Source organism: Zootoca vivipara, chromosome 15, assembly GCF_963506605.1.
Source record: "Zootoca vivipara chromosome 15, rZooViv1.1, whole genome shotgun sequence".
Classification (NCBI taxonomy): domain Eukaryota; kingdom Metazoa; phylum Chordata; class Lepidosauria; order Squamata; family Lacertidae; genus Zootoca; species Zootoca vivipara.
In genome coordinates, this window is record NC_083290.1 from 38822262 (window position 1) to 38893972 (window position 71711).

General features: G+C 46.4%; 2 protein-coding genes across 3 annotated transcripts; both read right to left on the reverse strand.

Moving 5' to 3' along the window:
- Positions 1–3550: 3550 nt before the first annotated feature.
- Positions 3551–17819, reverse strand: GOT1L1 (glutamic-oxaloacetic transaminase 1 like 1). Its single transcript, XM_035140058.2, has 9 exons — positions 17708–17819; positions 15743–15924; positions 15073–15199; positions 13131–13243; positions 11110–11202; positions 9315–9465; positions 7454–7619; positions 5614–5756; positions 3551–3750 (listed from the first exon to the last, which is right to left on the reverse strand). Exons 1-9 carry the CDS (start codon positions 17817–17819, stop codon positions 3551–3553), a joined length of 1287 nt encoding a protein of 428 aa, XP_034995949.1.
- Positions 17820–29047: 11228 nt separating this feature from the next.
- Positions 29048–50869, reverse strand: ADRB3 (adrenoceptor beta 3). 2 transcript variants are annotated; one of them, XM_035139830.2, is made up of 3 exons: positions 49323–50869; positions 39756–39822; positions 29048–34204 (listed from the first exon to the last, which is right to left on the reverse strand). In XM_035139830.2, exons 1-2 carry the CDS (start codon positions 50642–50644, stop codon positions 39783–39785), a joined length of 1362 nt encoding a protein of 453 aa, XP_034995721.1. In that variant the 5' UTR covers positions 50645–50869; the 3' UTR covers positions 29048–34204; positions 39756–39782. The 2 variants fall into 2 exon arrangements, with proteins under 2 accessions (XP_034995721.1, XP_034995720.1); XM_035139829.2 differs by having other exon boundaries at positions 29049–34204; positions 39756–39825.
- Positions 50870–71711: the final 20842 nt, after the last annotated feature.

The window sequence follows — 71711 nt, forward strand, 5'->3', positions numbered from 1 at the left end:
AGAAAGCAACAGTTTGATGATTAACTGTATAATGACATGGCACCTCAACACTTCACAGCCGATAAACAGGAGCACTTTAGAATCACAGCATTGTAGAATCATAGAACAGTAGGGTTGGAAGGGACCCAAGAGTCATCTAGTCCAGCCCCCTGCAATGCAAGAATCTCAGCTAAGGCATCCATAATTAAACTGTAGAGCTGGAAGGTTGTAGATGTTCAGATGATCCTCCCCACGCACCCACACATACACACACCTTGAAAGAAGGCATGAGGCAGGTTGTGAGTCTAAGACATAGCTTGGCATGACCCTAATCACCAGTGTGCTTGGTGGCCATGTGTCCCAGACATCCCTACCAGTGGGCAGGGTGACGCCCCTCCCAACATCCTTTTATTGCACTGTCATGATGATTTGTGTTCATGATGCTTTGGGGGGCAGTCACAAGGGATCCCACTTTTAATACCGTACTGCATGAGTAATTCCATGGTGACCAATGTAACATTTGTAAGCTTCAAAAGCTTCTTTTGTGTTTTATCTAAAGTTATTTAACTCCAGTTAACATTGTACCACAATATTACAGCTCCCTACAAATATAATCAAGTAATATGCCACAGGTAGCGTACCGTAAATGCTTTATTTTTTATTGTGTTTTAAAAGATGTGACTAATTTAACTGTTTCACAACTTCAAAAACCTGTCTGTAACTTGGACAAGTGTTTTCCTTCGAAGTATGAATCAACCCCTCCCCCCCAAAAAAAATCTGTGGCAGTATGCATAAAGAACTAACATGGGCAAGTGTCCAGCTTATGGTCCAACTGTGGCAAAAAAAAAGTTTTCTGGCAAATAAACTGTGACCAATATAACGTGACTAACATAACATGGGTTGATGGGAGTTGTAGTCCAAGAACATCTGGAGGGCTCCATGTTGGCAACCCAACCCTATGGCAGCCAGCCACAGGCAAACTTGAAAGTTTCATTATTTCCTCATTCATTTGCTAGAAGAGCAAGCTGAGATACCAATTACCTTGCAGGTCCAGATGGTTATTTTGTATTATTTTATTAAATTTCTATACCACCCTTCATCTGAAGATCACTGGGCAGTTTATACCACCACACCTGCTCTGAGAAAGCACCTGAGCTGTGCTCCTCTTTATCTCCCCTTGACTATGCCACTGTTAGCTTGGCCCTTTTCTGAATGTCTCTGTGTGGTGCACAGAGGAGCGCGCAGGCAGAGCAGGCGCATCTGGCAGCTGGCGGAGGAGCCGAGACACTTGCCGAATCATCCTCTTCTATACATGACTCTATTGCTGGGATGGAAGAAAGAGCCATATAGTTTGATGGAGAAAGAGAAGATAAACAAATGAATTGGCAGGGGGTGGGGGCTGTAGTATTTCGGTCATCTTCTTGTTGGTTTCTGCTCAAATCTCAGTGTGCATTTCTGGCACTAGTGAATGTTAAATAGGCTGGCAAATACATAAACTCACAAGACGAATGCATAAACTCACAAAACTAATCCTGGAGAACAACAACAAAAGCCCAGGATGGACTCCTGCTGCTATTGCTCAAAAACCAACCAGGCAGCCAGAGCAAATGATCAAGCACTTGAGCAAAGAGGCTTGGAAGGGGGAAATTTCACACAGCTACATCCAGAAGCCACACAGAGACATTCAGAAAAGCATGACACGGGCCTGCGCAGACTAGCTCAGCAAGCAAAGGACTTAGAAAAGAATCATCCAGGATTATCGGATATTGTCAAACAAAATGAGCCAAATCACTTAGGTTCATAAAGCAGGGGTATAAATCCAAAACGCCTACGCACTACATCTTTTTCTTTTCTTTTGGTGCATTCATCATGATTTGCGCTGATATAGAAAAATAGGGGTGGTTGGCTTTTGCTGCCCAACTCCCCAAGAGACTGAGTCCCCTAAGTCCATGATCGGTTGGAGATGAAAGGATGGAGGTAGGATGCAGTGAAAGCAAAGCACATCTTTATTTTTCTGTTGTAACAGAGTTCCCTCCCCTCCTAGCAAGGGGGCAAAAGAGACCCAGAACCAAGAAGAAACATCTCTTTTAAAGGCCTGCATTTTGGCATGGAGAAGCACAACGCCTCTACAAACAGTCAGAAATTACATCCCACCTAAGGTGGGGTTCAAAATTGGTTGAAAATTGGGAAAGGAGTATGACAAGGCTGAATGTTGTCTCCCTGCTTATTTAACTTACGGTATATAAACAGTTTGCCTGCTGCCTCTCCCTCAGCTGTAGGGCGGTTGAGTGGGAGGAGGCAGGCAGACTCCGGAGGCCCCGTGGAGCATCCTGCCCCAGCTGGCCCCACCCCTGGGCGCAGGGCACATACACTGCCCCAGGCGCCCGATCAACTTGCTCCACCGCTGCCCTTGAGGTCCCTTCCAACTCTACAATTCTGTGATTCTGTGGTAACAAGGTATCCCTAAATTTCATTAGATTAAATTGGAGAATAAAAACCACAGGTTTGTCCATCCTTACGTCCAGGTACCGTAATTGGCATTAGGACTACAAAAAGTGGGGTGTTTTTTTCTGGGAGTGCTCAAGTGTATGCAGTTCCAGCTCCTTCCCCCTCCCCGCTCCCCATTAAAAGTGTGGCACTTGGACCCAGAGCTTTAAAGTGTGAGCCATGCCTGGAAAATGCATAGGAGAGGTAAGTGCAGATAATCTTTAATCACTGTACTGTGTTCAGTTCTCTGCGCAGATATTTAAGAACATAGAGAAGCTAGATTGTGTCCGCAGGAGTGTGACACACATGATGAAGAGCGTGGATACTATGCCTTATTAGGAAAGGTCGAAGTCACAGGTTATAGTCAACCTGGATGGAAGATGTCTTAATTGGTGATATGATAGCCATCTTCAAATATTTAAAGTGTTGTGACATGCTAGAAGGAACAAAGTTGATTGCTGTTGCTCCAAAGGTCAGGATCTGAACAAATATTGTTCAAATTGCAAGAACAGGGGTTCTTGATTAAACATTCTGAATATTCTTGATGGTATAGGCTGTGGGACAGTTTGCCTTGGAAGGTGGTTTACTCCTCTTCAGCAGAGGTTTCCAAGAAGAGGCTGGATGGTACCTGTCAGGGATGCTGTAACTGCATCAACAGGGGGTTGTACTAGAGACCTTTAGGTCATTCTCTGACCCTCCACCTAAAAATCTAGATGTCCGGGGGGGGGGGGAGAGATCTAAACAGAGCCTTCATTCTGACATTTTGTTTTTTATGTGCAGCAATTATCACTTGTAGTTTGAAAGTGATGCAAAGCAATCAAATCAAGAAAAAGGGGCTTTGTTGTTTAAATGAGCTAACAAATATATAACTGAAAATGTGGCTTTTGATGCCTTTGTAGTAAAGTATGACAGATTGTCTTGATGATCAACGATGGCTGTGTAGCGAACTTGACGTTTTACACCCTGAATAGGAGATTATGTTTTTAGAAATTATTCATGGCTTGAAGTCCAAACAAATACCTTTGATCTAATCTTATACAGAGGCTTTGCAAAACAAAGTTTTATTTCACCTATTAAAAATCATTCAGGTGGACTCTCTTTCAGGGCTCTCACTCGACTTCTCCATGTGCTCACTTTGGACTTGAGGGATCGTGGTCACAATTGCTTCATGGATGCTCTCTGCGACATAGTCCAGGTTCTTTGAGTTAATGCTACAAATGTTGATCTGCTTGTTTGCAAGGAGGTAGATATGTTTGTGCTCCGCTAGGAACTCCACTTGGGAAGCTGGCAGGAAATAAGTAGCAGTATTGGCCTGGGCATAAAACCAGCTATGATAAAAAGGCTCATCAATGCAAACAACTACAAAAGAATTACGAAACACACAGGATGCAAATGAGGCATGCATGCATACAAATAATCTATATGTTTACTTAGCTTGAATGGCTACAGAGTTTAGGGCTGACCTGATACAAATCTGCAGCTTTGAGAATTTCCCATCCCCAATGTAACGGATGATGATTAAAAAGTCATATCTCACCCTTCCTCCCAAAGGATTCCAGGCAGCAAACACACAAACAATAAAACCATTAATACAACTTCTTCTTTTTTAAATGTTCCTGCCATTCTCCTGATTCTGCCAGTTCACTCAGATCATCTCTGAACTGGAGAACTCACTTCATTTCCATGCCCAGTCTGAATGAGGTGGACATTTCAATTTCTTATTCAACTCTAATACAGATAGCTAATTGGGAAATTTAATTAGTACAGAATCCAAAGCTTTTGTAATCGTTCATGAATCGTGACTGTGGAGCCACCTTTTGTTTAGAAATAAAACATTTTGAAGCATGACTCGCATATTAAAAGCATCCACCTCAATCCAACAAAGATTTGGGGACCTGTACACCTCAGTACATGTTTTCGGGGTGAAATCTGCAGATCTGGGGGAGGATCCCCCCCCAATTACTTGTAATCCTCTGATTCCATCCCTTGAACATAAATTAGAGATGGAAGTGAGATCTTGGACCCCCATCCCAAGATCTCTTATAGGCAGGTATGGCGTGTTCACCTCCACCTCCTGGCGACCCTGCCCTGTGAGTGGTAGGTATGTGAGCCAGGAAGTTGCACCTGTACAAACTCTCAACCTCAGTAGGAATCTGGTGCACTCAGGGATCCCACTGACATGCACAAGCCCCTTAACTGATGTTCTGCTAGGGATGGGGACCAAATTTGTTTTGGTTTGGACTGGCATCTGGGCAGCTGAACAGAAAGGGGAGTGACCAAGAGAGTAGGAGGAAATGGGGAATGATCTGGGAGACAGGTGGGGCAGTGGATGGGAACAGAGCAGCCAGGGGGACTGGGGAACAGCTCAATGAGTGTGCTCAGTGGCTACAGAATTGTGACTCACTGCTGGGGAACAAAACAGAAAACCACAGGAAGGGGAACAAATAGGAGAGACTCCCTGACCAAAAGCACTTCATGCTGCAATGTTTTGTTGCACCTCCAACTTCCACCTTTTAGAAAGCATTTTGAAAACAGTGCAGAGGCTCCCATAAGCCACCCAGAGGCTGTAATTTCCCCCTCTCAACACATGTTATTTGAGTTCTTTCTCTTAGGGGCAGCTTAGAGATGTGAGGTGGAAGTTACATCCAGGTGAACAGACCAAACCAAACACACAGTGAAGCAATCCTGTGGTTCCTCTACCATGCATCCAGATCAATGGCAACTCACCATGGCAAAGCAGGGAGCAAAGAGAGATACATACCCCTGCTAAGGTTTGAGCCTAGTGCTTAGGAAGGGCACAGTCCAGATGCAGACCTGCCTTGGGCTCACCAACAGACAATGGCGGCTGGTGCCCTTTGGGACTTGTTGGGAGGAAGGCAGGGAGGTGAACAGTAGGCACAGCAAGAGCAAATGACAGGCAAAGCCAACTAATTCTAGATTTGTCCGCACAAATCCTCATCTCTGCTGAGTTCTACAAGGCTAACACTGAGGCAAAGGAGGAGGAAGCAGATAGCAGCCTCTGGACTGGTTGTAAGAAAGAAGGCAGCCAGGTAGGGGCTGACTTAAGGTAGACCAAAGTCATGGAGCCCCATTTGCCCTAATGGACCAGCTCCCACTGTCAAGAGAATAGGCTTATTGGATACATACGGAGGAGCCCGACAAAGCTATTGACTCCTGATTGGGCTGTAATATGTTCCCAGGAACCCGGTGTCCCCAGGATACGCAGCTTTTCCTTCAGTTTTTCTCTAATCAGCATGATTCTTTTTACTAGTTTCAGCAGACTCTGTTTCCTGAGGACAGGGATAGAAAAGATATGGCATGAGATCCCCCCCCCCCCGGCTCTCCTCAAAATGGCTGTGATGTCTGGTTCAGACATAATGACTACAGCCAGTGGCGGAGGAAGCCACTTTGTCACCCGGGGTGAAAAATTGCCGTGCCTGGGGGGGTGGGGTGGGGCGTTGCTACGTAATGACGCATCCCGCTGCATATGCGTGCTATGTAGAGGGGGATTGTGTGCCCCCGCGACTTCAAAACGGAGCCTAAATGGAGCATCCAGGCTCCAGGTAGATAGCCCACTGGCGCAGCGCGCCCGCCGCACCAGTGGGCTATCTGCCTGGAGCCTGGACGCTCCGTTTAGGCTCTGTTTTGAAGTCGGGGGGGGATGCAATCCCCTCTACGTTGTACGCATGTGCAGCATCCCGCTGCATATGCGTGCTACATAGAGGGGTGACTTCAAAATGGAGCGTCCAGCCTAGAAAGCTTCGCTTGGCGCGGCGGGCAAGTGCCACCCTGGAGCTGGACGGGGGTGACAGTCAGCGCCCCCCAATTCCCGAGCCTCCAGCCTCCAGGTAAAAAGTTCGCTCAGCACAGCGTGCTGTGCCGTGCCAAGCGTGCTTTTTACCGGGAGGCTGGAGGGGCTTGCCTTGGGAGTCGCTGGGTGGGGCGCCAACTGTCCCCCCCTCCCCTAGAGTGGAACCCGGGGCGGCCTGCCCCTATTGCCCCCCCTTGCTACACCCCTGACTACAGCCCAACAAACTAAAGTTTGTTGAACTAGGAATGAGTCATGCGTTCACCTACTCCCACATTCTTTCTCTCCTCCCTTCGCTTTCATGCTTTAATTCAATGTTCAGTTAAACCACAGTTTCCTTGTGATATCCAGACCAAGAAACTGTGGTTTGAGCAATCCATACAAATTATGATATCAAACCAGAATCGAACCAATCTGTGGGTCTAGACATCTATAGATTTTAAGAATGAGGCATTTCTCCTTTCACAGTAGTACCTGCTGTGACATGTCCATGAATCCTCTAAAAAAGAAAGAGGCTTTTTTTTGCTTTAGCAGCTGGTCTTATGTATAGGCATCTATGCAGATTTAAAGAGTGGATGAATGAACCAGTCAACCACCCATCAATTAATCATTCCTGATTTCTTTTGACAAGTGGACAACCCTAATTTTTGATTCTAATGATATAATCTGTATATGAGATCTCTGAATGCTTTTAAATGTTCCCCGATCATCCCTTCATCCTTAAGGGCACCAGGGCAGAATATTACAGGCATGACTAAACCAATCATACCAAGACAAAATACAATAATGCAACAAGAACAAAACAATCAATAAAACAGTTCATGAACCAGTTAACCCAACAGAGCAAACCAACAGCATAGCCAACATTTTAAATGTCCAGGCAAATAAAAGGGTGATAATTGTTGGCACCACTTACAGCCACGCTAGTTGGGACTGATGGGAAATGGAGTCCAGAGGGCTGCAGGTTCCCCACTGCTGCTCTGAATGCTATCATAGCACTGGTGCCTGCAGAATATTTATTCAACCCTTGCCTTGGTTGCTGATCTCCCTTTTCCCACTCACAGCAATTGTGCAAAAATATTTTGGGGGATATCTTCATTACAGGTGCATTGAAATATTCACAAAACAGCAGCAGACAATACAAGCCCCGACCATGGAGTTACCTGCCTTCCTTCTTACCACTCGTACAGCAGTGCAGGGCTGGTCAGCACCATTGCAATGACCCTTGCCCCCAAGCTGGTGGGGCTAAACCACGTCATGCATATTTGCTTGGACAGCTGGGATTGGATTCTGATCAGTGTCTGGTTGTTTTTCGTCACCACAATGAGATTTCCCACCCGCTCATCTGCATGGAGTAGCAAAAGGGAACAGGGCATGTTGAAGATGGCGTTGCCAAATCAATTGTATACGAATCAATTACACACCTTCGCAGCCAGCTCTCCCCACACAGAACAACTTCAGGCTACACTTCCTATCCTTCACCAAATTCAGAAATTGCTGGGGCTGGTGGGCTGCCAAGTATCCCGTATTCCCCGGGAAACCCCTGTTTTTCCAGCTGTCCCCAGCCGAAAAAACAGATTCCCCCCCCCGGTTTATTCTGGTGCGGTGGCCATTTTGGAACAGGGCAGAGCAGCATCAAAAGTAGCTTCTGAACATGCTCCACCCAGTTCCAAAATAGCGGCAGCGCTACTTCCGGTTTGCTACTTCCGGTCCAGTCCCTTATTTCTCAGGCCGGAACTTGGCAGCTATGGTTGTAGGGAGTATCCCTGAGGCTGCCAGTCCAGAGGACAACCCACCCAAGCTTTCAAAGGAATATAGGAACATGCCTTATATTGAGTCAGTCCACTGAGGACCATCAGGCATAGGGTTGTCTACACTTTCACCAAATGAAATGCCTGGACCCTGAGATTGTCATCTGAGCCCCTTCTCTGTATGCCACCTCTGAAGGACATTCGGAGGGTGGCAATGAGAGAACATACCTTTTCTATAATAGCTCGGTATATATGAAAGGCTCTCCCCAGAGAGGCCCACTTATGGCAGGCAAGGTTTTGATTTACTGGGCACTGGGCAGTACCAGTGATTGGATGTCTGCATTATGATTATTATTTTTAATATGCTTGTGCATTTTTTATCATTGGAATTTTATACTGGTCGTAAAATCACTTTGGGGCTTTTTGTGGTGGGATTTAATAAACCGAAATCTACACTGTCAGTGATTCTCCGCTGCTTCAGGTGGGGGACATTCCTAGCTCAAATCGGAAATGCTGGGGATTGAACCTGGGACCTTCTGCATGCAAAGCAAATGCCACACCACTGAGCCACGGCTCTTCTCCTGTGTGATTAGTTCCTGATGAGCATCAGTCAGTTTTTACCCCTGCCACTCAATCCAATTTAGGAAGCGCTTTTGCATGGCAAACAATAGGAGTGGATTTTTAAACCTCTCCATAAAATCATCACAAGCAGAAATGTGATATAAACTGGGCATTGATGTAGTAAGCTAAAGTCTGGGATTACTGTACTTCCAGAAGAAGAAGAGAATAACAACAACTCGGAGTGAGTGCACTCATTGTTACTCGCTAATTTATGAACTCCTTTCTCTTGTCTTTGAGGACCTCTAGTGTTTAAATATAGGTATGATATCTTTTCAGAGCAGTCACGGACTTCCAGGCAGCCTTCCCAACTATGTGACACCTGCTTTTTCTTACAGCTCCTGGGTCCCCATGATGACGGGTAGGTTTTAAATGCAAGTGACAAACAAACAGACTCATGCGCTGAGAGCATATGCGAGGAGGTTGCAGAGCTGTGCTGCCTAGGCCTGCAACACGCCATCAAGGCACATGGCAGCAATGGATTTGGCAGCAATGCAACACAGGTTCCTGATATGGTAAAAGGGGACAATGTTATACCTGGGATGACCCCACAATCCTCTTATGCATGCTTTTGCTGTTCAGCGTGAAAGGGGTTTCTTGTGATTCCACTGCCCTCCCCCAAGATGCTTAGTCTGCCTATGACCCACTTAGTGTGACCATTAGAGTCCTACCGTATAGGCCAAACATTTTGGAAAAAGACTGGGCACACAGGAGCTCAAAACCCTTTGCTACAAAGTGCCGCACTGCCCAGGCATCCCTGTCCAAGTTTCCTGAAGCCAGTCCTTGAGCTACGATGTCGAAAAAGGGGAAGAGGTGCTTTTTCTAAGGACCCAAAAGAGGTGGGGAGAGAGAAGAAACAGATGCATTGTGAATTTGGCTGACTATAGCTATGGGTTTACCTAAAAGCAGCTTTGCTTTTAAGCAGTAGCCTGGCAATTGTGACAATGAATTGTGGGTAGGTGAGTAAATGGAATTCCATAGTGGTGAGTGAGTGAGCTAAAGGAGGATGGATGGAGCACCCTGTTCCTCCTCTGTAGCGCTGCATACAAAGCAAATTTGCTATCAGAGCAAGGAAGCCCCCTTCTCCAAGTCTAGCACAAAATACAGCAGGCTGCTGTAAGAGGACTGGAGCTCCAGCAGAATACAGGTTTGGCTTAGTTCTTTTGGGCAGGCTAGTGACTTTTATGGTCTTATTTACAAGGCTGCTTAAAAGTACAGTATCTCCTGATGAGTGTCTAGGATGGCTTGATGTTATTTCCTGAATGAACAATTCACATGCAGAGGTGGGATCTCAGAATGTGCATGGGGAAAACAGGCAGGCAGCAGGGTTGTTTTTAATGGAAGGGAAAGGGAAAGATTTTGGGATGCAGTCTCTGGTGAATGTGCAGCCTGCTGGAGGAGGGCTTCTTTTGCCTCTGTTGTAATTTGCTTGTAAATTTGTAAATCAAGCCAGTGTTATAAACAGAACTGAAGTTTCTTAACTGTCCACTCATTGAAAGACAAAGAAAAACCCTAAAGTTCTGTCCTAAAACATCTCACTTCTTGGAAGTGGGGATGGCATTCTTATTTGCAGTGAAGCATGGGATATACTTGCACATTATCTTTTTCACAAGTAGGACGTGCAGCAAACTGGGTATAAAGGATTTCTCCCCAGGATTCTAACCACTCCACTACATACCATGCCCCTTTTCCCAACAAATTTCCATTTTCCCACTATCAGATGGGCCCCATATGCCATATGCTTTTAAAGCAGCATCATACCCAGGCATAGGCAAACTCCGGCCCTCCAGATGTTTTAGGACTACAACTCCCATCATCCCAGGCTAACAGGACCAGTGGTCAGGGATGATGGGAGTTGTAGTCCCAAAACATCTGGAGGGCCGGAGTTTGCCTGTGCCTGATCATACCACTTTGAACAGTCACAGCGCCCTCTCCACCACCAAAGAATTCTGCTAACTTTACTTTGTTATGCTGCTGAGAGTTGTTAGAAGATCTCTATTCCATTACCGGATCTACTGCTCACAGAGTGGTTTAACAATCGATCCCTCTTCCCAGAGAACTGTGAGAATGGTAGCTCTGTGAGGAGAACAGCGGTCTCTTAACCAGTGTTTCTCAACCTTTTTTGGGCAAAGGCACACTTGTTTCATGAAAAAAATCATGAGGCACACCACCATTAGAAAATGTTAAAAAAATTAACTCTGTGCCTATATTGACTATATATAAAGTAATTCTCCCACGGCACACCAGGCAACATCTCGCGGCACACTAGTGTGCCATGGAACAGTGGTTGAGAAACACTGCTCTTAACAACTCTCAGCACTCTTAACAAGCTACAGTTCTTGGGATTCTCTGGGGGAAGCCATGCCTGTTTAAAGTGGTTTGACTCCAAGAACATTAGGAGGGCCGCAGCTTCCATATTCCTGGTCTGTTGAGTCACTGGCCTCTCTAGTGGATTCCTATATTTACCTCCATCACTGCTGCAACTTCTTCCCACTGCTTGTGTGTCAAGCCAGTTTCCTCAGGAGCATGCAGGAACACGATGGAGCCTTCTGGTGCGTCCTGAAAGCAAACCAATCCTTCAGTCAACACCTTATGTTGATTGAAAACACTGGGGGTCACACAGGTTGGGTGGGGGAGAAACATAGCTGCCAAGTATCCCGTTTTTCGCAGGAAACCCCCGATTTAAAATTTGTTTCCCGCTCTTCTCCCGTATTGCAAAATACCCCGTATTATCTCCGTATTTCTAAGACAGCAGCTGAGCTCCTGCCGGCCAGGGAGGCTCCTCAGCTGCATTGCTCTGTGAGCAGTATCAGAGCAGCTAAAGGGTTAATAGGAGTCTGAGAACAATTGGGGGCGGAGCTTGCATGCCTTAAGCCTGGGAAGAAAACTGGGATTGCCTGAGGCAAATGTTATGGTTTATCAGTGGCTATTGCTATCATTCCTAAGTACCGTATAAAACCTTCACATTCAGAAGCAGTGCACTTCTGATTACAAAATGCTAGGGACACAGAACAGGAGCGATGGTTTGTGTCGGGCATATGAGTGTGAGGGACGTGACACTATAGCTCAGTGTCAGAATACATGTGTTGCTTACAAGAGGTCCCAGGTTACAAAGGAACAAAGGAGGCTTCTTTATACTAATCTCGGGGCTCATTCAGACTTGCATTTGCCCTGAGGTTAGAAAGTGTGGGTGCCAGACGTTTTCCTCCTGCCCCATCGTTTCCTCCCGGGAGGGGGGGGGACACTCTTTGGCACTAGGTCAGAGCAAACCTCCATCTGGGAAAAATGATGTTTGCTCTGCTTCGGTGATAACAATTGGGTCTTTCCAGAGGAAGGCGGCAGGGGAAGAGGGCATGTGGATGAGCCAATAGTTGGTATTGTTTATGCTTACTTGAAACAGATTTCCATGATTTCAGCCAAGGGCCTTTTCCAGCCTTACCTGGTGATGCTGGGGATTGAACTTGGGGCCAGCTGCTCCATCACTGAGCTATAGGCCTTTTTCAAGGCCGAGCATCTCCTCTTAGCAGCATCAGGAGGCAGACAATGAGGACGACTTCAGACTGAGGCTCGGCCAGGGTAGATAAAACTAGACTAGGTGACACAGCTTCCTGTGTTTTGTTGACAACTGGGTGGGCACTGCTGTAGGAAGGAGGCTGTATTTATTTAATCAATTACATTCGCATCCTGCCCTTCCTCGTCAGGGGTCAGAGTGCACACACCATCATACCTGCCAAGTTGCTGTCAGAGAAATAAGGGACCGGGCTGGAAATAGCAGACCGGAAGTAGCGCTGCCGCCATTTTGGAACTGGGTGGAGCATGCTCAGAAGTGACTTTTGGTGCTGCTTTGCCCAGTTCCAAAATGGCCGCCGCGCCAGAAGTCGCACTGCAGCCATTTTGGAACTGGGCAGAGCAGCATCAAAAGTCGCTTCTGAGCTTGCTCCGCCCAGTTCCAAAATGGCCGCCGCGCTAGAATAAACCGGGAAAAAACAAAAAAATCAGTTTTTTCAGCTAGGAACAGCTGGAAAAACGGGGATTTCCTGGGGAAAATGGGAGACTTGGCAGCTATGCACACCATCCCTGTGAAGTAGGCCAGGCTAGGACACAGTGGGTGGGTCGGTGGGTACCCAGTCAAGCTTCATAAATGAGCAGGGAATTCTACCTAAGTTTCCCACATTCCCTCCCAACCCAACATTCTAGCTCAGGGCTTGCTAAACTTTTCCGGGTTGAGGGCCACTCTCACCTTTGACCCATCCTCTGGGGGCCGCATACCAACAGTTCCTCTCCACACCTGCGCTAATTAAATGGCCAATATAATGAGAGGAAGGGGTGATTTGGATCCCATCAGGGCTCTCTGAGCTCTGACCACACCAGTGTTGTGCCTACTTTACCTTTTTTTTTTTTGCCAGTGCTGGGCCCCAGAAAAAAATTGTTTGGGTGAGGGAGTGAAACAGACCCTCAAACTGGGAGATTGCCAGTTAGGATGTTACCTGCAGTTCCTCCAGGAACCCTTCTGTGTCGACAGTCAATGTGATGGGATTCCAATAGTGGTAAGAACGGATGTCTGAAAAGCCAGCAACTTGGAATATGCACCCAAGATTGTCTGAAAAGATGGGCGGGGGGGGGGGGGGGAGAGCGAGAGAGCGAGAGAGCTTATGGGAGTGTTTTGTGCCAGCTTTGTTTTTTGGTTGAAAATGAGGGATGCATTCACATGTAAGAGATGAGGAATGGGGCAGAGTTCAGTGGTAGATCACATGCTTGAATGCAGATGGCCCAATAGTCATTCTCTAATTAAATGATGTCAGGAAGAAGGGCTGGGAAAGACCTCTGCCTGAGTCCATTTAGATATACTCCGTGTCAGGGAAGGCTCCATCATTAGGCAGAATTGGCAGCATACCGCCCTCAGATGTGATGAAGCCAGGCAGTGTTGAAGTAAGATCCAGGTGCCAGTCTGGTTAGCTTCTGCATGCGGAATTATATTGTCGTTCATCTCAGGCATTCAAAGGTCTTGGCCAATACTTTGCAATATTGTCAGAGTAGGTAATACCCGGATAGATGGATTAACAGTCTAAAGCAGCTTCATATGTACATGAGATACTGGGTAGAGCAGAAGATGTCCTGCAGGCCTGGCATTGGCTTGGAGTTTCCTAGGGCAACTGCCAGGGGCCCAGGGGCTATGAACATTGTGTCTACCAGCATTGACATCTGCCCAGGGGCTCTCCTGTCAAGGGCAGCTGGGCTGCAATTCTCTGTATTCATTTCCTGCAATGCCCTGTAATGATATGGTTTTGGGTGTCCCGGGGCATTGTGGGAAATTAAAATGGCAACTTCTTGGAATGTTCCTGCTGCCACTGTCAAGTGAGTCTGATGGGGTCCAGCAGCCTAAGCAAGGCCCACGGTAGGCCCACGGTAGGACGTGATATCCAGTATCATCTCAAATTTGGAGGCAGCTGTAATGGCCTGATTTAGGAGCTAAATCTCCCTTAACTGAATTGCAGTGGGTGCTTGGATGTGATGACAGAGGCTCCTTCCTCATCTCACAATGCTGCAAGACTCTGGCCATAGGCACAGCATGCATTTAAAGCATTATAATACCACTTTAAACAGTCATGGCTTCCCCCAAAGAATTCTGGGGACTGCCATTCATAAAGGGTGCTGAGGCTCCCTTGTTAGGAGGCTCCTAGTCCTCTTCTTTGAGAGTTACAATTTCCTGAGTTTCCTGAGAAGAGAGATTGACTGTCACAATACAGTCTATAACTCTGAACCTCTGAACATGGTTCTTCTAACAACTCTTAGCACCCTTATTGAACTACATACCATCCAACATTTTGGGACGGCAAAGCAGAACATCCCTCCCACATCCTCCCTGCCTGATCTTAGCACTCTTTCACCCACCCCCTGCCCAATCTCCACGTTCTTTCTCAACCCCACCCATCCACCTGATCTTCGCTCCAATCTTTGAGCCTATTTGGCCTCTCCACGGCCACCCGAATTGATGTGCCCACTTTCAGAGGTGTACTTCCGGATGTGCTGTGCCCGCTTCTAGGAGTACAGCAGTGGCAGAGGAGGTTGTGGAGGCTGCCGTGGCTGTCCCAGAAGACAAGGATGAGGAGGTGAGGAATCCAGGATTTCAAACAGAAGCCGGGGCAGCTACTGTGAATCTGGGGTGTCTCACTCAAAGCAGGACTCTTGGGTAGTATGGAACAGCTCTCAGAATTCTTTGGGGGAAGCAATAAGTTTTTAAAGTGGTATCAGAGTACTTTAAACATATGGTGTGAATGTGCCCTCTAGATTATGTTTTCTGCACAGCTGGCACTGCTACAGATTGGGATTCTTTTTTTAAATCACAGCAACATTTCCCATGGGCTTGCAGCTTCAATTGTAGGGCTAGGCATCAAAGTGGTGGTGGGAAAACAACAACAGTTTATATACCTAATTGGGGTGTGGCGATCAAAACAGTTGCTGGAGCTGTGCAGTAGCTGGGCTTGTACCAATGGTGCAGAAATTCAGCTCCAATCCACAAGGCGCCGGTTCCACCATTTGTCTGAACACCACATGCCTATTTACAAAGGAAAGTTTGGAGTAAGTCAAGACAGGACAAGAGTACGGATTTTAGAAGGCATCAACTTCCATTCTGCCCTGCATTTGCCGTGTTCCACTGCTGCTTGGATTCCAACCAAAGCCACATTATTTGTCATGCTTTCTGCTGTGGCAAGATCTTTTAATGCAATTAATCATTGCATTGATCCACAATATTTGTTTCAATGCAAAGGAGCATGAACGTGGGAGGGAGTTATCAATTACATATCATTACGTATTATTTGTGGTCTGAAAACAGCAGCAGCAAATATCAAAAACAACAATAGGGAATAGTGATTGTATTCCCTCGACTGATATCTGTCCTGGACCAAATAAGTGAACACCTGCAATTTCCCCTCCCAGTTCTGTTTTGGTCATAATTCTCCAACATCTCTAGACAGGAGGACCACATAAGTGAGGCTAAGGTACAGTGGCATGCACAGGGTTAATCTGTGCGCAGAATGGCTAAATCAGCACTGAGCTGACATCTAATTTAGCTGCTATTGCTGATAAAAGCTGTTACCCGGTTGTCTAGGAGAGCGTGGCTGTCCTTGCCAATAGCTAGCTCCATGGCTGCTCGGGTGAACCCCAAAATTCCGAGCTGTGGGAGGTATTCGTGGTTCAATGTTGGGTCCTCAGGAATTTGAAGCAGGATTCGTTTTACCACTGGTGGGATCCAAACTTCATCCAGATCTGTATGGCAGCCTGGAAAGAAGGGCAGGGCTGATGTAAGCTGTACCCACCAGAATTTCAGAGACAAAAACAGGAGGGCACACCCTTGCGTTTTGGTCATGCTGAGTCTCAGTTCTGCGTCAAAAAAGGAATTTTGGAGGTTCCAAATTATTTGATCCTGTTGACTGTTGAAAAAATATGGCCCTCTCTTTCTCTCTCCATGGTCATCTTGTGTCTTTGCAGCTTGTGTCCGCTGCCAAAGTTATGTGCCTATCTTATCACTAGGGATGGGGATGAAATCTGCTCCAGTTAGCATTTAAAGGCAAACCTATCTAATTCTTACTTTCTGAAACAATACAAAAATCTCAACATTGTGCGAAAATGTGGAAATCTGAACTTAAGTTCGGGAAAATGAGAGGAACTGATATTGATAGATTCACCTGCCCCAACTTGCCCTTCTGATGACATGTATCACTTTTCAGTTCTCTGCTACTGGAATCTGGCTGGCTCCTGGATCTAGCACAAAGCTCCTTGTCATTATCTTCAAATCTCTCCATGAATTCACACCCTCACTTTCAATCTCACATCTTAATGCAGCCCGACCCATGACCCTCACTTCTCTAGCTCCACCACCCTTATGTTTACTGACTCCTTTAGGTCCCAGTTCTCCTCCAAGGACCTCAAGGTGCATATATGGTTCTGTCCCTCTCCCCTCTTTACCCCATGACAACCCTGCGAAGTAGGTTAGGCTAAGAGGCAAGGGACTGGCCCAAGGAAACCTGGCGAACTTCATGGCCGTGTGGGGATTTGAACCCTGGTCCAGAGTTCTCCTGCTCCCTCAAAAGCCTGCTGTTGTGGATCTTGCATCTATGAGTAGGAAACAGGAGGGGCGTGGGGTGTTGCATACTTTAAAAAAATATCTTCTTCTCCCCCCCCCTCTCTTGGCTTTAGTTGTTACTATGTGGTTAGTCTGCCTGCTGGTTGGCTGCACTCAGAGAATTGTTTTTTGCCTCAGGGTGAGAATTTGTTAGTGAAACCTGCCGCCCCTCTCAGGTGAGAGGTGGGAGATGTGTGTATCCCCCCTGGGTGAGACATGCTTAGTGGATTTGTTTTGTTTTGTTTTATGCTGCAGGCTGATTGATGTTCCTGGCATATATGATTTATTTTTTCATGTAACTGGCACTGTTTTGATTGGTTTAGCATATGAATTATACTTCTGGTTCATTCATTGTGCTTATTGCATCTTTGTTGTATATATATATATATATATATATATATATATATATATATATATATATATATATTCTGAATTAGGAAATGTTCTTTATATTGGTTAATCCTTCGTTAATCACTTTGAGCTGCTTTCAGCTAACTTCCTTGCTGGAAAGGGGGGTGTTCAGATATAAAACCAAAGTATAGACAGGCTCTGCACTTTCTGTCTGTATGCTTAGAAGTCCTTCTCAGAACTCCTGTGGGTGCTAGCTTCCCTCAAAGCCCTCCTTTTCTGTTGGCTCAACCCTTGACTTTCCATGCAGTACTGGAACGAACCAAACACACCTGCAACTTTAACAACCACACATTGCTTCCCTCTGCTCCCCTTCCTAGGTTGAATCTATCCATCCCATTATAATTTTAGACTAGAAGCCGCTTGGGAGCAGGGGCCTGTCCTCTTGGCCTCTGGAAAGTTTGTACACTTAGGGCAACGTATCTATATGTCTTATGTTTTTGCTTCCCAAAATCACAGTTGTCTGGGTGCAACCTTCCCTATTGAAACAGATTATTGTTGGAAGGAGCTAGGCTTGGCTAGGAAATCTACCTGCATGGCCAAGGCACACCTTTTGGGGTGAAGGATCTGCTCTGTACGCATCCAAGGGAACGTCTGCTGCTTTGGCTAATGGAACATCAAGGAAAACTGAAAGAGTCGCCATGGCCCAGCCTGGCTAAGACAAATAAAGCTTTCACTTGCACCTTCTTCTGCTCAAACAGTGGTGTCAAAATAGTTGCTTAAAGTCCTCCAGAAGAACCCACATTGACCCTCCGTCTCATGGAACTGTAAGACAATTGTTTCCTGGGGTACCATGTGCATTTGCACTCAAACATTCCAAGGTAAGGATGTGGATAGAAAATAGCCCACTTAGTGAAATCCAGCATGCATGATTCTCTGGCATCGCTCCCTCTCTTCTCCTCTACGAAAGGGGAGAGGGGGGAAGAGAAACCCCATATAAAGTTATTTGTCATTGCGTGAAAGGTAGGGCTGTGCAAGCCGCAGCTTCCCCGATTCAGTTCAGATCCAATTGGATGGCCTGGATTTGGGCCTGATCAGACCAGTTTAGACTTTTTGATGCTTAGGGCAGTGGTAACTTCTGAAGTGCAGCAGTTCAGTGTGGTAACTCATGGCCATGCCTCAAAGGAGAGTCTAAAAGCAAACAAACTAAAGAGAAGGTTAACCCTGCCAAATTCCAGACAGGTAGAGCCAGGGCCAGGATAGACGTCTTCTAACAACTGTCAGTACCCTTAACTACAGTTCCCAGAATTTTTGGGGCAGGAAGTAATAGCTGAATAAAGTGGTATGATGCTATTTCAAATGTATAGTGCAGATGGGGCCATTGTCAGTGGGGGCAACTCTCTTTGCTCCCAGGCACAGAGAATGACCCTTATTTGCCCCTGGTGAGCATTATGTTCAGCAGCCTAAGACCAACCCTGCTTTATCAGCCCCATCCATTCCAGCATTCTGTTCTCACAGTAGCCAACCAGATGCCTATAGAAGGTTCACAAGCAGGACCCGAGTGCCCCCATTAGTAGAAGTAGAACACAGCCTTATCCTCAGGAATTTGTCTAATTATCTTTTAAAGTCATCCAAGTTGGTGGCCATCATTATTTCCTGTGGAAATGAATTCCATCAATTAGCTAAGCTCTGTGTGAAGCGGTGCTCACTGGAAGGACAGATCCTGAAGCTGAGGCTCCAATACTTTGGCCACCTCATGAGAAGAGACGATTCCCTGGAAAAGACCCTGATGTTGGGAAAGATGGAGGGCACAAGGAGAAGGGGGTGATGGTTGGACAGTGTTCTTGAAACCACGAACATGAGTTTGACCAAGCTGCGGGAGACAGCGGAAGACAGGAGTGCCTGGCGTGCTATGGTCCATGGGGTCACAAAGAGTCAGACACACTAAACGACTAAACAACAACAACAAGTGTGAAGAGGTACTTTCTTCTCTCTGTCCTGAATCTTCCAGCATTCATTGAATGTCCTTGACTTCTAATCTGCTCATCTTCTGCACAGCAGCCCTTCAGACAGCCTCTTCATTGCATGAATACCAGTAACACATTGCATAAAATGTGCCATTTTTTACACACACCCTTCAAAGGGTCTCAATTCAGCTTATCATAATTATTTCAGAAGTCTTTTGCATGGAGGAGTGTGGTGCAGTTGTTAGAGCCTAGTTAGGATCAATCAATCAATCACTGGTTCATCCACTGACCTTGGGTCACGGTGCAGGAATACTTACTTTTGTTGGTCCTGAATCTTCCAACATTCAGTTTCCGCCAATGTCTCTGAGTTCTAGTATTATGAATGTTTGCTGCTAATGTTTACTTGCTCAAGTGTACCAACTGAACACAGCTTACCAATGGAGAGAAATTCGAAGAAGAAGAAGAAGAAGAAGAAGAAGAAGAAGAAGAAGAAGAAGAAGAAGAAGAAGAAGAAGAAGAAGAAGAAGAATGTAAGAGTGTAATTTGTGAGTTCGGGGGCTGTGCACACACATGCATGCACAAACCAACCCAGGGCTCTACCCTGACCCAGGGAGTACATGCTCTGTCCTCAAATCAGCTTTTTGGGAGGGAGAGCTAATGTTTAGGGTTAATGTGGTCAGCCACCTTGACTCAAAATGGTGTCTGGCATCCAAGACCATCACTTCCACTTCAGAAATCCTCGTGCCAAGTTTCACGATGATATCTTAGGAGGCATCCAGATTGGTGCAGGTTGGAACTGTCCCACTAAATGTGGTAAAGACCCACCAAATGGGGGGGATGGAACATTCAGATGTGAGCAAATTGGTGTAGTTTGAACCCCTTATGCAAAAAAAGGGTTAAGTCACTGCAAAGTCACATTTTGATCCATCATCTTGATTTAAAATTGCACCCAACATCCAAACATTGGCAAAGACCACCATTCCCACCTCGGGAACCCCTGTACTAAGTTTGGTTACAATATCTCAAGAGGTGGCTGAACCTATGCCAAAGTGATGTTTCAGTCTGCCATCTTGATACAAAATGGCAGCCAGAGATAGAGAGACACACACACATTTGGGAACCCTCATGCCAGATTTGGAAATGATATCTCGAGAGGCATCTGAATGCATAGAAAACATAGGCTTCTCAGCCTTTTGGCTAAGATCAAGTATATACGGACAAAAAATTTTCCCCAAATATATAGTGGACTGGTAATATTTTAACCACAGAATGCCGCCAAACCAAGAGGACCTCATGGCACAGACTGGAAGAGAAGCAGCAGCTTTTTTTCCTCCTCTAAAAAATATTTAATAACCGTTCTGTAATATAATCTGTTGGTAGCATTTGGAACCATCTGAAGCTGTTCGTTTGACAGACTTCCTCCATACGATGCTTGCCACAACGAGGAAATGGGACATCATCGTTCATTAGCTTCTTCTTCCTAAGGATGGGAGATACAGCAAAAGATCAGTTTTGAGAGCTCAAGTCAGTACATACTCAAGATTCCCTATTTGAAGGTGCTGACTGCTGTTGCCACCTTTTCACTTCTATTTTTTCCTTATTCAGCCCATCTGGGAGCTTTGGGAGCTGAAGAAGGGGCAAAAATGCTTTCATACAAAGCTGTGGGACCTGTGGCCTTCCAGGTGTTGTTGGATCGCAGCCCACACCAGCCCCAGTTAGCATGGGCAATAGCCAGAAGTGGTGGGAGCTGCAGTTCTTCAACATGTGGAGGGTACCATAATCATAGCTGCTAAGTCTCCCGTTTCCCCCGGGAAATCCCCGTTTTTCCAGCTGTTCCTAGCTGAAAAAATGGAATTTTTTTGTTTTTTCACGGTTTATTCTGGCGTGGTGGCCATTTTGGAATTGGGCAGAGCATGCTCAGAAGTGACTTTTGATGCTGCTTTGCCCAGTTCCAAAATGGCTGCAGTGCGACTTCTGGCGTGACGGCCATTTTGGAACTGGGCAAAGCAGCATCAAAAGTCACTTCTGAGCATGCTCCGCCCAGTTCCAAAATGGCGGCAGCACTACTTCCGGTCTGCTATTTCCGGCCCGGTCCCTTATTTCTCTGACAGCAACTTGGCAGGTATGACCATAATGACTACCCTTGCTGCTTCTTCTTCTTTTAAAACCACATTCATCTTCAACAGCTAGCTTGAAATGTGTTGTTGCTGGCATCTGTCTCAAGAGTCAATGGAGTACACCTCTAGGGGTGAAGTCAAACCACTCTTGAGACTTCAAAAACTCTGAAAATTTGTTAGCTGCACAAATATTTGGCCAGGTGGTATTCAGTACCAGCATTTTGACATCCAACCATTTTACAACAGTCAATGTCTGGCCATATCCAACAGCCAAGTTACTATAGGATTTATTAAACTAGTTCTCCCTCGGCCAGTGTTTGGGCTGTTGCTTATGCAGCCAAAGCAGTATCATTCAAATACGGGGAAGGGCTGTCAGAAGGAGGGACAGGGGGAGAAATGCAATTTAGTTTGCATTTAAAGGCAAATCTACCTAATCACAGTTTTTGGAACAATATGCAAATCAAAATACAGCTGTCCTTTGAAATCCACATTGTCTGAATTTTGCAATGCAGTTTTCCAGCCAAGTATTGTATCCAAAATGCAAATTGTAGGGTGAAATGCACAGATGAATGCATATACTAATGAAAATAACATCAAAATGCATTACTTTAATAGAAATATAATTATTATGGAAACAAGCCTTGCATAAATGAGTACCATACATTAGGCAAAACAGCCTACAAAAATGAGTACATTAGGATAAATTTGCACTAAAATGCTGCTGAATTTTCATGAGGCCTTTAAAAAATAAAGCAATCCCAAACTATTGTAGAGAACCGAATTTAAGATTGGGAAAATTGAGAAATTGAGAGGAAGAGATAGAGTCACCCATCCCTAATATGGAGCTGACCATAGTCAGTGCCACCAGGTAAACAGAATACCTGTGGGTAGGAGGGATGGGCAGAGGCGAGTGACTGATGGCAGTTAACAGCAGCAAAGCCATGCTGATGGCAGCGGCAATGGAAAGGAGCCATTGGAGGGAGACCAAGCATGCCAACTACCAACCCTGAGGGGAACTTCAGGGTGGTCAGTGGTAATTACTAGGAAGACAACCACAGGAAAGAGTTGCTATATTTCAATAAAAACAAAATCAAATTAATCAGATCTCCTGCATGAACATAACACATAGCCCTTTATAACATATCCAGTGCTATTTTTCCAGAAAAAGAGGTATCGGAACTCACCATGAACACCTCCCTCGTTCTCTTAGAATAGCAACAGAGAGGTGCCGGAACCCACCTGACAGGTGCTGGAACTGAGTTCCAGTGAGTTCCAGCTGAAAAAATCCCTATATATAGCCACGCACTCACCCAGCACACGAACATCAGAAATGAATTACTTCTTGCTTTGCTTTGGCCCTCCGGATGTTGTGGAACTACAACTCCCACCAGCCATGGTACGCATGGCCAATGGCCAAGGCAGGGGCGTAGGAAGGGAGGGGCGATATGGGAGCTCCGCCCCGGGCTCCACTCTGGGGGGGGGGCAGCGCCCTCTCCCCACCTCCACCAATGCCCCGCTACACAGCGGAGCCACCAGCAAAAATCCCCAGCGCCGCGTGGGGATGAAGCCGCTGAAGCCACAAGTGGAGGATCCCAGGCAGCAGGATCTCTGCACAGTGCTGGGGTCCGCCGGTGGCTCACCTGCGCAGCACGCATGCGCTGAGCCTCCGCACACGGCACATGCATCGTGTGCTTCCTGCATATACATCGTGCGCGCACGACACGTGTCATACGCGGTGATGCCGCGCATGCACGCTGCGTGGGGCGACGCCCCACCCCCAGGTGCACGCCCACGGTGCCGCCCTGGGCCGCGGAAACTCTTCGTCTGCCACTGGGCCAGGGATGATGAGAGTTGTGACTCAGCAACATCTGGAGGGCCACACCTGACTGACAAGAACAGTAGCTGTACACAACAACAAAATCCTCTATACCAGGCATCCCCAAACACGCCCCTCCAGATGTTTTGGCACTACAACTCCCATCATCCCTAGCTAACAAGACCAGTGGTCAGGGATGATGGGAATTGTAGTCCCAAAACATTTGGAGGGCCGAGTTTGGGGATGCCGGCTCTATATCCTTGAGAATGGCCCCATCAAACCCAGGGCAGATTACATCTGAGAAGACTTGTATAGCTTTGGAAGTATCACCTGTAAACACCAGTGAAGCACCAGAGGGAAGGGCACTGGTGTATTCAGGTCACACGTGCAGCCTTCCCATGTGCAAGGGCGCTGACTCGGGCCCCACACTGTGGGTGCCCAGCGCTGTGGGTGCTCACTATGACAGTGGAGGCAGCCATCTTCCCCTGAGTTTTTATAAAGGATGCTGCAATTGGGGTGGGTGGGTGAGGGAGGACTCACAGTGCTTTCCTCCTATGCCACTGACCTAATTCAAGACCATTTTCCAGCTGGGGGTCCACATTTCTTCTTGGGCAACTTTCGGGGCGGGGTCATAGCTGCCATAGTTTTCCCTTTTCTCGCGAGGAAGCCTATTCAGCATAAGGGAAAATCCCTTTTAAAAAGGGATAACTTGGCAGCTATGGGCAGGGTGCACATGGCCAGGGCTGAGCTTTCCCTATGAAAACCAGCTCTTTAAAGCTGAATTGGAGCAAACATCAATTCAAGCTTTCAATGGTTTTGCGTTTGCTAAGATTGGGCTTTAAATAGCAGGTTTCTGTGGGGAAATCTCCAGAGCAAAAAGAAGAGTGTTCAGACACTGAGCTTTAAATTTCTTCAATTTCTCATACATGCCCTGATATTACAGGTCACCTTTCAGCAACTTATGCAGTCACACTGGTTTCTTTAGGTTCCTCCCTCTTCTCTTTTGTTGGAATTGTCTGCATACGTGCCTTCAATATTTCACTTTTACAAAATTTCAATTCTTCTTGGACTACCTTCTCTTTGCGTATTTCTGGTCACGGAATCTCACCCAGTAGTTCCTTAAGCTTTTTGAAATCCGTTCAGAGTGCATGTCCAACTACACTCTGATGACACTAAACTTTCCCTTGCCTCTGTTTCACGAAACCCAGGAGGACATGATCACTTCCTCCCAAGGGCCCCAGACAAACTCCATGAACATCTAAATTAGAACAGGAGTGAAAACTTCAGAACCAGGGGCTAAATGAATCCTCACCCAGCCCTGTCTTTCTTTCCCCAGACCATATACCTTACCAGGACTGCTGTGTGCCCCTCACAAGAGCTTTTGCCTGGCTGGAATGTGTCCTTAAACTGTGAGCATTGTAGCTAACAGGAAAACCATTAAGAGTCGCCATCTGTTGCTCCACCCACTTCTTGCCTCTGGCCCCACCCACCACTAGCATGCAGCTCACAGAAGGCTGCCCACGAGGGAACAGCCACCTTGAAAACTCAATGATGAAGCAGTGAGGTATGCTTAAAATATAGGTGGCACGGTCTTTCATATGCCATTTTCAAACGCTGCAACAGCCTTCCCCAGCCAGCTGAGGTCCAAAATATCTGGAAGGCACCAAGCTGGGCCTAGGTGTGCCATAATAAAGGCTGAGCTCCACCTGGGGTCCTTGGTAGGTAAGACAACTTAGTCCAGGTCATTGGTGTGGGATAAATCAGCTTCATGTAACCAACATGCTTAACTCTAATTAATGCATGAAGGGGTTAAGACCACAGAGTAAGCTATCCTGCCTGGCTTAGCTAGGTAAGGCCCCCTTAGCTTGGGAGGAAGGGCTACCCAATTCTGTTCTTTCTCTCTTCCACCATGTGAAAGCTTCCAGTAAGAAGGTCCAAGCTTAGGCAAGCCATCTTTATGTTTCTATACAAATAATTTAGAAATATTTACCATTTTGGAACTAACCTAAGTTTTACTGCCTGTCTTTCCTTGCTGCTATATGGAAAAGCACATGAATCTGACCTTTGAAAAGTTTGTAAGTAAATCGTTTTTAACTTACCAAACATGTGGTTTCTTTCTATGCTCAGGGAAGTGGGGGGGGGGGGCGCTTTGGAAGCAACTTAGAAAGGAATATTTTAAAGATAGAAATATTTTCCATGCTTTATTTTGCTGCATATTTTGTGATTTTAAATCTCTGCTGGGCCTCTTTCAACAAAGAGCAAAAGGTAAAGGTAAAGGGACCCCTGACCATTAGGTCCAGTCACGGGCGACTCTGGGGTAGTGGCGCTCATCTCGCTTTACTGGTTGAGGGAGCTGGCATACAGCTTCCGGGTCATGTGGCCAACATGACTAAGCCCATTCTGGCAAACCAGAGCAGTGCACGGAAACACCGTTTACCTTCACTCTGGAGTGGTACCTATTTATCTACTTGAACTTCGTGCTTTCGAACTGCTAGGTTGGCAGGAGCAGGGACCGAGCAACGGGAGCTCACCCCATTGCGGAGATTCGAACCGCCGACCTTGTGATTGGCAAGCACTGGGTTCTGTGGTCACCCGCGTCCCTCCACAAAGAGTACTTGCCCCAAACCTAGATTTAGGACTGCAAGGAATTCTCTTTTTATTTTACCTAAAGTATTTCCCCCTAAAACTAACCATTTGCTTTAAAGCACTGGTCTGCAACTGAGGGGTTGGAACCCAGTACTCAGCCATGACCTGATCCAAGGTGAGTTGCAACAGCAGTGCTACCAACTATACAAATGTATGATAAAAATAATACTGTAATTAAGAAGTAATTAACCACATGCACGTTTGGGTTAAACGTTAGTCCTGAGCTGGAAAAGGTTCAATTAACCTATATGCCACCTTTCAAGAGGTATTCCCAGATATTGGAACTTCAGGGAAGGGACATAGCTTGGTGGCAGAGCATCTGCTTTGCTTGCAGAAGATCCAAAATTCAACCCCCAGCATATATCCAGGGAGGGCTAGAAGAAACGGTCTGAAACCCTGGATAACTGCTGCCAGTCATGGCTGATTCAGTGCCAGGCAGGTTGCTATGTTCCCATGTTATTTATCATGCGCTACTTAGGGTCCTGAATTACACTTAGGGAAGGAGCATAAACTACACGTGAAATAAATGAACACAACTTACTGCTTGTTCTTGTTTTTGTGTTTGTGCTTCAGCTGCACTTTCTGCTGCAGCTTCAGGACCATACTGCTCCACGTCCTCACCATAATTGCTCTCCCCGAAGTCTGCTTCATTTGAATAGTCCACATCTGGCGCCCCATAGTCCCCAGGTCCATAGCCTTGGAAAAGGGAGTTGCAAGGCAGGACGAAGTAGAAAAACCAACAGCAACACAATTGTGCTCCTTTGAAAGGCATCGCCTCCTTCCCTTAACAAAAAGTGCTCTGGGCAAACTGGTGAGGAGGAGGAGTGAAGAAAGAAACGTCCTGGGTTGCGCAGAGAAGGGGGCGCGCGAGCCTGCCTTTAGTTGGGGAGCGCAGCCAATGGACTCAACAGCACAAAGAGTTCTGTGCCAGTTAAGTTGGATGTTGGTGGAGAGAATAGAAGCAAGAGCAGGAAGTGATGTCACAATGACAGCAAAGGCTGGCATTTGTAAAAAGAACCTGATGCTGGAAACTGGCACACTGGCTCCTTTTATTTTAAAAGTTGGCTACAATAAAAGAGTTTCTTCTGGGGCTGCCCAGTGGATCCAGCACTGAACCAGGCGTTGGCTGTATTGAGTTGAGGTATTCTCCCAATCACACTGGGTCCACACAGATTGATCTGGGACTGTCAAAATGTGGGCGGCAGTCTGATGGAGAGGACCAGGGAGCAGGGAGAGAGAGGTGTACAGGCAGCTTCATGCAGCTCCTTTTCCCGCCACCCCGACTGCATGACTCTCCCAATTGGTTTGGGGCTCAGAACCAAATCAGATCCACTTGGAAGTGCTGGACCAAGCCCCAAATCAGATAAAGCAGGCAAACATGCTGCCCTGCATTTTACAGGCATAATTGCAGCTGAGCCTTGGGCCTGATGGGGAGACCCCAGGGGTCGCATCTGGTTCACAGGCTGGCTGGTGGTTCCCCATCACTGTGATAAGCATTGCCATTGCTAGATGCCTCCAGTGGCCAAAGTTTGGCAAGGTTCAGGCAAGGACTTCCCCTACAGAACAGGTGGCCGTGGGCGGGATTGAAGGTGCCTTTCTGAGAATTTACTCTTGCCAGCTTGAAATCATTACTAATGCCTCTACAGTGGAACCTTGGTTTATCAACACCTCGGTTTACGAATTTTCGGTTTACGAACGCTGTGGACCCATCTGGAACAGATTAATTCACTTTCCATTACTTTCAATGGGAAAGTTCACTTCAGTTTATGAACACTTCAGTTTATGAACAGACTTCTGGAACCAATTGTGTTCATAAACCGAGGTACCACTGTATATTTAATGATGAGAGTCATCGTGTTTCATGGTATCTGGTTCTTCAATGAGCTGTACGCCACTTTTGAATATGTAAGGTTAGAAAAAAGCAGCTTATAGAATGGCATGCCCAATAAGTGGAACAAAAGCTAAAAGCCCCTGAAGGGCTAAAATTATTGTTTTTTAAAAATAATTTTGTTATTAGTTTTTATACATATTTTCCAGCATGACATCCTTTTAAACATCCTTTTGAAATTTTTGGCTATCACAGCCTAAGACTTCCTTCAACCTCGACTGATGGTTTTCTAAAGTCTTTCTAATTATGCATTTTGTTACTATAATTATTGCTATAAACTCAGATTTCCAATACATCTATTCTTAATTCTTTTCACAAAAGCAGCTTATAGAATGACATGCCCAAACAAAAGCTAAAAGCCTCTGAAGGGCTAAAATTAAGCCTGATGTAGGAGACACACAAACTTTGTCTCTTTCCCCCAAATACTGATACACGCCACCACAATATTCCATGGGTTCCAGGTGTGTTACCTAGGATTTGTGTTTCCTTTTGGAAAAGGAGGAACAGCGGAGAGAAAAAGTTGTCGTATACCACTTCAGGCTATTGGTTCAGTCATCTACTCTCAACTGTCAATGGCTTCTCTAGAGTATCTGGCAAAGAGTCTTCCCTGGTCCCATCATCAGATTTCAGGGAGTCCTTAGCACAGAACAGCCAATGAGTTCTGATCCTGTCAACCCCCTCACATGCCCATGTCTTTAAAATTCTGCCGCCACCATAGCGGCTCAGTGGCAGATGCTTTGCATGCAGGAAATCAACCCCTGGCATCTCCAGGTGGGAATGCTGGTGGGTGGGAATGTCAAGGTGCATTCCAGGGGAAGGAACCCCCAACACATGTCCACGAACATGCAGCATGCCACTTGAACCTGTTTTGAACACTCAAGAATGCCAGCACTTCTGAGCATGTGCAGAGTTCCTTTCTAGTCATACCAAGGCATATCAGAGCTTGCCCTCTACCACAGTAAATATTACGGGTGAGAATGTTTTGCCCTCAAGATGTTGCTAGGCTCCCAACTGCCACCATTCCTGACTGGGGCTGATGGGAGTTGGGAGTACAACATCTGGAGCATCACAGTTCCCTGGTTCCTGTCTTAACTGCTGCAGATTAAATGGCAGTTAAATAAATGGTTGCAGGGACCAATCAAAAAGTTGGCAACCTTTTTAGCTAGAGAAGCAACTGATGATCTGACATGGTGTAAATTTCTAAGGACTTTATCGCCTATTACCCATTTGCAGGGAGGGAAATAAATGTAGGTTCAGCTTTAGCTCATGCCTGCAGCTTTTATACATTAACTGTGCCATCCCATCTAGACTGCAGCTAATTTTATGACTCATGAAAGTACTCGAGGCACAGAATAGATTGAAGGATGCATGTCCATTTTAAGTCAACCAGTTAGCCTGGGTTTCATGGAGAGAAACCTGTATCCAGCAGATGGCAGCAGGGCTTTGTTCTTGACAATGTGACCAAAACACAACCATGCACAGTGAGTGTATGGGGTATTAGGAGAGGGATAAGGCCTCAGGTGGCGCTGTGGGTTAAAGCACAGAGCCTAGGGCTTGCTGATCAAAAGGTTGGCGGTTCGAATCCCTGCAACAGGGTGAGCTCCCATTGCTCGGTCCCTGCTCCTGCCAACCTAGCAGTTCAAAAGCACATCAAAGTGCAAGTAGATAAATAGGGACCGCTCCGGCGGGAAGGTAAATGGCGTTTCCGTGCGCTGCTCTGGTTCGCCAGAAGCAGCTTTGTCATGCTGGCCACATGGCCCGGAAGCTGCGGACAAACACCGGCTCCCTTGGCCTATAGAGTGAGATGAGCGCCGCAACCCCCAAGTCGGACACGACTGGACCTGATGGTCGGGGGCTCCTTTACCTTTTAAGGCCTCTGGTGGGGGCATGTTGTGCTCCTTCTGGGGTAGTTTGTCCACCCTTGGTCCCCACCCTGCACTCAGTTCTCACCTGTGGCTCCTAGAAGCTGTCAGCATGTGACAAGTCTATTAATCTCAGGGTCAGGATTTCGGCAAAATTCCGATGCCGTCCAATCCGATTCACTCCAAACCAGTGCCAAACACCAGGAAAAGGCCCCCTTTAATGTTTGGCAGTGAAAACCTCACAGCGCCCTAACCCAGGGGGGGGTCAAGATTTTGCTGAAAACCTGGTGTCATCCGATTCACTCCAAAGCGGAACCAAACGCTGGCAGAAGTCGCCCTACAACATTTGACGGTCTAAACCCAATGTTTTAGGCACTCCACAAAATGACCCCTTGACCCCTTCGCTGATAAAACAGCATTGTCCGATTCACTCCAAAGTGGTGCCGAACACAAGGACAAGCGTCGCCCCCCCCCGCAATGTTTAGTGGTGAAAACTCCACGTTTCACAGCACCCCACAAAATGACCCCACAGAGCCCTAATCTGTGGGGTCAAGATTTCACCCAAAACCCGAGAGACCCACACATCCTTTCCACCGCTGCTCTAATCCCAAGGGCCCCTTATAAAAGACTTATCAAAAGTGCCAATGAACCTCAAAGCCAGGATCTGAAATGTGAGCATGACTGCTTCTGATTGTAAATAAGACTTCTCAACACTCGCAATGTTTTCACATTTTTATTTTTTATTTTTTACAAAATTTACATACATTGATAGTTAAAGAGTTCTTTGATGGGCATTTTGCTGGTAAGGGGAGGGTAGGTGGGGCAGAAGTACAGTAACTAAAACACATTTATATTCACCATCCAAAATGCTGTTGGTATAAGACGGCCAGGCACAGCAGAGGACATTTCCTCTTCCTCCTCCTTCAGCGGCTTGCCCATTAAGGCAAATGCACCATCAGTCTGAGACTGCCCTCAGCCAGCTCCCACCCACCTGTGTTCTTACATACAGTACAACCAATTTGGTGGGTGTCACTGGCTGGCCATTTCCGCCCCAGTAGAAGGCAGCAGGGAGGAGGCCGGGGACGAAAGCTGTGCCTGTCATTGGCTATGGCGCCACCTAATGTTGATCTCCCTGCCTTCCACTCCAACAGGCACCAGCCACCATCGCTCCTTCGGTTCTTATTAGTTGGTGAGGACCAGGGAATTTCAGCAAGCCCTCATTCTAGTGCCACAGAACTGCAGGAGTGAGAATTAAGCTGGAGTTGCCAAAATTCTCCTTGCTACCTAAGCAGGACAAGTGCAGGGAGTCCTTTTTTTTCTATTGCAGCTGTATGTAGTAAGCACTGAGGACCTGTATGCAAAGGTACCCCCGCCCAAGATAGGACTTTCCATGGCATGTCTGTGTACTCCACAACAAGAATGGAAAGAACCTGACCCTATTGGACTCCAAGTACCCATCAGGCCCCAGCCAGTATGGTCAATGGTCAGGGAGGATGGGAGCTGGAGTCCAGCAGCATCTGAAGATGCCTACCCTTATTTCCATCACTTATTGTCCAGCATTGTTTGGGCCAGAAGGAGAGGCAGGTGAACAAGCAATGGTGAAGAGGAGAAGCAGTTCAGGAGGTTTGTCAGTGGGCCTGACCATGCTGACCCTTGACACCACCTAGAGAAATAGCATCATAGTTTAACAGAGTGCTTTAATGAATTCCCCCCCCCCAATATATTATAAAATATGAAAACCAAAAGGAGGGAGGAAGAGTGCATGTGAAGCTAATACTTTGGCAGAACTCCAAAGCTCTGGCTTCTGAGGTAGATAATTCAATACAAGAGGCATTCCCTCTGTGGTTGCTTTTGGGGATTTTACAGAGCTGTTCTCTGGCCCAGGAAGGACTGACAGTAAAAAAAAGTTGATTATCTTCATGGATCAAAAATAAATATTCATGGACTTGGATGGATATTTAAATTGCAAGCATTTGAAATGCAAATTGGCATACATTTCAAACAGGATCCATTCCAACTCCATTTAAATTAGGCTGTAGGCTTTTTATTCATTTTAATAAATAGAACTGGAAATGAATTCCCAAGGAAGACGTTCACTGCAATCTCTGCACCTTTCAACTGAATCCACACTACGTTTCAGATTTGTCAAAACTCATATGAAATAAATGCCAATGATAAAATAATTACAATCTGGACTAATCCTATTTCACAGGCATTTTACATTTTCAGATGAATTATGGAATTTGTATATGTACTTTAGGGGAGAAAAGCATTTTGAGTCTGTAGTTCTAATTTGAATTGGTGACTTCTGAACTAGTGCAAAGCATCAGAGTCTATAGATTGTTTCAGACGTAACATGAGAAGAATCTGCTGGATCAGGCCAATGGCCCAAAGTCCAGCATCCTGTTCTCACAGTGGCCAACCAGATGCCTGTGGGAAACCTACAAGCAGGCCCTCAGCACAAGAACACTCTCCCTTCTTGCATTTTCTAGCAACTGGTCCATCTTCGTCCCCAGGGCTGCCTATCTTGTCTCACTGCCTGAGGCAAAGGGGGAAGATGCCTTGCCACTGTCATCTCACATACTGGGGTTGCCCAGCTGCAGTGGCTCCTGGCAAAATCCTGCCAGACGCTGCCACCAATTCTCCTTGCTTCTCCAGGGATGGGTAGGGTTGCCCATGCAGGCACTGCCCCATGGCATTCCAGCACCCATGGCAGCCACATCAGTCTGCCTCTTGGGTGGGCCGGCCCTGTTGGTCCCTTATTTATACTGACTGATAGCTGCTGCAGCTTCTGTAGCGCATTCTAAAATGCCGCCAACTGCTTTGAGACATCAGAACTCATGGGACTCTTAACAGTTGTGTAGATCAGGAAATGTCAACAGAAGCAGCTTCACATGCTCCTGACTGGCAAGCTATGTGTGCCAAGATTTCCTGCTCATCTAAACAGCTAAAAGGGACTTTGACAAAGCTCTGCTAAGAGGATCCTTGTTCTCCTCTGAAACTGGCAGAGAGAGAGAGAGAGAGAGAGAGAGAGAGAGAGAGAGAGAGAGAGAGAGAGAGAGAGAATAAGTCCTTATGGGATAGATTCTTGAAGGCAAATCTGTTGGATTGGAAGAGTCTTGGATGAATTGCATCTGACCCCTTGGAAGTCACAGCTATATGGTGAAAGTGTCGAAGTTGGACCAGACAAATAGATGGATTGATCAGCATTATAGGGCACAAAAATTCACAGCAGCTAGACTGTCATTCATCAGTCCCACCCTGGGATTTCGAAACTGCATGAGAGAGAAATCCAACAGATGCAATGTTTCTGGAAATGACTATGAACCTAATAAGCTGCCTTCTCTCAGCAAAGGCTATTGATCCATCTAGCCCAGTGCTGTGTCTACTCTGGCCAGCAGTCCCTCTCCAGGGTCTCTGGCATTGGTCAGCTGCCAGCTGCCACCTGATGGCTTAACTGGAGAACCTTGGGACACTCTGTGGGTAAAGCATGTGTTCTACCATTGAGATATAGCAGGGTTGCTGCCTAGCCAGGCAGGTGGGAAACAGCCTCGATGTTGCTGAACTGCAATTCCCATCAGCCCCAGCAAGCATGGGCAATGGCTAGGACTGATGGGAGTTACAGTTCACCACTGGTTCCCTACACCTGCTTTACAGGTTTCAGCCCCTAAAAATCAGCAGGGGAAGCTTTTGACGGCATACTGCCATAAACATTAGCACCTGCAAATCAAACAACCAGCTGAAATGCTGGAAACCCTGAAATGTGGTGATAAGACAGCTCATCCCTGTTAATTCTCTGCCATCACCAAAGAACAACAGTGCCTAAAACAGTGCCCTCCATATATTTTATTTTACAGATCCCATCCTTTCTGTCCACTGGCTGGGGTTGATGGGACTTGTAGTCCAAAATATCTAGAGAGTGCTGGGTTGGAGATGGCTGTCTTGAAGCATGATTCCACATTCACCCTTGTTTGATCCTTGACCATCACTATCAAAACCAATCATGACAAAATCCATATCCCTACCCCCTCCTTTGCTACGTTTGCCTATTGGTAGATTAGCGGCAGAGAACCTGGAGCCCTCCAAATACTCCTAACATCCCTGACCATTGGCCGTGCTTGCTATGGCTGCTGGAAGTTGGACTACATCAATGTCAGGAGGCATACACCTTCGCTGCCTCTGTTGTAAGTATGAAACTGCATTAAGGGTTCACCCAGCCATCATGACTTGCTTAAAGTGTTGTTGTCCCTTCTTCACAATGGCTGGCTGCTGGAGGGAAGGGGAATTATGGTGTGTGCATTTCAAAATACCTGAGTCAGCATCAAAAAGATAGACATCTATGCATGTCAAGTAGGCGCCCATAGAAGCGGCTTATAGCCGGACTATGGATGGAGGACTTGTATTCCCTCAGTGTAAGTTCCATGTTAAACCAGCAGTGAGCATCTTGGGTGGAGAAACAGTATTAAAGGGACAGAATTGCTTCTAGGATTTGTAATTTAACTAGCAAGTTAAATTATGGCTGATGATTCTGGGATCCAGAGTAACTACTCCTGTCCTTTCTCAACCAAAATACCCACCTCTGGAGTTTGCCTATTGGATGACGGCAACTTCACTGTCTCTGGGGAACACATGATAGCCATTCCCCAAATTGAACACAAAAGGAACAAACTGGTAATTTTAAAGGGGAGTTTTCCCTCCCTTCTCCTTCTTTTCTGAACACTGATGTAGTCAGTTATAATTATTTGGCAATCCGGAGAGCCGGACCCCTCCCAGCCAAGCTTGTGTTGCTGTCCTGAAAAGAAAGAAGAAAAAGGAGTATGAGAAGGGAAATAACAGTTTGCTGATGCACGTCAATTCCCATCAAAGACAACAACAGGCCCTAATGCAACACAGCAATTTAGCCTGTCATTGACAAATCAAGCCAGGCTTAGGTTTCATTAAGGCAAACAAACACACAGAGCGGGAATCAATAAGCAAGTGTGTGTGAATTGATTGCCTAACTGGTTCTTCAGAGCTCCTGGTGGATTTCTCTCCGGGGGGGGGGGGGGGAATAAACCGTAAACCATTTCCGTCCCAAGCCAAGGCATAAAGCCAACGAAAGCAAAAGCAATCTAAGGCGACACACGTTTTACTCCAGCAAAATGCTGGCCCCTTGCCCCTGTACCTGCAGAGCCATGAAAGCGAGTAAACCAAGAAGCCTAGAGATCATGTGCTTCTCAGCATACATGAATCCCATTCGGGCAAGGAGTCACTCGTGCTTTGGAGCTCTCTGCTCACTGATGTCAGGCAGACGCCCTCACTATCTCCTTTTAGACCAGGGGCTGGGGAACCTGAGCCAGGTAAGCCTGCTCACAGGCAGCAACCATAGGAACTTTGCCATAGCTGCAGCTGTTTCCAGGGAGAACCCTATTGTTGAGGACAGGGTTTGTGATGGGCAGTTGGCATTTGCGGTGAGAGCAGGAATGCGACTCACAAATGCACGAGGTGTGATTCATGGTGCGCCTGGGTTTTTCCTATTCTATATTCATTGGTTTACCAGATTTATCTTTTGTATTTTTGTGTTTCTAGTTGATGCACTTTTATTGTATTTTGGGGGGTATTAATCTATTCACCTCTTTGGGGGCCTTGGGAAAACGGCAGTACTGTATATAAATAACCCGATGAGGATTTGATTCACGAGGCCATTTCTCCCCGAAACCATACCTACTTCCCCAGGCCTGATCTTATATATGGCATCAGGTGTGGGGAAGGTAGAGAAGGTGCTGGAACATAAGGCTCCCAGGCAACTGGCAGGTGGCTTGTCTCACCCATGTGTCAAAGTTGGTTTAAAAGGTTTGGCTTATTTTTATCTGCACTTTAAGGGAAAATATGCTATGAAGATTTGCCTTTTTAATGATTCTGTGGATTTTAGCTGTCTTTGATCTACAGTTTTAGCTGGACATCACTTAGAGAGCTCTTTGGTGAAGAGGCTTCTAAATAAATGTGTTCTGTGGATGCAGGCAGTCACACAATGAGGATGGGAGCCACTGTCCCCAACCGCAAAATTCTACCCACTACTGCTCTACCCTGACTCCTAACCTCCTTCCACTGAGTGGGAAGGTCTGAAGGGTTCCCCCCCCCCCCCAATGCATTGTTCAGTTGAATGTGCCCTTCAGAATCCTCTGCCCAACAAGGGAATGGGGCACATCCACAAAATTGTTGTTGTTTAGTCATCTAGTCGTGTCCGACTCTTCGTGACCCCACAAAATTAATCCACAAAATTATCATCTAGTTATTATTTTATTCCTTGCATTAATGCCCCGTCATTTTCTCCAAGTACTTCCAGGGGGCATCTGTGGTTCTCTCCCCCCCCCCAATTTAATCTCCACAACAACCCTGAGAGGTAGGTTAGGTTGAGAGGCAGTGACTGGCCTGAGATCACCCAGTGATCTTCATGGAAGAATGGGAACTTGAACCTTGCTCTCCCAGGTCCAGGTCTGAAACTCTAACTAACCACAACACTGGTTTATTCATATTATTATTTTAATTTATATCCCACCCTTGCTTTTGAAGGAGCCCAGAGCAGAAAACACATCAATAATAAAACATTTAAAACAAAACAAAACAAAAAAACAGTGATCTCAGGGTTGCTAGTAACAGTGTCTTTCAGCCATCAAACACTGGGGTAAACAGGATTTTTAAAAAAAATAAAATAAAATCCTGAAAGTCAGTAATATTTTAAATACATTTAAAGCATATTCGTTTCCCCAAAAAATCTTGGGAACTGTAGTCTACCCCCTGCAGAGCTACCATTCCCAGCACCAAACTACAGTTACCAGGATGCTTTGAGGGAAGCCCTGTTACTACTACTACTACTACTACTAATAATAAATAATTTTTATTTATACCCCGCCCTCCCCAGTGAGAGCCGGGCTCAGGGCGGCTGTACTGGGTCCAACTCAAAGTGTTAATATGGGCATACAAATGACTTGGGAGCAGAGTACCTAAAACAGTGGCTTCCCCAATATCAACCATCTCCACAACCAGCTGGTGAAATGGTGGCGGTGGTGGCGGCGGCGCCAGCAGCAGCAGCAGCAGCAGCAGCAAAAGGCGTTCCTTGGTCCCCAGGGACCTTTGACAGGGCCTTTTCAGTGGCAGTTCCCTGTTTGTGGAAAACCCTCCCAGGCAAGGTTCATCTGTCTCCTTCTCTCAGGAGGAATGTGAAAACCTTCCAGGCATTTAATGGCTGAGAAACACTCTTCCTGTCAACCCCGGGATCACTATTTTTAGAATGCTTTTAGATTGCTGTTGTTGTTAATGTTTTTGTCACCCTGGGTTCCTTTGGGAGGAACTGCAGGATATCAACTGAAATAATAATAACAACTAATAATAATACTTATTAGTCACTCTCTACAAACAAAGCACCAAAGCAACTTAAATTAAAAGCTTCAGACATAGAACAAAATCAGATATGCCTTCCAAATTCCAAATATGGCATTTGGATCCTGGGAGCACTAAGAAGATTACGAGTGTAAGCAGGAAAGATAAAATTCTCTAGGTAAGCTTGGCGACAGAAAGCGCTTCTGATGTTTTCCCTACAATTATGATCCCTGCCTCTGGACTGCCTTCTTGTCCAGTCCAACATCCACATGCAGTCACCAAAGCATTAGATTAAGAACTCAGGCTTAAAGGTAAACTCAGGCTGAAAGGTACACCTGACCATTAGATCCAGTTGCGAACGACTCTGGGAATGCGCACTCATCTCACTCTATAGGCCAAGGGAGCTGGTGTTTGTCCGCAGACAGCTTCCGGGTCATGTGGCCAGCATGACTAAGCCGCTTCTGGCGAACCAGAGCAGCACATGGAAACGCCGTTTACCTTCCTGCCGGGGCGGTACCTATTTATCTACTTGCACTTTTACGTGCTTTTGAACTGCTAGCTTGGAAGGAGCAGGGACCGAGCAACGGGAGCTCACCCCGTCGCAGGGATTCAAACCGCCAACCTTCTGATCGGCAAGCCCTAGGCTCAGTGGTTTAACCCACAGGCGCTATCCATGTCCCAGCAGCCCAAACATCCATCCAGCTCCAACTTTATTTTTTAAAAAACCCCGTCCAGCCTGTTTGTCTCTCTTGAAGGTTCGGTGATTGTGCTGTGGTTGTTTCTCCTACTGTCTAAAGAATACGACTGGTTGAATTTCTTGAATTCTTGAAAGAAAAGCCCCCTGGTCTGATTAATTTGCATGGTTAAACCAAGGATGGGGAAAGGGCATAGCTTGGAGAACATTTGTTTTGCATGCAGAAGAACCCAGGTTAAACCTCCAGTAGGACTGTGGGAGACCCCCCCTACTCAACACTGGAGATATGCTGCCAGTCAGGGTAAGCAATACTGAGCTAGATGGACTAATGGTCTAACTAAGACAGCTTTGTCCATTCATCTCCAATATCTGCATCGTAAAGCATGACTAAAAGAGCTTGCCTAGAAGCCATTGAGCCTCTTCAAATGAACGGGGGCATGATTCAGAACCCTGGGGGGGAAAATAGGGTTCTGAAAAGCACAGGGAGCCCCTATGAGTACAGGAGGCTCCTCATTTTGCCCAGCTGCCCTCCAACTCAGAGTGTTAACTGTACATGGTATCAGATCACCTAGAGAGGGATTTGGAATCCTGCTTCCTCAGCTGAAGGGCTGGAGCTGAAAGGGAGAGCATTAGCTCTTCTATGCAGGAGGTCCCAGGTTCCATCTCCATCTTCTCCAGGTAGTTATGGGACAAAGAAACACCCAGAGGGCTGCTGCTACTCAGAGCAGCCATGAGGCTCTTCATAGCCCAGTTGGTAGAGCATGAGACTCTTAATCTCAAGGTTGTGGGTTCAAGCCCCACATTGGGCATTGCAGGGGGATGGACTAGAATCTAGATGACAGTTCTGCCATTGTATGTTCCTATTCTCTTTTTCAGCCCAAGGACCACAGTTCCTTCTGGGCAGCGATCTCAGGACTGCATGCCAGTGGTGGGTGGAGCCAGAGACAAAAGTGGCCAGAGTCATGAATGCAGATACCACCTTTGAACAGTAGCCTAGGTTCTACACACACACAAACACACTTCTCTATCCTCCATCTAGGGCTCAAGCAGGGCTTCTTTTCTGGGGGTAGTCCAGGGTACACAGTGCCAGCAACTCCCCCCCCCCCCATGTTAAAAGTGTGGCATTTTTGTCTATTTTTTTTAAAAAAGCTCTGGGCTCACGGACACATCCCAATGAGGTGAAAACACTCATGGGTGGTGCAAAGCAGATCCAGTGAAGGGTGCTACCTGGGGAGGTCCAGACAGAGCCCAGAGGGTTGCATTCAGCCCCCAGCCCTGATGTAGACAGTACTATGCAAAATGGACTTAGTGGATTCCTGGTTTCCAATCTTTGCTCCGCAGTGAGTGAAGCTGGGCAGGGCTGGGCAGCAGTGACACAATGCAGGAAGAAGGAAAAACTGGTGCACCCCGTTTTTTCCTATCACATGATTCCAGTTGTGTGAATCTTTGAACATCTGCACTGGACCATTACGCTCTTAATGAAGAGAACAGAATGGGCATAAGCAAATTAATGCATGAGGAGAGGTCTATCCATGAAGACTAGATGGAACCTCCCTGTAAGGCAGTTTGCCCCTAAATTTCCTAGTGGTGGTGTTAATTTTTATTCCTTTAGAAGATTTATAATATGCTTTCGGAGCCCATGTTCCACAAAGCTGCTCACTGTATCAGTCAAAATGCAAACCCAAATACAGTCATACCTTGGAAGTTGAATGGAATCCATTCAGGAAGTCCATTTGACTTCTAAAATGTTTGAAAACCAAAATGCAGCTTCTGATTGGCTGCAGGAAGCTCCTGCAGCCAATCAGAAGCCCCGTCGGATGGTTGGCTTCCAAAAATAGTTCGCAAACTGCAACACTCACTTCCGGATTTGTGACATTCAGGAGCCAAAACATTCGAGACCTAAGCTGTTCAAAAACCAAGGTACGACTGTACAATATAACACCACATAATATATCCAGTTAGAACACGAAACCGAAAATCCAGCTTGACATAGACAGCAAAATGTTAACAAGCAAACAGGCCAAACTGGGTTCCTGGGCAGGAGGTTTCTCACTTCTGAAATACAGGTTATACCCACTATTGGCCCAACAGCAATTTTTCTGCCACCACTGCATCCTTGGAGCACCAGCAAACAGAACATGTCATCCTGAACAATCTTCTAAGGCAGTCCCATGTATAGCAGATTGTAATAATCTATCCTGGAAGCTACCAAAGCAAAGGCAGCTGAGTCTGCGTTCAAATGCAGAATCTATCAAACAGCCTGCATATTTAGTTTCAAAGGGATACTCACTGCATTCTCTTTGGCTTCTTTCTTCTCTCACATTCTAGGACAATCTGTCACTTCTTTGGTGGGAAATCTTCTTTTTTTAAAAAAGGAAAAAGGCAACAAGAATGAAAACAGTTTAATTTACCAGTCAGGTTTTTTCTTAGCCAATCTTTCACAGCATTGAGAACTGGGTCTTGTTGGAAGCAGGTGTTTTAAAGCACCAGTTGCATCTGACCAGAGCAGATTTGCCCGTGGAGCAAATCCTCAAAGTGTTCTCACTCTCATCCTCTGTTTAGTCTGTCATTGGCACATTTCATATTGTATTTCTTTTATTATTACGTATACACAGTATCCAACCTTTCCCCCATGCAGGTGAAGGCGGCCCTCCCCATTTTATCTTCAAAACAACCACCTTGTGAGGTAGGTTCGGCTGTCTCAGTCTTGACTAGCCCAAGGTCACCTAGTGAGCTTCATAGCTGAGTAGGGGTAGGAATCCTGTCCTCCCAAGTCCTGGTCCAGCGTTCTAACCACTGCCCCACATTGCTACCCATAAAAAGTCTTCTGAAATTAATTAAGATAAGCTGAAATGGGCCCCTCTGAGGGGTGTGTCTAAAAACTGGCAAGTTTTATTCAATGTGTTGCTGGTATTCATGTAAGGAAGATGCATGTCTGAAGGGCTTGTCATGCAGAAGATGAGCAGATTAGAACTTGGGGACAACCAGTGGAGCTGAATGCTGAAAGATTCAGGAAACACAAAAGAAAGTACCTCTTCACAAAGCACATAGTTAAACTACGGAATTTCCTTCCAGGAACATGGAGGCTTAGACAAATTCATGGAGGATAAATCTAGCAATGGCTACTAGCCAGGACAACTATGTTCCACATCCACAGTTGGGAGGCAGTACACCTCTGAATACCAGCTTCTGGAGATCACACAGGTGGGGAGAATACTGTTGCACTCAGTGCCTGCTTATACCACTTAGAGGGTTGATTGTATTCAAGAAGTATATAGAATCATAGAACTGCAGAGTTGGAAGGGGCCACGAGTGTCATCTAGTCCAACCCCCTGAAATGCAGGAATATTTTGCCCAATGTGGGGCTTGAACCCACAACCCTGAAATTTAGAGTCTCATGCACTTCTGACTGAGCTATCCCCATTAACATTTTGTTAAATGAATAAATCTGGTTGGCCACTGTGAGAGCAGGATGCCGGACTAGGTGGACCATTGGCCTGATCCAGGAGACCCTTATTACATTAGATTTGTTACATTGCACCAGCCCAGCCCACTTTTTCAGGTTGGGTACCACTGCACCTGGATGCATGCATCCATTCATGTAGGTACCCTCTTTCAGTGGCTGACAGTGACTCCTTTTAGAAAAATATACGCATGGCTTGCTTCATGATCTCACCTGCAACTCAGCCCCCTCACCCTGTTAATCCCAGAAAATGAGATCAAACTTAGAAGTCTGGGCAAGAAGACAGCATGAGATTGATGCAAAAATACCCAACCACAAGAACGAAATGCATATGGCCATCTATATGGAGGCATGAGGGGGTGAGGGAAAGAATGTAACTGTAAGTGCTGGGAAAGTTGGGGAAAATAGTGTAATGGGTTGAAGATGTTGCTGTGGAGACCCCTAGTTCAGAGGCAGAGTACATACTTTGCATGCCTTGGGTTTAAACCTTGACATTTCCAGACAGAGGATGTCAGCTCTTCCATTCAGAAAGGACAGTATTAAGCTCCGGAGGTCAATTGTCTGACTCACTTGAAGTGTGTGTGTTGGGGTGAGGGGATACTCAGGCAGTAGAGCATGAGACTTAATCTCAGGATTGTGGGTTCAAGCCCCACGTTGGGCAAAAGGTTCCTCCTTTTGGAGGGAGTTGGACCAGATAACCCTCGTGGTCTCTTCCAACTCGCTCTATATAGGCTAACAGCTAAAGCTAAATGGTTTGAAGTGGGGGGATCTTCCAGCCTTCTGGGGGCCACACCGACAGTGGGCAAGGCCAGAGGCAAAAGTGGATGGAGCAACAGGTGTACATTGTACCTTTGATAGTTTAGATCCTATACAGCCATCTCTAGTCTCCATCCAGAGTCATTATCAGAGATCAAAGACATGCTCCAGCCAGGCAAAAACACTTGGGGTGCAAAGCAGGGCCTCTGAGGATTGTGGCCCAGGAGGGTTGTGTGGTGTAAGGGGAGCAATGAGGGCCAGATAAGAGAGGCTTGGAGGGCCATAGCTGGTCTCAGGGCGTGAAGTTCTCCATCCCCTGATCTAGACAAAAGACCTTCTGGGAACTTCTCCGGTTTCACTGAAGAAAGGAAGGATGTAAAATGAAATAAAGGAATAAATGCAAGTGCTTGTGACAGTGCAATGTAGCCAACTAAGTTCTACGCAGAACAGACCCACTGAAATTAATGATCCTACAGTACATTAGTCTTGTCCATTAACTGCAATGGGTCTACTCTGATTAGGGCTAGCACTAGAAAAACAACCCATTATTTACATCTTGTTTTTCCAGCTTTCAAACAGCATGCAACATGGTATGAGAGGAATCATTAGAAATTAAGGACATGCGCCCTTTCGTGGGGGCATGTTTGCCTCAAACCAGAGCTGGCCGTTGAAGAGATGAGGGCACAGTCCACATTGGTGGCCAAAGCCTATCATCCTATAAAACTGAAAGACGCTGACTGTCCCCACTGTTGAACCCTGGCTTTGAGACCTATTGGAACTTTCTGCTTACAAATGGGGCTGATATTTCAGACTCCAGGAAGAAGATACATTTAAAGATATTCTAAAAGAATCTAAGAAGCAAGCTCAGTGCAGTGTTAAGAACGGAATGTGCTTTTGTTTCTCTCTTTATTAGTAATGCTATTCTTAATATCTTATTTGCAGGCTTTAGTACGCCGAGATGTCCTATAGGCCTATTTTTGACATTTTATATGGACACTGGATGTAATGGAAGCTATTCTGTAATTTATGCCCAATCTGTAAATGGGCACAGATAGGGAGGGGGAGGGTAAGTGGGTGGGGGGGGTAGAGGCAGGAAATCTTGAGAAAAAAATGCAGCTGTTCACTTTTTAAAAAATGCCAGGATAAAAATCAAATCAAAAAGCAATAAATAAGTTCTCAGTTCATGTATGCCAAGATCCTCCTTTTGCTGAAGAAACCATTTAGGCTGTGCACATGTGTAAAACACACCAATGACATTTTTTCACAGGCCGCCCTTGCATATAGTGGCTAGCAAGTAAATCCACCTTTGCACAATAACCTAATCTAAAGCAGCAGCTACTTCTGTGTCATCTGTACACGCAGGTGGGCACATTTTCGCACTTGTGTGCAATTTCCACCTCTCAATTAGTGCTTCCACAGTCCTTTTTTAAAAAATAAATCATTTCCCCCAACCTTTCAAAAGAGAGGAGCTAGAATTTGGTGTGTTGATATACTATATTGGTATGCAGAGTTTCTGTACTGTGTTCTATTTTGAAGGGGACTGGTAAGTATAAGCAACCCAAGGAAGTTCTCTCTGTATAGTACACAGCCAGGCAGCAAGTGCTCAAGAAGTACATTACTGGCATAATAATAATAATAATAATAATAATAATAATAATAATAATAATGTATTGTTTATACCCCGCCCATCTGGCTGGGTTTCCCCAGCCACTCTGGGCGGCTTCCAACAGAAAATTAAAACACAATAATCTATTAAACATTAAAAGCCTCCCTGAACAGGGCTGCCTTCAGATGTCTTCTAAAAGTCTGGTAGTTGTTTTCCTCTTTGACATCTGTTGGGAGGGCGTTCCACAGGGCAGGCGCCACCACCGAGAAGGCCCTCTGCCTCTGCCTCAAAATGAATTATACCCAGCCCAGCAGAATGCACTTTAGATTGGCAAGTAGTGTGGGCCAGGGATGACTTGGGGATGATGTCATGTGTATAGCACCCCCAAAAAGCAGTTGCACCCAGCACTGAATGCACATTGTCATGCTATGTGTATGTGCTCTTTGAGAGGCTGACCAGGACAAACACACATTTGAAGCCCTGGGGTGGGGGGAGATCCTGCAGAGGGTGGAGATGGGGAAGGGCTGTAGCTCGGTGGTAGAGCATCTGCTTTGCACCTGGAAGGACTCTGGTTCAACCCCCGGCATCTCTCACGTAGGGATGGGAGAGATCCCTGGAGATGCTGCTGCCTGACAATGGTGGGCTCAATGGACCAAGGGTCTCACTCAGTATAAGGCAGCTTCCTATGTTCCTCAGGGTCCTCCTCTCACCAGTTCACCCCACCCCAACATGAGCTGGCTTCTCCTGTTGACATTTGTGTGAAATGTATAGTTTGGACCAAAGGAAGCTTTGCCTGCTGAGATATATTTGGGCTGAGTCACACTTCACTCTGAGATGTAGGAAGGGCCATGGCTCAGTGGAAGAGCATGTGCAAAAAGTCCTGGGACATCAGGTTAAGAGCTCAAACTTACAGCAGCCCTCACTTTAAAATCCAGCTCCAACTTTAAGAACAAAAAACCCAGTCCAGCCTATGCGATCTAAATAATACTACCAGTTAAATGTCTTAGAATCTTGATAGGGAAGTCCCAAGTCTGGTTAACTTATATGGTTAAACTGATGAAGAGGCATAGCTCAGTGGTAGAGCATCTGCTTTGCATGTAGAAGGTCCCAGGTTCAATACCTGACACCTACTGATAGGGCTGTAAAAGACCCGTGTGGAAATCTGGAGAGCCGCTTCCAGTCAGGGTGGACAATCCTGAATCAATGATCTGACTCAGCTTCTCCCATGTCTTAACGGTTGGGAAAGGATTATACGGTAGCTCAGAACTAGGGCATGTCCTTTGCATGTAGAAGCTCCCAGGTTCAATCCCCAACATCTCCAGGTAGTTCTGGGAAAGAGCCTTGTCTGAAACCTGAAAGAGAGCCACTGCCAGACAGCGTAGATATTTAGAAAATACTGAGCTGGATGGGCAAATTGACTGACTCTATATAAGGCAGCTCCCAATGTTCCTAATCTCTGGAAAGTATCCCTAGTTATAAGGAGATCAGTCGCAGGCAATGGGAAAGGCTTTTCTGTGTCTGAATCCCCAGAGAGCTACTGCCAGTCAGACTAGATAATATGGGACTAGATCAGAGGTAGACAAACTGGTATCCATGCAGATGCTCTTGGACTGCAACTCCCATCAGCCCCAGCCAATACGGCTAATGGTCAGGGATGGTGGATGTTATAGCTCAGTGACAACTGGTGGGCACCACGTTGGCTAGATTGGGTTAGATCAGGTGTGGTGAACCTGTAGCCCTCCAGATGTTGCAAAACTACAACTCCAGTCACCCCTGGCTATTGGCCATGCATGCTGGAGCTGATGAGGAGCTTTAGCCAAACAACATTTGGAGGGCTAAAAGTTAGTCACACTTGGATTAGACGGACAGATAAAGCCGCCTTCTACGAACCCGTGAATATGAGTTGCCAGGGAGCCACAGCCACATCATGACTCTTCACAAATATGCTGTAGTTAGAATGCCCCTTTACACATGTCAATGTTCACCCTGAAACATTGGTGCTTCCTAGAAACAGAAGACAAGCCCTAATAAATTAGTCCAGTTCTCAGGGTGGTTTCAAAGTCATTCCCTATTCTTTGGGAACTCTGGGAACTGAAGCTCTGCAGGAGGAATTGGAGTCTCCTAGCAACTCTCAACACCCTTAACAAACTACAGCTCCCAGTATTTGGGGGTGGGATCTATGGCTGTTTGAAGTGGTATAATTGCTTGGTCTTCCACGCAATGTGCCCTCATCGCACATTAGCGAGATTGAAACATGCCGCAAATAAGAGGCATAGGCACTCTTTAGCCCAGGAATGAGGAGCCTGTGCCCCGCCCCCAGGTATTGTTGGACTTCAGTACCCATCATCCCTGACCATTAGTTACATTGGCTGGGACTGATGGGAGCTGGAGTCCAACAGCATCTAGAGGCTGCTGTCTCCCCACATGTGTTTTAGTGTCTTGGGTGACATGGGGCCAAAGGCATCTATACCATTTGCCACATGAGTGGGCCAAGTAGAAGTTGCCTGGGGTGAGCAACCAAGATGCAGAGACTTGTTCTCACCGGAAGCTGAGATGGATGGTGGATTTTGCACATTGCATCCTCTTAATTTGTCCCTGGCAATGAAAGAAGAGGACCTGAGGGAGAGCAAAGACTGGAAGCTGTCATAGACTATATCCACTCTGTTTCCCCAAACACAGCAGGGGGTGAGGAACTACCTCATCTGTATTTAAAACACAGATGTGTGAACTTTTGCCTTCGAAAATGACCGCAGCTGCAAGATAAGTTGCATAGCAACTCAATCTACATCAGCCAACCGCATCATGTTGAGGAAGACTTACATGGCTCCTGCTGTATAGTATCCAAAGCCGAGCACAACACAGTAAGAGACCTACTGGACCGTCACCAAAGGCCCATCTAGTTCAGCATCCTGCTCTCATAGTGGCCAACCAGATGCTGGTAGGAAGCCTGCAAGCAAGACCTGAGCACAGCAAAAGTCTTCTCACTTGTGATTTCCAGAAGCTGGTAAAGTTGGCTCTGTGAGCTGGGAGATGAGTTTATGCACCACAGTGAAATGGGGCACACTCTTGCAATCATAATTTGCTTAATTAAGTTGACATGCTCAAGCTCTTGTTGAGGGGCTCGTCCACACTTCCGCTTGACTTGTGCTTAGAAAGTATGGGTCCAAGCAGTTTTCTGTTTGTCCCACATTTTCTAGGCATGGATCCAAGTGGTTCTGCCTTTGCCCTGATGCTATCCTGTTACGGTGATTTTATTAGTGCACTGCCTATTATAATGCTCTGTATTGTTTTTCTTATGCTCTGTAAAATACATTCTTAATATTGTACACCGCCCTAGGGTATTTTGATATAGGGTGGTATATATATCTAAATGATAATAATTATGATGATAATCCCCCTAAAAAAACTCCACTCTTTAGTGCTAAATCGGAACAAATGGCAACCTGAGAAAAACCTGATTGCCATTTGTTCTGAATCAGTGCTAAACCACAGGTTTTCCTGGGGGAAAGTTGTAGGGTAAAAAGATGGGTGGTTATGCCCAAAGTGAAATGATATTACATTTGAAAATCTAACAACATGCATTTGGAATTCTGTAGGGGGCGCAAGTTGGAGTAGAAAAAGAGGAGTGGGAGAAGGATCGAGGCCACACAGCCATGCATAGACGCATACCACTTCTCTGCCAGTGACAGACTTTGGCCTTTCAAATTTCAGTGGCATCCTGTGCAGCACCAAAATTTGGTACCCCCACCCCTCACCTTCCATTCTAACTCATTGTTCCAGCAGCAACCTCTCTGCCTGGCGCCTAGTGTGGGTGAACCAGTTGGGCTCCCCTACGCCCACCTCTGTCTCTGCTCCAGATTCCCCCCCCCTCAACTTTCTGTACTTTATTTAACAAAAATGGCTGGGGCTCCTATACATACATTCTGTGCAACGTATAGAGTAAGCCGCCTAGTTTTTTTTTCCTAAGGTGGTGTCATTTCCCCTCCCCTCCAACCAGATTTTCTTTGGGATGTTGAATTTTACATGCACTGAACTTTTCCGTTTTTTTAATATACGGGAACTTGCAGCACAACAGCCAAAGAATGGAAAGTACTGGAAAGTTTCAGTAAGATTAAAACAAGGAGACCCCCCAACTATATAAACCAGCATTGTCTCACTGTGGCTGTCTACACATTGGAGACTTAAAACGAAACATGACGGCCGCCCCCACCCGGGGCTGCATTTCAAGTCACAATTTGCATGTTGCTGTACCCATCAGAGAGGGAGGGGGGTGTCTTCACCCAGTGCATACTACCTGTTGGTTGCAAGCCCCCCCCTCCCAACAATTCCAATTCAGGAGGCTGTCATCTGCAGATGTCTACCAGCTATCTCAAATGTACACACCTCAGCTTAACTGCAAAGTGATCTGGTTTAAGGGAAAACACATCAAACACCAGTATTTCTCAAGTAAGTCCAAGATAGGTGTGGGTTGTGGCCAATGCCATGTGTACACGGCTTCAAACACCAGTGGTGAGAGCACACTGGAGCCAGAGTAATGATAATGAGTACACAGCTTGTGCCTTCAGCTGTGACCCCAGACATGGTTCCTCGCCATCCCTCATTCCTACTCTTGCACTAGCTCCCTTTCACAGTCTTGGCTGCGCTTATAACTCCCTGAAGCCAGGGGCTATTTATACTGTGCACAGCACCTACCATGGCAAAAACACTCATCACAGGATCAGATGCCCCCAGTCCAGCTTTTCACCGGCTCCTGCCTAATCCATTCTCCTACACCACGCATATAGCAAATGCAGACAGGCTGATAGCATCCCCATTGTTAGCTAGACAAATTTGGGACCCCCAACCTTCATGGGCTGGGAGCATTTGGGTCCTGATCTTTCTGAACATGAATATTCAGAATATTCAGGAGGAAAATCCTGCAATTTCTGAATGTGGGGCAACTTCCTACGATTCAATTATCTCTGCGGAAAGAGAAACAAATGAAGGAGCCCTACACACACACACACACACACAAACACAATGATGTTTGAAAACCGCAGGACCAAAAAGAAAAATTGGGGGAACTGACAATGAAAGAAAGCATGGCAGAGGGTCTGAGGAAGCTGCCTTATCCCAAATCAGGTCATGGGTCCATTTAGATCAGTATAGTCTACATGGGCTGACAGTGGCTATCGTGGGATTGAACCTAAAACCTTCTGCATGCAAAGCATGTTTTACCATAAGGTCATAGCCCTTCCTTCAAGTGTGCAGCTCTTTGAAATGCTGCAGTAGAGAAATAGCATAGGAAGCTTCCTTATACCCACTCAGATCACTTGTCCCCATAGTTCCAGACTGTCTACTCTGACTGCTTTCCAGCAGAGTTTCCCATCACCTGAGGCCTGACTTCTTTAACCAGAAGAAATGCTAGATTAAATTTGATACCTTCTTCAAGGAAAGCATAAAACTCTGAGGCAAGCGTGAGGAACCTTTGGCCCACCAGATTTCACTGCAACTCCCATCATCCTTGGCCATTGGCCATTGGTCCTGCCTGCTGGGGCTGATGGGAGTTGTGGTCCAACAACATATGGAGGTCCAAAGGTTCTCTACACCTGCTGTAAGTCTTCAGAGTAATCAGTCCTTTGGGTAATCAGTCCATGATGTAGCCTTCTGGGCACCAGTCCCAGTATGATGGGTGCAATCTAAGACACGCTAATTAAGGAGCAAGCCTCATTGAACATACTAGGACTTACTTCCAAGTAAACATCCATAGGATTGCAACATGTGATTCCTTCCCTTTTCAGTCCCCTCCCACACCACCTTGTGGCACACTGTTGGAAAACAAGAGGAGCACAATATTTACCCCTCCCCCAATTGCTGTAGACCAGATGTTATGGGCTACAACTCCCATCAGCACTTGCCAGTATGGCCAATGGGCTGGGGTGATGGGAGTTGTAGTCCAACAACGTCTGGCAGAGACTAGGTGGAGGAACCTTACCCTACATCTTCAACACACCCCTCCCTCAGCACCCCACGGACACTTTCCTGACACCTACTCTTCCAGCTGCGGGCACAAAGTGATCTGCGTGCCTTGAAGTTGGGCTTCCCGCAGGGGGCGCTGTGCGCAACCGTGCCCATTGCTGGCGAGGTACAATAGCTTCGTTTCGCCAGTCCTGCTGCTGGAGCGGCTGCTGGCGCTGCTGGAGCCCACGTCTTCGTCCTCCTCGTCGTCGTCCTCTCTGGCTCCCTTGGCGATCGGCTCGCCCTCCTTCTCGGACGGGGCCCGGGGGCTGAAGGCGCAGGGGCAGCGGCGCAGGTCCTTGGAGACAGCGTGGAGGCGGCGATCGGCGCTCCTGGGGCGGCACAGGAGCTTCTGGAAGGCGCACCTGAAGTCGGGGCTGCGGCAGTAGATGATGGGGTTGAAGGCCGAGTTGGCGTAGCCCAGCCAGTTGAAGAAGCGGAACAGCTGGTCGGGGATGAGCGTCCTGGCGAAGACCTTGAGGATGTTGGCCACGAAGAACGGCAGCCAGCAGAGGGTGAAGATGCCCATGATGAGGCCCAAGGTCTTGAGCGCCTTGTGCTCCTTGATGGCCAGCAGGAGCCGGGAGGGTCTCCTGCGACGGGAGCCCTTGGCGGCGTCTTGGAGGAACCTGCCCTTGTCCTTCTCGATGGCGTGCAGCTGCCGGGTGGCCACGGCGAAGACCCTCGCGTAGACGAAGAGCATGACCAGCAGCGGCACGTAGAACGAGATGATGGACGACAGGATGGCGTAGGGCATGTTGGTGACGAAGTCGCAGCACTGAGGGTCCTCGTAGCAGCGCAGCGCCTCCTCGTCCGCGCCGTCGCGCCACCAGTGGTTCATGATGGGCAGGAAGGAGATGAAGGCGGCTACGGCCCACACGAGGCACACGACGCCGCGCGCGCGGCCCTTAGTCACCAGCGCCTCGTACTGCAGCGGCGCCGTCACGGCCAGGTAGCGGTCCACAGCGATGGCGCACAGGGTCTCTATGCTGGCCGTCACGCACAGCACGTCCAGCGAGGTCCACAGCTCGCAGCCCGTGGTGCCGAAGGGCCAGCGGCCGCTCAGCACCAGCGTGGCCCCCGGGGGCACCACTAGCAAGCCCATGATGAGGTCGGCGCACGCCAGCGACGTGATGAATACGTTGGTCATGGTCTGCAGGCGCGGCGTCTTGGCGATGGCCACCACCACGAGCAGGTTGCCCGCCACCGTCACTAGCACGGCCAGGCTGAGAGCGGCGCCCAACGCCCCCTGCCGGCCGAGGCTGCCCGCCGCCCCGGAGCCGTTGCTGCAGTTGCCCGACGGCGCCGCGCTCGCTGCCCCCAGCCACGTCCCGTTGGGCGGCCAAGGAGGAGCCATCGCGGCTAAGACGGCGACGGGAGCAAAGCTCGGCGCGCCTAGCTCGAGGCAGCCCCTCGACGGCTTTAGTTCGACGAGCCCGCGCTCCGCCACTGTCGCGCAGGGAGAGCGGGCTCCGCGCGCGTCGGACACTGCTGGCCCGCTGCGTCTGGCTCGGCAGCCCAGCCCATGCTCCTGGGGAGACGGAAGGCGCCTCGGCAGGGACGGCTCCCTCCCCTTCGGTGGGGATTGCTGAGAGGAGGAGTCCTTAAAGGCGCAGGGAGCCTGGAGGGAGAGACGGGACACGCCCCGGCAGAGCTCTCCTGCATCTCCGCCTTACCCCACCCCGAGCCTGCTGCGGGAAGGAGAGCGAGCGGCGCTGACGTCTAGGGTGGTTTTTCTTTTACAAAGCCGCCTCTCCCACTGCAGAGATCAACCCCCACCCCAGTACTTTTCAAATTTAAGTTGCACTGATATAGATGCAACGCGTTGCCCCACGTGCGAAGAAATTGCATTTCCCTCGCATTATTCTAGGCTCCTCTCGGTATAGATAGTGCTTTACAAACCTTCTAGAATTCAGGAATGGGCCGGGAAGCAGATTTTTGGCCCTCTCAGGGTTGTTGGACTACACGCTCCCACCATCCCTGACCACTGGACATGCTGGCTGGCGCTGGTGGTAGTTCAACAGCCTCTGGAGGGCCGCAGATTTGCCATCTATTCTTGGCTCTTCCTTGTAAGACTCGCGGGTTACAGACCGCTGGAACGATGAGATGACGCTGGGGCGGGTGGTTGTGTGTCTGCCAGCTATAGTCCTACACATCCTCATACTGTAAAGGTAAAGCAAACGGATTGACCCCCCAGTTTCTCTTTCTCCCCGCCAGCCCCTCGCTTCCACGAATCGCTCCCCCGGGATCACCCCTTCCGGAGCTGCGGGGCAGAGCCACTTTTCACTGCCCATCTCCAGCCCTTCCCACCACCACATCGCCCACCCCTCCTCCCCTTTGACCTGGTTGCTCCCACGTCCCACCAGTGAGGATGGGGACATTTTAGCGCACACAAATTAAAAAGCAGGGGGGCGAGGGTAGGGACTCCCTGTGGGAGAGAAACGGACGGACCCCCGGGTACCAGCGACGGTCAGAGCGATGGCGAGGTTGTTGGGCGCTGGTGAGTAGCTGAGCCAAGCATCCCCAAACTGCGGCCCTCCAGATGTTTTGGCCTACAACTCCCATGATCCCTAGCTAACAGGATCAGTGGTCAGGGATGATGCGAATTGTAGTCCAAAACATCTGGAGCGGAGGGCCGAAGTTTGGGGATGCCTGAATTGAGCGAATCAAGGGTGTCCCCAGAGGCTGAGCGTGGAACTGCGGCGTTTCACAGATGACCCGCGAGTGGAAACAGAAAGGAGAGAATGAAGCACGGTGCGCATTCACCTCAGCCCAGTGGTATGAGTGAGATAACAGAGAGGCAGCGTGGTTGCAAGAGGCAGGCTACTGTCGGGGGTGCTGTACTGTAATTCGAATCCTCGCTCAGTTTGTGACTTTGTGACTCTCTCTCCTCCAGTCAAACCCACCTCCCAGAGTTGTAATCTGTGTGCATCCAATACCAAAATGAAGGTCAACCAGGCTGCGTGCTGAGCATGCTGCTTTATGGAAGTGAGCCATGCACATCCACCTGTCAGGAAGATTTTGGGCATCACATAGCAGAGCAGAGTCTCCAGCAGAGATGCCCACATTCTCAGCATGTTCACACTCCTGTCTCAACAACCTCTGTGCTGGCTTGATCGGGTCCTCTGCATGGAAGACGGAAGGATCCCCAAGGCTGGGGAGCTGGCTTCAGGCAATGATGGGAGTTGTAGTCCAACAACACCTGGGAGCCCAAGGTTGAAAAAGGCTTGCATAGACACTCTGGGTGGGTGTGCCCGCCCACCTCTGCTCCCCTCTTCCAATTAACTTCTGTTTCCCATGAAATCTCAGGGTCTGGAATGCTCCTGACCTGGCACCCTAGTCAGCACAGTACACATAATAAATTACTGTATTTTCCTGCGTATAAGACTACTTTTTAACCCAGGAAAATCTTCTCAAAAGTCGGGGGTCATCTTATACGCCGGGTCATATTTCTTATACGGTGAGTATATCCCAAACTCTATATTTTAACTGGAAAAGTTGGGGGTCATCTTATACGCCCAGTCGTCTTATACACCGGAAAATACGGTAATAATAATAAATTCTTATTTGTACCCCAGCCAGAGCTGGGCTCAGAGCAGCTAACATCATATAAATAATACAATATGCATAAAAACATGCACTAACAGAACCAATCTGCCTCTCCTGCTGATGTGCTTGCACCACAATGATGTCCCTTTACTTGCCAGGTAAGCAACAGCAGCCCACCTGCTGACAAACTAGCATAGCAGTTCTGCCCCACCTGGTGAGCTGCTTCTGCCACACAGATTTGCCTTCCTCTTTGATTTCCATCAGGACAGGGTTAAGAGCAGGAGGCCTCAAGAACAGATAGAAACAGTGGCCACAAATGATGTCTCAGCTCACTTTACAAGTTAATGAGTGCTCCTGGGCAATGAAAGAGTCCATCTAGCAATGAAATCCCATCCTGAGGGGGGAAGGGGGGGAGAAGCCTGGCTCCTGAAATTGAGCACAGTGTAAATAAGAAGACTAAAATAGAGGCATATGTTCATTTGGCGGGACTCACTGCTTTCTGGAGAAAGACAAAAAATAACAATCCAATCTCTTTGGACACCATTATTACAGAACAAAGTCCCATCTACACAAAATATTTAAAGCACTTGTATACCACTTTAACAGTCATGGAGAATCCTGCAAACTACAGTTTTTACAGGGCGCTGGGTATTGTATGTCTGTGAGGTCAGCTCCCATAGCGAACTTTAGTTCACAGGATTCTTTGGGTGAAGCTGTGACTGTTGAAGTGGTAGAATACTTTATTATTATTTATTGCATTGATATCCTACCTTTTTCTCCAAGGAGTTAAAGTTGGTGTACATGGTTTTCCCATTCCTCATTTAATCCCCACAACAATCGTGTGATGTAAGTTATGTTGGGAGGCAGTGACTGGCCCAAGTGAGCTTCCTGGTTGAGGGTTGTTGTTTTTTGAACCCTAGTCCTTTAGGTCCTGGTTTGACACTAACCACTACACCATACTGGCTCTGAAATTTATGGTTTGGGTGTGCCAAGATCCTGGAGTACAGCTGAACTCTGAGGAAGCTCAGTATTATTATTTTTCTGATAGGAAAGTAGCAAAGTTTCACTCTAAAGGGATACTTTAAATGTTCTTTTAAACAAACATTTCTCTGACCATAGGTAAGCAAGTTTGTTTTCAAAGCAAGGACTTGCAAGTTTCTTACATTGGAGTAGTTTCATTGCCTCTTCTTGGAGCCGGCAGGATTAGAACACAGAGCTCTGTGCAAAACTGCCAGTGAATCTGCAGGTTAGAGGATGAGAACTTTTTTCAGCCTGAGGACCACATTCCCTTTGGAGCAACCTTCTGAGGGCTGCATGTCACTGCTGGGCAAGAACAGATGCAAAAATGGGCAGAGCAACAAATGCAAATTTTACCTTTTTACAGTAGGCTCCTTTACACACACAAACACCCCTCCATCCTCCTCCCAGGCAAGCAAAAGGCCTTACGGGTTCAAGGAAACATTCCAGCCAGCCAAAAACACTTGGGAAATGTGCAAATCAGGGCTGGGGAGGGGTCTGGCTGGAGAGAATCCCAAGACAGAGAAAGTTGGAGGGCCACATTCAGCTCCCAGCCACAAGGTTCCCCATCCCTGCCCTTAAATATAATGGGGAAAATAAAGCAGTCCCAGACAGGAGCCCCGGGTGAATCTCCTTTCACCAAATACGCACAGCCCCAATTTCCAGTGAGCCTTGCCAGGTGCAAGCCTTAAAATCCTATTTTATCAATTTTAGGTTTGTAAAGGGTTGCTGAAAATTGCGACTCTGTGTTGAATGAGCTATAGTGCCCAGATTCATTGGAGGAAAGAATGTGCTTTAAAGGTACAGTCTCTGTGCCTCATGCCAAGTTGTGTCACTGTCTAATGCAGATGCAGCTGTGTGGTGCAATCTTAGGCATGTTCATTCAGAAGCAGATCCCATTGTGTTCAATACAGCTTACTAGGTAAATGTGTGTAAGGTTCAAGCCAAAGTCTCTCCCTAGATCAGTCATGGCCAAACTTGGCCCAACTCCCATCATCCCCAGCTAACAGAACCAGTGATCAGGTATGATGGGAATTGTAGTCTCAAAACATCTGGAGGGCCGAGTTTGGCCATGCTTGTGGACCTAGATGGACTTCAGTATTGCTGGACTGCAGGCTGGTATTGCCATGGATGTTAAGCCTCAAGAAAGAGAAAGCCCGTTGTCCGAGAGAGGAAATGAATTACCAAAGAGGACACCTATTTTCACAACATTTGCATCTGCTATTTTTTGGGGGGGGTAAAGATTCAAATTTAGAAATTATCACATCTTCACAAATCACATTTCACATATAAACAGCTAACACAAGGTTTATTTTTTATAATATTTTTTATTTGGTTTTACATATTCAAAATTACAATCATTCCACAACATATCCACTGTTAAAAGATTCCTCCGAATCTCTGGACTTCCCACCTTCCCCTCCGATGGGTACCATCATTAAACCTTTTCTACTGCATCTTTTTCACAAAACCAAAACCAAGTTTTTTTTATAACTCCATTAGATGCGAAGTTCTCGTTACATTGCAAGTGTTATTACAGTCCTGTTAGTGTTTTCAACTGCTTACAGTGATCTTTAAGGTAACTTATAGATTTTTCCCATTCCTGGTTTCTGAGCTTTCTGGTCAGTTTTGTCATTTCGGCATAGTCCAACAACTTCATCTGCCATTCCTCTCTGGTAGGGACTTTATCTTCTTTGCATCTCTGGGCTAACAACATCTGTGCAGCTGTCGTCGCATACATAAAAAGTATTTTCTGCTCCCTTGGAATTTCAGCACCTACAATACCTAATAGAAAAGCCTCTGGGTTGTTGTTGTTGTTGTTGTTGTTGTTGTTGTTGTTGTTGTTGTTGTTATAAAAGTTACTAGCTGGCCCTGGTGGGGGACTCACTCCCTGTGAGTCCCCCCACCCTACCCCGACCCATGAGCTACCCCTTCCCCTCCTCCCCCCACCCCCTGGCTCATCCCTGTGGTTGTCCCCATCCTGTCCTGACCCATGGGGTATGTCACCCCCTCCCCCCCCCCAGCCCCTGGTTTATTCCTGTGGGTGGGCATACCCTGTCCCAACCCATGACCCATGACACAAGGTTTAAACAGTACAAAGAATAACTAAAGATGATACAAAATGCATACCTAAGACAGAAACTTCTACAGCCAGTTGTAAAAAAACTTGGGGAAAGAGAAATGTCTTCAATTGTTTCTGGAAAGTACAGGTACTGGGCACCTGTCATAGCTCAACAGGGATGTTGTTTGACAGAAGAAGGGCTGCCACACAGAAAGCCCTGTTCTGAGTTACTGTGATATTTTGGAGACTTGAATGAAAACCTCTGCTGCAAAACCCCTGGACCTACTGGGTATGAATAAGGCAGTCTCTCAAGTAACACATATCTACTATAATACATCTCTCTATAGTGAGAACAAGACTGTGGCTAGGTGACCTTTGCATCTGCTTTGTTTGCTGTCCAAGTGCTTAGTGCTGATGGGCATCTTCATGGCCCCTTTTATGCTCCTTAGGGCTCATTCACACTTTCACTTGTCCTGTGCCCAGGAAGTGGTTTGTGGAATGTAATCCACTGGGAGCAGTCAAGTACAACATTCCTTGTTTTCCTAGCGTGGATATGCAAGGGAATGTTTGGTCCAGCCAGTCGAAACTTCCTCTTCTCCTGGCCTGGAGCATCCTTCCTTGCATGTGACTAGTGGGTGGGCATGACCTTTCCAGACCTGGTAAAAGGACAAGGCATGCTGCCACTCTCCCTCTTTTCCATCTTCCTTTCATCATGCGAACTTCCCGGACTGGTAACTGCAGCCACTAGGTCAACCCACATATGGGGTAAACCTGTTTGTATATGCTTGTAAGCCTGCCTTCCGGGATCACACTGTGCTCTGCCTGATCATGAGTAAACTTTCTTTTTATTGCTTAGGATAAGGAATAAAGATAAAGAATAAAGACTGCGGTGTCTTTATTCTTTTTGGAGGGTTTCAAAGGGTCTTACTAGGAAAATATTAGAACTCATTTCAATCTGGACAAGCCAGATTGAATTGTGTATTGTCTTAAGAAACTCACATGAGTCTGCAACAAATTTTCTGCTGTGTGTGAGAAGGGGAATATAAACTCTGCTAAGTAAAGGAACTTGCTAGTGCAGGTTAGGAAGGATATTAATAATAAATATATCCTCTTCTGCCACCCTGAACATTCCTACATGGTTTTCCACTTGACCTGCTGCTTTCTCCCAGAAAACCTGCTCTTTAGTGAGTCAGAACAAATGGCAATCCATGGGAAACCTAATGGCCATTTGTTCCAATTCAGCACTAAATATTATGTTTCCCTGAGGAGGGAAGATGGTGTGGTCAAGCCCTCAGTCTTGGATCTGATAACCCTTCAAATAGAGGACTGTCCTCTGACAGCCATTCAGATTGATAATGAGCAAATGTTAGGCAGGAGTATGGCCACCGCACTTGTGTGGCCTGATTCTGTGTATGTCTACTTGGAAGCAAACTTCACTGAGTTCAATGCAACTTCCTCACAAGCGAGAGTGCTTAGGATTTCAGCCATAGTAATATTTGGGGGACTGATGAAACTCTGTTTATAAATATTAATAAACAGGGAATGTTGTGGATATTTTCCCATAATGTTTATGTAAGGACGGAATTAGCCTTGCCCAAGCATCATCAAAGAGGAAAAGAGGGGGAAGAAACAATGTAGGAAACTCAAGAGCTTATTAAGGAAACCTCAAAAGACAATTGCGTAACCTGAATTCCCCAGTATGTGATTGAATCCCACCCCAGAATAGCAATGGTGCCTTTTTTCTCCAGTTTCCTCACCTGTTTTGTCTTCTCTGGATATGATCCCATTTATTAAGATCCATCTTAAACCAGTGCCCAGAACTCGACACAATACTCTAGAACTGGATTTTTAGCAAAGACAAAAAGGGGAGAGGAAATCTGGGAAAATATATTTGGGGATAATAGACATCGTGTTTTATACATAATTTCAGCAAGCATACTTCTCTCATTTCCTTTATTGCTTTATTTCGCCTTTTACACACCCGATGATGATCTGCATTATTATTTTTTATGATGGATTCACATTCTTCTGTTCAGTATCTAGTTGTAGCTATTTTTCAGTTGTCTAAGTGGCAGATGAACAGTTCTATGCATCCAAACAATTTTTGCAGCTGGTTCAGTTAGAAGTATCACCCTATATAACCAATGTCCATTCTTAATGCAGCACAAGCGACCCATTTCCTGTTTTCTGTTTGGAAAGAAGAAGAGAGCAATACGGCACCTTTTTTCTTTTTTTACATAGGAGGAACTCTGCCTTGTTTCACACAGCTGGGCTTAGTGCAGATGTCCTTTCTTCTCTTGCTAAATGTGAAAAAAGAAGAATCACTAGATGTGAAAATCCTTGGAACCTTATATGTATATCTAGTACAAGATGTTGCAAGATTGCTCTCCTATGATCTCTCTATCCTGGAACATTGAGAACATACTGCAGAGTGTTGCTATGGAATCCCTGTGAGAAGCAGTAATGTCACTTGTTATTCATACATTCCTTGGCCAACAGCTCTGGGAATTGTCACTGGAAGAAAAGAGAGGCATTTCAGTTGGAAAAGAAATTAGTAGGTTGCTTGTAAGTAGAACGTGGGCTTTTTACAAATGTCCAAGAGTGGACCGGAGTCTCCAAGTCCTCTATTCATAGGACTGTTCCAGCGCGGGCAGGAGGAAGCAATCTGGTACATTACCCAAAGTACGAAACATTCATGTTTCATTTGGACATTGCACGTTGCACGCTACAGTTAAAGTGTGGGGGATAGTCCTAAATGTATTTTTAAGAATTTATCAGCAAGATTCTGTTTAATATGCAGTGAGTTGTATCCAATGATGTCACAAAGGTGGTGATATGGATTCTGTAGCCCTCCGTGCTCTGTAAGGTCACATCTACATCATGTATTCAAAGCAGGCTTAACACACATTCAAAATGTCCCACAAGAATCCTGGGAACCATAGGTCCCTTTGGCCCCTGCAATAAAATATTTGAGAGGGCTGCCCCCTGAAGTTGATGGGCATTGCCATTCAAATGGTGTGTGTGCACAGCATCTTGTGATCAATTATGCAGGGCGGGGCTTATATAATTGTTATTATTTTATGAATATTATGATATGCATTTGGATTATGACATTTCTATTACTATGTTTTAAATGACCCTGTGGCCTTTAATGAAGGGTGGTATATAAATTTATTTAATACTACTGTTGTTGTTTAGTCGTTTAGTCGTGTCCGACTCTTCGTGACCCCATGGAATACTACTACTACTACTACTACTACTACTAATATATTATTTATACCCCGCCCATCTGGCCGGGTTTCCCCAGCCACTCTGGGCGGCTTCCAACAGAAACATTAAAATACACTAATTTGTTAAACATTAAAAGCCTCCCTAAACAGGGCTGCCTTCAGATGTCTTCTAAAAATCTGGTAGCTGTTTTCCTTTTTGACATCTGATGGGAGGGCATTCCACAGGGCAGGCACCACCACCGAGAAGGCCCTCTGTCTGGTTCCCTGCAACTTGGCTTCTCGCAATGAGGGAACCGCCAGAAGGCCCTCAGTACTGGGCCTCAGTGTCCGGGCAGAACGATGGGGGTGGAGACGCTCCTTCAGGTATACAGGACCAAGGCCGTTTAGGGCTTTAAAGGTCAGCACCAACACTTTGAACTGTGCTCGGAAACATACTGGAAGCCAATGTAGATCTTTCAAGACCAGTGTTATGTGGTCTCGGCGGCCGCTCCCAGTCACCAGTCTAGCTGCCGCATTCTGGATTAGTTGTAGTTTCCGGGTCACCTTCAAAGGTAGCCCCACGTAGAGCGCATTGCAGTAGTCCAAGCGGGAGATAACTAGAGCATGCACCACTCTGGCAAGACAATCTGCAGGCAGGTAGGGTCTCAGCCTGCGTACCAGGTGGAGCTGATAGACAGCTGCCCTGGACACAGAATTGACCTGTGCCTCCATGGACAGCTGTGAGTCCAGAATGACTCCCAGGCTGCGCACCTGGTCCTTCAGGGGCACAATTACCCCATTCAGGACCAGGGAGTCCTCCACACCTGCCCGCCTCCTGTCCCCCACAAACAGTACTTCTGTCTTGTCAGGATTCAACCTCAATCTGTTAGCCACCATCCATCCTCCAACCGCCTCCAGGCACTCACACAAGACCTTCACTGCCTTCACTGGTTCTGATTTGAAAGAGAGGTAGAGCTGGGTATCGTCCGCATACTGATGAACACCCAGCCCAAACCCCCTGATGAGCTCTCCCAGTGGCTGCATGTAGATGTTAAAAAGCATGGGGGAGAGAACAGATCCCTGAGGCACCCCACAAGTGAGAGCCTAGGGGTCCGAACACTCATCCCCCACCACCACTTTCTGAACACGGCCCAGTAGGAAGAAGCGGAACCACTGTATGACAGTGCCCCCAGCTCCCAACCCCTCTAGACGGTCCAGAAGGATGTTATGGTTGATGGTGTCAAAAGCCGCTGAGAGATCCAGCAGAACTAGGAAACAGCTGTCACCTTTGTCCCTAGCCCGCCGGAGATCATCAACCAGTGCGACCAAGGCAGTTTCAGTCCCATGATGGGGCCTGAATCCCAACTGGATTACATTTAATACTACTACTACTAATAATAATAATAATACATGCTCCAAAATAAGCATTTACCTAAGAAGGACCTTGGACCAGGCCAAGCTGAAGGCTAGGGGAATATCCAGCAGAACCTGAGCTCAATTGCTCTCTCCCCACTTGTGATTCTCAACAACTTACATGCATGGGTGTATTGCCCCATCACTGGAGGCAGAACATAGCCTTACCCCCTATGAATTTGTCTGATCCTCTTTTTAAAGTTGGTAGTCATCACTGTCTCTTTTATTATATGTCTTAAAATTTAGTAAACTTTTGGCTGTTTCCTCTTAGGCAAACACTGGCAGAATATTCTGTGGCTGAGGGGTAGACCTAACCCTGACACAGCCCTTTGGAGATGTTGACCACCATTGGTTATGTAAAAAAGCTTGCTGTGGAAAAGAATGGGAGGGGACTTTTCCTACTCCAGGCCTCTATTCACACAGCTTCGACCAGAGAGGACAATAACACTTTAACACTTTAACACAATAACACTTCGACCAGAGAGGACAATAACACTTTAACAGAGATCATTGTGATCAAGGTTAATTCATAAATCTTTTTTTAAAAGGTTTGCTCAGCAAGAGGTGCTAACAGGTTATTACCAGGTCTGTAATAGCCAAATTCTCTGTTACATTGAGCATTATCTATTTCATTCTTACTTTTAAGAATATTTATAAACTGCCAACTCATGGCCGTGTACAATAAAAACATTTTTAAAATCGGAACAATTATGAAATACAGAACAGAAGAGATGACAACATATCAGAACTGTAGGTGCCTGTCTGGTTTCAATAAAACACTGGTCTAGAGGGGCCCTAGCTTAGGAGGTGCAGAACATACAGCTGTATCCTCCCATAGAGCTAAGGGGCTCCAACCATCACTGTAGATCTCAGTCCCTAACAGTGTTTATGGTGGTTCAAATACCTCTGGTGAGCCTGGGACAGGAGAACTCTGCAGGGTTGCCCAGAAGTCTGAAGTCCAGCAGGACATGAACTGGATACTTTTAGGGGGGGGCATGAATCTCGTGGTGATGTCATCTTGATGTTATGTTGGCTATTGACACCTTACTGTCTGCAACTTGGCCGCTGTTGTCATAAGATTCAAGTAAATAGTAAGAAGATGAATTCTGGGCTGCCGAGTGCTGGATTTTGCTTGTAGCATCTCAGGGATGGAAGCAAGCCTGAGTAATAAGGCTCCTGCAGGATGCAAATTAATCTTCATTTCTGACTCAGCTATGATTTTTAAAACAGTGAATGTGGAGAGGGAAGAAAAGGAGAGGGAGGAGACATGGGTGCTAAATCTGAGTTAAAAGTGCCAAGTTAAATTACAAATATATGTTGCATTTCCTTTCCTTTTTGTAATGTGGCACTGTTTATTCATATTGCTGTAGTGTGGAAGACTAGACTTTATGTTTTTATCACATTTTGAGTGATTTTTATATAGTATTGATAGCCCTTATGTTTGGTTTGGTAATTATTACTGATATATATATATATATATATATATATATATATATATATATATAAACCTGCAGTTACAAGAACAATTCATGAGAATATTTTAATGCACTGGTGAGGTGATGGAGCTGGCAGGAACTGACCTCTTTTTGGCTTGGGGTCAAACCCAGGGATGTGGAAGCTGTGCTTCAACAGATGCAATTGGACTAAATCTCCCAACAACCCCAGCCAGCATGGTCAATGATCAGGGATGATGGGAGGTGTAGTCCAACAACATCTGGAGGCACACAGGTTCCATATCTCTAGTCATGAAGTTAAAAATGCAAATAGCAACAGAAGTGGGTGGACGGAATGCTGATCATCAACGGGATCAGAACAAGCAAGGGGATGGATGCTAACTCTCTCCTCATCTGCTCACGTGGCCATTTCCAATCTCTGCTTATAAGACAAGTCACTTATGGTACCACATTACTACCAAATACAGTTCTGTGAATAATCACTGCAACCCCCTTTGCTATTGCATTATATATGGTGTCCTCTCCAGCAACAGAAGATTTCTTGGAAAATGTAAAGAATGTCATAGTCTGGGGGAATTGTGTGCATTCTGAATAAATGAATGCTGTCAATATTCATCGACAGGGAAAGTTTGACTTGACACTTTGGGAAGTGCTATAGCTCAATGGTAGAGCATCTTGTACCCTCCAACATTTCTCCGGTGAAAATAGGGACGCTGCATTCCATAAAGATAATTTTACTATTTCTACCCCACACATCTTACTGGGTTGCCCCAGCCACTCTGGGCAGCTTCCAACATATATAGAAACATAATAAAACATTAAACATTTAAAAAGACTCCCCTATATAGGGTTGCCTTCAGAAGACTCGGGGGTCAGATAACTCCATACCCTCCATTTCTCCAGCGAAAATAGGGACATCCTAAGGGAAAGTGGGGCATTCTGGGATCAAATCAGAAATGAGGACGCCTTCTCTAAATCAGGGACATCCCTGGAAAATAGGGACACTTGGAGGGTCTGGCATCTGCTTTGCATGCAGAGGGTCCCAGATTCTATTCCTAGCATCTCCAGATAGGGCTGGGAATATTCCCTTTCAGAAACCTTTCAAAGGCCCTGCCAATCATTGTTGACAATACTGAGCTAGATGGACCAATGATCGGACTTGGTAGCTTTCCATGTTCCTGTCCATCAGACAACACTGGCTGTTGAGCCAGTAAAAATCAAATAGGTCCATTTGGACTCTTAAATGCCAAATGCTAAGGCATTGCCACTGATGCTGTGAGTAATAGATTATAAAGGGACTGCCTTCATAGTTTTCCTGCAAATCTGTTCACAGCTGCTTGTAAGCCAGAACAAGCAACGGAAAACATTTCTAGTGGGAACGGAAGGTAGACTTGACACCATGAGAGTGACATATGAGTGACATGTGAGTGACAAGTGACAAGGCCTTCCTTGTGACCTCGTCAGAATGTTTGGCTGGCAGCTTATTCTGGGCCATTACCCTGTTTTTGCAAGACCGAGTCCAAGAAGATTCCCTCTGAATGCCCTGCAACATTGATTTCAGGTCCAGATCTCTAAAAATCCACCTGAATCATATGCCTGGGCATGAGGTCAGCCTGAGAAATGAACCAGCCCCCACTTGTGCCACTGTGGTTTCTTTGCTCTGGCAAGCAAAAGTCAATATGGAAGCTTATAAAGTTCATGTCAGCTCAAGGCCTGATGTAGGTCTTCAAGGTCTCTGAAGAGAAAGCAATTTGTGTTCCCTTTTTGTGGAGGGGAATAGAAAAGGAGAGAGATGCTGATTTACAAACTTAGCCCCAAATCCCCTTTGGCTGCTTGATACGTTAAATGGATGGTGAGAGAATAGCTGAGCCATGTGGTTTGATGTGGATGGGCTCTGAGCCAATCGAAACCCTAGGCCTTTGGCACTGGTTTGAGCTTCCCCCTTTAATGGTGTGTGTGTGTTCGCGCTAATTAGTCTCGTTTCGTCTGCTGGACCCTCAGGAATAGTTTCCATGTTAGCCTACTGCATTTAGCTTTGAAGTTGTTTGGAATGATCTGTCATCATATTTCCCCATCAGCACATAAAAAACACTGCGTGCAGCTTTAACCCACTGGGTACTGTGTCTCCCAGGAAGACTGTAGCCAGTAAACCTCCACAAGATGCTCTGCACATGTGATACTGGTTCCCCAGTGATACTGGTGCTGTTTATCCTAGGAATGTCTTGCATTGCTGGGAGGATGTTTCAGCAGCCCAACTGCATAGATGGGAGCAATTCTGTGGGTAGGGTAACTGCTTATTCATTGCCAGAGGAAAGGGACAAAAGAGGGTTTGCATGTGGTAGCTTATATGTTTATTTAGAAATAATTACTGCAATGAAAGTAAAAAATAATAATCCAATATATCTCAACATAAAAATATAAGGAGAGCTGGCTGGATCAAACCAGTGGCCCCTCTAGCCCAGCATCCTGTTCTCACAGTGGCCAACCAGAAGCCCATGGGAAGTCCACAAGCAGGACCTGAGGGCAACAGCACTCTCCCCTCCTGTAGTTTCCAGCAGCTGCTATTTAGAGATGTACTGCCACTGACAATGTAGGTAGCACCAGTGTTTAGTAGTCATTTATAGCTTTGTCCTCCATCAATTTGCCTACTCCTCTTTTTAAGCCACCCAACTTGGTGGCCATCACTGCCTCTTTTGGGAGCAAACCCCACAATTTAACCATGCATGGTGTGAAGAAGCACTTTCCGTCATCCAACATCCACAACCTGTCCATGGAACTTTCCTTGCAGGCTCCACAACAACTGAACCTTCTGTACCCCACCAACTGAGGGTTGCTCTACAGAAGGCAACATCTTAAGACATGGATCAGTGAAGGCTGGCCCACTGGGGCTACTGGGGCATGGCCCTCCCACTGAAAAGGTCAAGGAGTTTTTAACCACTTCCTCCTCAAAATCTCAAATCTCTTTCTGCCCACATTTTATACTTCCTTCAGTTTACAGAAGTACTGTATTTGTTAATCTCCTGTTCTCTGGCCAATCAGCTATCTGCACCGCTCAGCCAATCCTAATACAAAAGTATAGCTAAGCAGGATAAAAGCACATGGCTGATGGAGATACAGTCCTATTGTACTAGGATGGCTCTTACTCCATCAGCACAGACACTATAGCAGATATGGGAGGAGTTTAATTGATTTTGGGGAGTCTTCATGGAACTGAAGCAAGTTTTCCTCAGATTTTGTGTGCTTGTTTAGTTCTTTGGCAATGGGCATGTAGGTGTAAACAATACATGGATTTTAAAACACAATTTTGCCCCTGGGGCAGCTGCCCCCTGCCCTCCCCCACACCACGCCACTGATCATGTAGCGTGGTTTAGTTTTTAAATAAGATGTATGAAGTCATTCATGTCTGAAAATTGTACTTACATGAAAGTCCTTCCCTTGTCTATACCTTTGCAGAGAATAATTAAGGGTTGTTGTTTTTTTACTGAGGAGATAATGACATGTGTACAATGGCATGTTTCCCTAAATAAGAGCTGTACAAATCCTATTTCAGTGAAAACAGAAAGGTTAAAATTGCAGCTTTGCCAGGTCAGAACGTTACCAGCCACCACTGACATGGGTGGGGAACCTGTCTCCATCTACATGTTGTTGGATTCCAACTCATATCAGCCCAAACCAGCACAGCCAATTGTAAGGGATGGTGGGAGTTGGAGTTCAGTAGCACTAGTCTCCTATCCCTGCCTTTTCTTTCTCTTGCCTCCAGGCTTCTGGCCGTATAGAAGCCAGCAAAGGGCACTTCAGTCTTTTTCTCTCCCAGCTCTCTTTTATTCACTGTGTAACCCTTCCTCAGCTGGTTAAATCTCCCGGCTCCTGCTGTAATTCCGATGGTTATGACTGAGCCCATGTTGCTATGAAGCATTTCCCTAAGATCAACCCTGGAACATTTAAAAACATAAGATGAGCCTGCTGGATCAGGTCAGTGGCCTAACTGGTCCAGCATCCTGGTCACATAATGGCTGACCGGATGCCTGTGGAAAGCCCGCAGGCTGGATTTGAGAGGAGCAGCACTCTGACCCACCTGGGATTCTTAGCAACTGGTATTCAGAGGCATAAAGCCTCTGGCAACAAGAGGTCGAACACAGTCATTGTGGTATACAAGATATTAGCAGGAAGTTTTGAGACGCACATTGACTGTAAATGAAGCAGTAGGTCTGTCATGAAACTTTTGCAGGCACAAACAGTATTGAAAGTGGGTTCACGTATAAACTTCTAATAGCACCATAAGCACAAGTCATCATGAATGTGCAAGAAAAGGGACATTTTTTTGGGGGGGGGGCTATGCGGTTCCTTCTAGATGCCCTTACCCAGGGTGTCCCCTTGGCCTTTTGAAGCTTCTTTCAGTCCCAGTCCCAGCCATCACTCTATAACAATCTATAAATGCCTCTGGCATTCCCTCCATAGTTCACACACATTTCCTGTTTTCCACAGACTTGCATGAGAAGACTTTATAATTCGTAACCCTGAATGAGGGTGCATCATTGCCTTGCACTGGGGATGCCAGCATCAGGGCACATGCTCAGGGCACATGTTATTGCTGTTTGGTAGGCTGTTCCCACAGAGCTTTGTATGCAAGGAACTGGGAAATCCCAAAGGCGTCTATGGGAATGGCTGAAACGAATAGCACTGCATTACCCTTCTGTGCTGAGGAAATTCCCAGACACAGCTGCAAAATGTCCCCAAAGTGGGGTAAATTAATCATGATCAGACTAATAGTCTGAAGGGGAAAAGTGTGCAGAGGAAGAATCATTGCACAAGCCTGGATATAAACAGAGGTAGCCTGGCGTGTTTACATTTATTCAATTGTCTTAAAAAGGTATTTCACTGTATTACACACAAGCAACTAATATTGGTTTTTATGCAGTCTAAAAATGAATACCTAGACCAGAGTAGGGAACTTCCTTGAGTCCTAGTTGGCCCACAATGCTATTTCCCCCTAAGCCATGCCTAACAGCTGATGTGCTTCATGACATCATCTAATGGTGTGCAGATTATCCTGTGTTGGTTGCGCATACCTCTTAGCAGCAAAGAACAAGGGCACAGAGACAAATTGTGTGGGATTTAATCCCCACTCATTGGCTGATGCGTGTGGTTTAAATCCAGCTCATTTGGCGGAATTCCAGACAAAAACATTTCAAATTTAACAAAGAGGAAAGCAACAACAAATGAATATTTTTTAAAGGGCAGAGAAACAGGCAGCAATGCAAACTGTCAACGCGCATTGAGAATACAGTAGCTATCAGTACTTCCTTCTAAAATTAAACATATAAATCGATATAAGCCCACCAGGTGTCCATACAGATATCCATGTGAAGTTGGTGTTTCTTTAAAAAAAAATACGTTCAAGTGTAGCAAGTGCAGTGAAAACCTTAGATCACTGTATAATGGGCAGTTGGCACTTATCCTTCCAGGCTCAAACTAGAAGTCATAAGAAATATGGCAACCATATTTCTCACAGCCATCCACATGTGCTGTGCTGCCATTATATGCACATCTGGAAATGTGGCATCCCCATCTTGTGAGAAAGACTAGTTGTTGCCCCCAAATAAAGGTTGTCACGTACTTTATACATTCCAAATGCTATGTAGAGAATACGTGGGGGGACAACAAGAATAACTGCAGAGGCCATCTTTAGTGTAAACACACAGCTGATATCCAGAAATGCTGGGATCAGAATTGAGGGCATGCCAACAGTTATTTATTTTGGATGACCTCGGGCTGGTTGTTTTTCCTTTCTCTGGTAGGAAAAAAAAATATCTTTACCTGGCAGGTGTGTGACAGCCCTGGCATCCCAAGCTGAAATAATTTGTGTCTTCTCCCTAAATACTTGCACTGAGAAGCATTCCTATGCCAGAGATTGGACCTGGGCCCTTCTGCAAGCAAAGCAGATGCTCTACCACAACTACATTATGCTAGGAGTGTAATGGTGGCTAGGCTTAGCTGCAGCTTGGAGTGCCAAGCCAAGTTTTGGTTGTTTTGAAGGGAGTCCCTATCCCACAGCTCTGTTTTGTCCAAGTCCAATTGGTCCAGAAAAAGAACATTGGAATGAAAACCAGCATGGCCCTTAAAGTTATCCATCAACAAGGAAGACCTGCACCACTGACCCTATTTAAATTATGGTAATTATGTCCAAATGTGCAAACCTTCATAGACATCAGTGCATGCAAATGTTATATAAGTCATTCTCATCTTTTGTGTTCTGGTGATATATTTCCTTCTTTTTGGTGATGTGTATGAGGCCACCCTACCCTACCTAATAATAGGGCCGGTCCAAGTGTGCCTCAGGCCTAAATTGTAATTCCAGCAGAAACCCCTTGAACACTGTTAATTGTCTTTCAGAATGGCCTGGTCATTCCAGCTGGAATTAAGCCAAAGAGTGGCAGAGCAATTGTTCCTGCAAGTGACATTCCTCCGTCACAGAATGTTCTGGATGCTAAGAGAAAAAAGCAATAAATGCTTCCATGCTATAGAATGGGAAGGGGAGAGGTGTTTACTTCTTCTTCTCATCATTAAAGCCCCCAAGTTAGGAAAGAGAGAACAACAGGGCTTCAACTGTTTATCCTGGGCTCAAAGCTTTGTTTATGAAATGGGAGGGAAATACATCTATGATATCTCTTCCTGCTTGGCCAGCATTTGTGAAACTCCTTGTCCATTGGCAATTGCCCTCCCATGCCAGGAGTCTATTTTTAACCTGTCCACATACCTCATGGTTTTGTTGTTCTTGCACATATGGAGATTAACTTTAAGACCGTGTGTGTGTGTGTGTGTGTGTGTGTGTGTGTGAATTTGTGCTGGTTCTCTTGCATGGAGGAAAGGATGGGGGATAAACAGACATTTTTCAAAAGCCTGGAGTGGAGTGGCAACATCTCAATCAGCCTTAGGATTATCCTCAGTTGGTCTGCAGTGGAATGGTGGCTAAAAAGATATATATATATGGAACGAATTGATTTCCCCAGCTCCATTCTATTATTTGACAGGAACGTCAGAGAGGGCCTTTTTGGTGGCTGCTCCTAGGCTCTGGAATTCCTTGTCAAGGAAGGGCCTTCAAGTCCTGTCTTTGTGGACCTTCTGCCAGCAGACAAATACATTTTCCGTGGTTGGAGGCGGCATGATGCTGAATACTAGTTGCTGGGACTCACAAGTGGGGAAGAGTCCTGTTGCATTTAGGCACTCCTTGTGGGATTCCCCAAGGCACCTGGTTAGTCACTGTGAGAACAGGATATTTGAATTAAGGTGCTGGAGGAGACTCTTGAGAGTCCCATGGACTGCAAGAAGATCAAACCTATCCATTCTTAAGGAAATCAGCCCTGAGTCCTCACTGGAAGGGCAGATCCTGAAGCTGAGGCTCCAATACTCTGGCCACCTCATGAGAAGAGAAGACTCCCTGGAAAAGACCCTGATGTTGGGCAAGGTGGAGGGCACTAGGAGAAGGGGACGACAGAGGACGAGATGGTTGGACAGTGTTCTCGAAGCTACGAACATGAGTTTGACCAAACTGCGGGAGGCAGTGGAAGACAGGAGTGCCTGGCGTGCTCTGGTCCATGGGGTCACGAAGAGTCGGACACGACTAAACAACAACAAAAGCAGCGCTCGTCTTATGTTCTTTTTTAAAAATTTAGACAGGCCTCTGATCCATGAGCTGACATAGAAAACAGGATGCAGTGGATTTTAACTAGGGTTTTTTAATTGGTTAACTTGCATTTGTTTTATGTTTCCCTATTACTTTGCATTTTATTTCCATTTGTACTTTTAAAAAGCATTATATTATGTGTTATTGTTATTTGTGTTGTTGTTTGTCAACTTCAACACCATTTGCAATTTCCTCACTAATGTGCTGCAGTTCTCCAATCAGTGGGCTTCATAAAGCGCTATCCAGTATTCTATGACTTGCTGCTGGATCATTAAGGACTCAGGTCAGATGCACAGGGCACAAGTGTGCATAAAATTTGCATATGCTAATTTATAGATATATAATTGCATACTGAAGTGATTTTCAGAGGAAAAAAGCACCCTATAAGTAAATGTGTTGTTGTTTTTCTTTTTAAGCTTAAAAAGAAAGGGGGGAGCAGGAGATTCAGGAAGTCTTGGTGCAAAAGACCTAGGGCTCTCCCCTAACTCAGGAGTAGGCAACCTAAGGCCTGGGGACCGGATGTGGCCCAATCACCTTCACAATCCGGCCCACGGACGGTCCAGGAATCAGCGTGTTTTTACATGAGTAGAATGTGTCCTTTTATTTAAAATGCATCTCTGGGTTATTTGTGGGGCCTGCCTGGTGTTTTTACATGAGTAGAATGTGTCCTTTAATTTAAAATGCATCCCTGGGTTATTTGTGGGGTCTGTCTGGTGTTTTTACATGAGTCGAATGGGTGCTTTTTATTTAAAATGCATCTCTGGGTTATTTGTGGGGCATAGGAAGTCATATTTTTTTCCAAAATATAGTCCGGCCCCCCACAAGGTCTGAGGGGCAGTGGACTGGCCCCCTGCTAATAAAGTTTGCTGACCCCTGCCCTAACTACACCCCTGCTTCTTGAGGCATTCCAGGTCATCAAGTGGAAGCTGGACATGAAGACATAAATAGATACACACGTTAAAATTGGAAGAAGAAAAAGCAGGACATGTACACTGTGCAATTTTCTGAAAGAAGGATCAGGAAGAATGATATATTTGCAGATTATCAAGAACACCAACATTCAGGGAGATGTTTTGGTGGCTTCAGAGCAGCCATGTAATGGCTAGATATTAGTACTGTATTCAAATCCCCACTCAGTCATGGAGTTCATTGGTTGTCCCAATGACAACCTGTTAATGAGTTTTATGTCTTATGAGTTTTTAATGTCTTAATGAGTTTTTTATGTCTTATGAGGATGACAGCAGTGGAGTCAAACCATGTGTGCAACTCTGAACTTGTTGGTGAAAAGGTGGGCTACTACTAGGATTATAGGGTGGAAACTGCAATATGTTTAGCTGGTTCCTTGGCCCATCTAGGCCAGTATTGTCTGGTTCTCCATGGTTTCAGGCAGGGGACATTCCCAGGCTTTCCTGGATATGCAAAGGACTGAACCTGGGACCATTTGCATGCAAAGCAGATGCTCTGTAACAGCCCTCTCCCATTTTTTAAAAATGATGGAGATGATTCCATGTGTATCCTTAAAGAGTTTTGAGTTTCTAGGCTAGATGTATTGAAATAGTCTGACAGGCAGCTGTTCAATGGATGCTTTCCCCCATTACCTTGAGATGCAGCAGTCAGATATTCTCCACTTGTTGCGCAGCAGATTGTTGGGGTGGGGAGAGGGGGTGGGGGTACAACTCCTGCTGCAATTCAACCTTGGAGCAGATAGTTCTTTTTCAGGCTGAGGCCCAGTGACATCTGCTGGCAACTCTCATCTCTGATGCTTCACTTCCTTTAGCTTCTTGGCAGCGCAGGTAGAGGCTGGCTGAGTGGGTGGGAGAGCTTCCTGAGAGCAGGATGAGGTTGTTTACTGGGGCACCATTTATCTGTGTGCCAAACGGGCTGGCAGGCAGGCAAACTGGATGCTATTGTGGCTGGCAAACAGAGAGGAATGTAAGTTTGGCACGGATCAGAAGTGTCTCATCAGGCTGACGTCATGAAGAGGAACTGAATGCTATTCTGAGGGGCCTGGCTGTGTGATCTGAGGAGTCCCTGAC

Coding starts and splice junctions, on each gene's coding strand:
- GOT1L1 (XM_035140058.2), bottom strand. CDS start 17,819: ATGGCGACTCTTTCAGTTTTCCTTGATGTTCCATTAGCCAAAGCAGCA. Junction 11,203..13,130: donor GGTTCCTGGAGGAACTGCAG/GTAACATCCTAA, acceptor GTTTGCTTTCAG/GACGCACCAGAAGGCTCCAT. Junction 9,466..11,109: donor AAGTTGCAGCAGTGATGGAG/GTAAATATAGGA, acceptor TTGGGTCCTTAG/AAAAAGCACCTCTTCCCCTT.
- ADRB3 (XM_035139829.2), bottom strand. CDS start 50,644: ATGGCTCCTCCTTGGCCGCCCAACGGGACGTGGCTGGGGGCAGCGAGC. Junction 39,826..49,322: donor TTGTGCCCGCAGCTGGAAGA/GTAGGTGTCAGG, acceptor TTTTAAAAAAAG/AAGATTTCCCACCAAAGAAG.